General features: G+C 39.0%; 4 protein-coding genes and 1 long non-coding RNA gene across 10 annotated transcripts; 1 reads left to right on the top strand and 4 right to left on the bottom strand.

The window, feature by feature from the left end:
• Window positions 1–1,477: 1,477 nt before the first annotated feature.
• On the top strand, window positions 1,478–11,892 carry LOC131303484 (U-box domain-containing protein 4-like). 3 transcript variants are annotated; one of them, XM_058330370.1, is made up of 6 exons: window positions 1,478–1,695; window positions 1,787–1,877; window positions 5,632–5,916; window positions 7,755–7,871; window positions 8,830–10,824; window positions 11,538–11,892. In XM_058330370.1, the coding sequence occupies exons 1-6, from the start codon at window positions 1,493–1,495 to the stop codon at window positions 11,595–11,597; spliced, it is 2,751 nt and encodes a 916-aa protein (XP_058186353.1). In that variant the 5' UTR covers window positions 1,478–1,492; the 3' UTR covers window positions 11,598–11,892. The 3 variants fall into 3 exon arrangements, with proteins under 3 accessions (XP_058186353.1, XP_058186355.1, XP_058186354.1); XM_058330372.1 differs by having other exon boundaries at window positions 1,543–1,695; window positions 1,812–1,877; XM_058330371.1 differs by lacking the exons at window positions 1,478–1,695; window positions 1,787–1,877 and adding an exon at window positions 5,397–5,417.
• Window positions 11,893–13,832: 1,940 nt separating this feature from the next.
• On the bottom strand, window positions 13,833–14,783 carry LOC131303866 (peamaclein-like). Its single transcript, XM_058330927.1, has 2 exons — window positions 14,518–14,783; window positions 13,833–14,035 (listed from the first exon to the last, which is right to left on the bottom strand). The coding sequence occupies exons 1-2, from the start codon at window positions 14,603–14,605 to the stop codon at window positions 13,848–13,850; spliced, it is 276 nt and encodes a 91-aa protein (XP_058186910.1). The 5' UTR covers window positions 14,606–14,783; the 3' UTR covers window positions 13,833–13,847.
• Window positions 14,784–21,144: 6,361 nt separating this feature from the next.
• LOC131303864 (protein DWD HYPERSENSITIVE TO UV-B 1-like) lies at window positions 21,145–28,423 on the bottom strand. 3 transcript variants are annotated; one of them, XM_058330924.1, is made up of 8 exons: window positions 28,284–28,423; window positions 26,697–26,763; window positions 24,784–25,037; window positions 24,264–24,619; window positions 23,865–23,959; window positions 23,107–23,775; window positions 22,436–22,876; window positions 21,145–21,720 (listed from the first exon to the last, which is right to left on the bottom strand). In XM_058330924.1, exons 1-8 carry the CDS (start codon window positions 28,313–28,315, stop codon window positions 21,334–21,336), a joined length of 2,301 nt encoding a protein of 766 aa, XP_058186907.1. In that variant the 5' UTR covers window positions 28,316–28,423; the 3' UTR covers window positions 21,145–21,333. The 3 variants fall into 3 exon arrangements, with proteins under 3 accessions (XP_058186907.1, XP_058186908.1, XP_058186909.1); XM_058330925.1 differs by having other exon boundaries at window positions 23,865–23,947; XM_058330926.1 differs by lacking the exon at window positions 26,697–26,763 and having other exon boundaries at window positions 28,284–28,409.
• On the bottom strand, window positions 21,834–22,418 carry LOC131303865 (uncharacterized). The gene is made up of 2 exons (XR_009192235.1): window positions 22,297–22,418; window positions 21,834–22,264 (listed from the first exon to the last, which is right to left on the bottom strand). It is a non-coding gene; the product is annotated as an uncharacterized LOC131303865 (long non-coding RNA).
• Window positions 28,424–52,975: 24,552 nt separating the features above from the next.
• On the bottom strand, window positions 52,976–55,923 carry LOC131303999 (vegetative cell wall protein gp1-like). Of its 2 annotated transcripts, none has more exons than XM_058331091.1 (2): window positions 55,365–55,923; window positions 52,976–53,338 (listed from the first exon to the last, which is right to left on the bottom strand). In XM_058331091.1, the coding sequence occupies exons 1-2, from the start codon at window positions 55,861–55,863 to the stop codon at window positions 53,262–53,264; spliced, it is 576 nt and encodes a 191-aa protein (XP_058187074.1). In that variant the 5' UTR covers window positions 55,864–55,923; the 3' UTR covers window positions 52,976–53,261. The 2 variants fall into 2 exon arrangements, with proteins under 2 accessions (XP_058187074.1, XP_058187073.1); XM_058331090.1 differs by having other exon boundaries at window positions 52,976–53,345; window positions 55,369–55,923.
• Window positions 55,924–60,948: the final 5,025 nt, after the last annotated feature.

Below are 60,948 nucleotides of genomic sequence, written 5' to 3'. Positions count from 1 at the left end.
GAAGTTACAAAAGACACATGGCGCCATGAGAAGAGGACAACAAGCCCCTTACATGCAGAAAATCGAAGACCCTTGGCCTATAAATACTAGAAGACAAGAAGAAAAAAGGGTCCCTACACCAATCAAGCTCAACGCTTAAAACCAAAGCTTTCTCAGCGAAACAACTATCTCTATTTTCTCACCCTCACTCAATTACTTCACCAAGTAATTCGGGTTTCTATCTCTCTTGTATCCCAACTTTATTATTACGAGACATAATAAAGTTATTCATATCTCTCTTCATCCCTTACTTTATTATTACGATATAGTAAAGTAATTCTACGTTGTTACTTTCTTTCCTACACGGTTAGGAAATTATTAAGTCCTCGCACGAAGAGGCAAAACCACGGACCTTCACTGCAATCCAGCCTTTAGGTTTGCAGCACTATCGCCTTCTCATATCTAGAAGTCAGAATCGGGACGCTCAGCCCTTTACGTTAGACGCGACAAGTCTTGGCACGCCCGCTCAGTCCTTGAGCCACCTCGCGCGCGCGAACAATATTACAAAGTGACTACTACAAACTACTCCTAACTACTTCGAAATAAGTCTAAGTCTTAAATTACTGCCTAAAAATAAACCAAGCATAGCATAGTTAATTTGTTGATGATTTGTTTGAGGGTTTTTCTTTCAACAATTTCTTCTATTTATAAGCAAACTCTTAGACTCTTTTCAACTACTTCCATTCTCCCGCTCAAATTGCCTTCGAAGTCCTTCTTTGATTTGAAATTTGAGCTTTTCCCTCCAGAATTCTTCTGTGTTGGCTTAAAACCGTTTAAGTATTGGGTCAATTATTCCATATCCCATTATCTTTGCTTAGAACGTGATTGAACTGGGCAGTTTTCATGCCCAAACCTCAACTCCCCTGATCGTGCTCCATGAGCGTAACGCTCCAGTTAAAAGGGATTGAAATGACATCGTCTGTTTCCCTGGGCTTTGGGCTTCGAACTGCATGTTTCTCCTTTCCTTTGTTCTTTGCGTGACACCTGGCCATAACTGACTTGCTTCTACTGTTCAATTAAAACAACATTGAATTAGCCAAAACGTCATCGTTTCTTTAAGTGCATGATTCCATGCATTTCAGTCTATACGTGTTCCGTTCTGTTCAATGCAAATGACCACTTGTCACTTTTTGATTGGGCCAATAATTTTCTCATGCAAACAATTCCTATTGTTTGGTGTAGGGTTTTTGTGTGTGCATATTAACGAGAGACACCTACGCCTTTTTCCCCCCGAGAAAATGTGGGATTCTTCTGGAATTTTCTCGGGGCTATACGGACTGGACTTCGTTTCCGTTAACAAATACGAGAGAAGCATTATTCCTACTTCAAGGGGGTAAGATGCAATACTCTATAGTTCAAGGTAACAAAGTTCTAAACCATGATAGTTGAAGGCGGAAAAATGTAATTAACCCTTTCTTGCTGACATTTTCATTACAGGAGAAAACAAAAAGACATGAAAAATAGAAAAAAAAAGAGAAAAAGAAAGGCACCCAACGGTGAAACTTCAACTTGTATATACTCCCGAACAAAAAGTCTTCCTCTACCCCGATCCCACCCTACGCCCTCCGCCCACCGCCGCCGCCGGCCACCGCCGATCCTCCTCTTACTCTTCCCCGAGCTCACCTTAGGCTACCGTCGGTCACCACTAAATCTCAGGTACTCTCTCCCTCTCTCCCTCTCTCTCTCTCTCTGTATGCATACACATGTGTAGCAGTACAGATGTGTTTGATTTTGCCCTATTTGACAGTCCTGACGTTAACTCGGAATGTCAGGCTTCTTTTCCGGTGAAGGTTTCGGACTGGGAGATCGTTCTTCTCTCTCGGATCCGCCGCGGTGTGGTTAGTACCCCGTCCTCTCTTCAATTTTGGTCTGTACTGTTGTTTCGAATAGGATTGATTTCATTGAGAGCACTTCCAACCGTTACCTCTTATGAATTGATTTTGTATAATGCCTAAGGGAGGAGTTACTGGTGAGGTTTTGCCCTGATATATCTGCTTTGATTTTTGTATGAATAAGGAGGGTGCACTTTGCCCTCCCCTTTGGCCTGTCAAATTTTCCTCTCTTTAGGTTGTTGGCTGTTAGATGGATTGAGAGGAAACTAAATATTGTTTCAACATAGTTAAGAGATGATCCATCAAAAAATAAACCACTAGGAACAAATGATAAGTTTGTTATAGTTTTTACCATTGAAATAAGTTTTTATATTATGATGAAATGACACCATGTCCCCGTACATGTCTCAAAAGAGACGTGTTCCTGATGTGTTCCCTTCTTAGTTTTATTATGTGTAATTGGACAAATGTATCCCTGCGCATCCCTGGGATTTCCAGCACGGATACAGAGACCATTTAGGCATGTTGGTGCTGCAAAAAAAAATGATCGGGACTTGTACAGACCATATCTCCTTCCTCCATTCACTAAAGGGGTAGGTACCTTATTAAAGAAAAACTCTTTCACCTCTTCCTGGGACAGATAACCCAAGTGGTGCCGAATATGTTGATGCTGAGCCAATGGATCAATACCAAGCAACATCTTTCCACTACATCATTCTCTTTCATCATGTCACAATGTTGACACTTTTGTATTTCTAGTAAATTTTCCAAGTAAATCTGAAACATCACTGCAAGAAGACAGGTTGTTATAAAAGCAAGAGCTAAAATCAAAACAGAAAAGACCTGAGCTTGTTCATTTTGGGTCTCAAAACCCTTGCGCACGGTCCCCAATAAATTTTTTCTATCTCTCTCTCTCCACTCATTACTTTCAAAAACCTCCGTCAAAACCCAAACCGAACAGGGCAGTGATTGGTTGAAAGATTGGTCTTCACAAGTTTAATGACTGGTAGTTTAGTAATTTAGTCAAGTTTCTCATAGCATGGTAATGAATTCCTATGTTCTTGACACCAATGAAGCCAAATTGCTCAGTATGTTATAATGTAACCAATTAAGAATTGATTGGCATAGAATTCTTTGCACCAGTTGATACCATACTAGATGGCCAATGTTTGTTAGTGAGAGCATTTATGACTCATGCTAGGGATTTATGATGGCGAGCTAAGAAGCATGGACACTTAAAAGAAGGTGGCTTGTCCTGTCGGACATGTGTCGGGCACTGACACTCCTCGGATGCTCTTGGACACGTGTCTGATACTCTTTTTGCTTGTCCATTGTTAGAAAATAGAAGTCTTAATTCGGACACATGTCCGACAGTCTTTCTATAATGTGTCTGACACTTCATTGGTGTGGGTGTTTATGACTAAGAAATAAATATGCGACTGACACTTCTTAGACACTTGGTAACATGTTATTATCCAACATTTCGGAATTTGACAATTCACTATGATACACTAAGTAGGAAAGATAGTAATTAATACAGCTTATCATATTTAGATTCAATTGGAAATTTTGAAGGTTTTTTTGAGGATTCCTAACTGTGGGGTCCGTGCCCATGGCTTATTTTTTAAGGATTTCTTGAGTGAGAACTTATTGTCTTTGATGTTTCATATAATTTTGGATGTGTGTTTATGGTCTACATTTACATAACAACATATTGGATTTATATAATGATATCGTATTGTCAACATGTCCATGTCTTACATTTTTGAGAAACAACGTATCCACGTGTCCATGTCGTGTAGTATCTGCATCCCTTGTTTGTGTCCGTATTCATGCTTCTTAGATGGCGAGTGTGAGTGGGCGAGGTACTTGAATTAGAGATTTTGGTGTGCCATGGGTGCTTGGGAGAGGTGGACATAGATGATTATGGTTGCTAGAAGAATTGGATTTGTTTTATTCAGTTATCAAGAATATTGGAATGATAGAGAAAAGAGAGAAGAGGGTTGGGTGGGGGGTCGAAATACTAGGTTATGTGGGCTTTCTGTAGTGTATGAAACAGCCATGTTATACACTTCACACTTGGGGTATGGGATGGTGTCTGGTACTGTAGTTGGACCTTCACCTACCAAACGTCTTTTGTAATTTAAGTTTATCATGTCTATCAGTCTATGTAACTCCCGCACTATACAGGAAATATTCTATGGCACCTTGTAAAACAATGTTTTACCCTAGAAAACGAAAGAATTATATGAAAAACTTGAATAATTTGTTAGCTCCCAATGTCCTAGATGAGAATTGGACAACCCGACAATCAGACATACCATGGGACACATGTACCAAAGTTCAGGTAATATAGGCAGGGTGATGTACATGTGCTTTGGCTTAGATGCAGCCCTTGGAAGATTTTTGTTGCAGAGATTCTTGTTTACCTCATACATGGCTTGTTAATGGAAGACAGGTCCGATCTAAAACAAACAAACAAACTAATGTAATCCCTTGACCAGAGGGGCAGTCGGTGTATTTTTGATGTCACTTGGGGAAGGTCAGGTGATTCACCCAAGAATTTCATTTCATTCTCTGTTGTATGTGCTGGGGTGGTCATGCTTTTTGGTTGATTTATTGGGTATTGAATACATGGGGTGGTCTCTGTGGGTGCTTTTCTTTGATGGATTTTGCCCTCTTTTTTCCCATCGGACTTGGGATTGGTGTTATTCCATTTTGTTTGTTATGATTCAACTCTATCCCTGAGCATCTTTGCGGATGATCACATGCTTATTATTATTATTATTATTATTATTATTATTTTATCTTAAATGGATATGATCATACATTTTCTTGACTCAATTACTTATTTCATCTCACTGCTCTCAATATCATGTAGAACCCTTTGAGGTAAAATAAAGATTGAAGACCAGTAAACTTTCATACTAAAAAGATATGACAAGTTGTAACCTGCCACCATAAGAGAGTGTCTTGTTGGACCATGATTGTATCCTTCCAAGGATCTTCTCTTTCAACCGAGCACAGTCTATAGCTCTGAGTCTAGTAGAAAGACGAGGAACTCCCAAATATCTTACTGGTAGGGACCCCTCTGGAATAAGCAGTATAGTGTTTTTCGATCTGGATATGCCGGGCAGCAAATCTCGCAAGTTTTTGATCACTTACGGTTCACCGTTATCCTTTTGCTAGCTTGAAATCAAGGTTATACTTGTATATGTATCTTAATTGACCTTGCCAGGTTTAGTCTCCAGCTTGACCATGTTTGACTTTGACCCAAATATGTCTGTTTATGGGAATACGTTAGGTTTTACTAGAGATTTCAGTAATGGACAGAGAAGAGAGAGGCTGTCGGCTATGGAGATAGAGACGGTGGCTTTCTGGCTTTTGAGACCAGATCTGCTTTTTGGTCAGGGGAGGAGAGGTGGTTGTCCTGTAGTATTTCCATATTTAGGAATGAAGAAGCTCTAACCGTACGTTGAAATAAAACCTTGATTGCGAATAAAGCGTGCAGTTTTAACGTAATGAATCTATGACTATGACAGTTTAGTGAGTTTCTCTGGTTTTAACTCTATTTTCATTGTCTGGTTAGCAGCCTAGTGCAAGTTTTCTACGGATTGGCTTGTTATTTTACCTTGCTAGATTTTTCATGTAATGTATGCATCTTGTTTGCAATTTCACTTGTTCTTCTGGAGCCAATGTTGCCAAAATTATGTTAGAGTGCGGGCCAATCACTAATTAGTTATTGTGTTCTGCTCTTCAGACAGGTGGAATGGAGATTTCGTTGTTAAAAGTTCTTCTCAACAACATCTCTTTGTACTTCCGCTTATCATCTCATGAGGACATAAATCAGGAGCCTGTTAGAAAATACTACCAAAAGATTGAAGAGATATTGAAGTTGCTCAAGCCTGTGCTTGATGCTGTTTTGCAAGCTGACATGACGTTTGAAGAACTGCCCCAAAAGGCATTTGTAGAACTGGGTCTTTCTGTCAGCGACCTGAGGAAACTATTCGAAAATTGGCAGCCGTTGGGGAGTAAAATTAATTTTGTATGATTTCTGCTTTATTTATGGAGTTTTTTGTTTTGTATTTCACAAAAGCAGATTTTTATCATTTTTATATGGGATACCTTGAGCCATTTTCCAGGCATCTATACATTCCAATAGAGCTAAAATACTGCTAGCCATTGTAGGATAAGCATTCCTGTCTTTAGAATGTGTAGTAAATTGACCAGTATGAAGATTGATTATGCCCTTTATATGTAGTAAATATTGTGCTTTCAATCGGACCATAAATCCATGGGTGGAATTGTCTTTTTCTTTGAGGGTGGACTGGGGTTTGGGGTGCGAATCCTGTTTATAGTTACAAGATATGAGCAATGCAGCTCCTTTTGCTTTACAACCTTATTCTAGAAGCAATGGACCATCTTTTCTGTTCTCTTGAATTGTTTGTCTTCAATCAGTAGCGATCTACTGGATTTAAATATTTGTTGATGAGTAGGTTTCAGGGAAAGGTTGTTGGAGGTGGTGAAAACATGAAATTTGTTGTGATTTTTAGTTGATAGAGTTCCGGCCAGTAATAGCCTTAAAATACTGTTGGAGATTTATAGAGAAGCTGGGATGCAGGATGCTGTTGGAGTTGGAGATGGTGATCATAATAGGTTAAAGTAAGCAATGCTGAATAGCCGATGGCATGATTCATGTGGCAGTGGTGCAAGTGATGGTTACTTGAAGGTGGTTGTATGCAAGTTTTAATAGTGTATGTTGGTGCTTAGGCTGCAGGATTGGTGGTATGCTAATGGTGGAAAATTTCAATAGTGGAATGATGGAAGGTGTTGAAAGGGAAATTGTGATGATGGCAGTGGAAGGTCACTTAATGTGTGTGCCGGATTGTTCCTCCTTTGGGTTGTGGTATGCTGATGGGTTGTCTACTGGTGCTGTTAGCATAAGATTCTTGATGTGGTAGTGGGGGAAATAATATGTACTGGGACAATATTTTTTCCCACGTGGTGGAAATGGGGTGCTGGAAGTTCCCATGACCGCACTAGTACAAGAAATTAATTTGCAGATGGTTCAGGTGTGAGGTCAGAAATGATGCATTGGTGACGGTAGTGGTGGTGTAATGGGACAAGTAAGGTATTGGTAAAATGGTGGTGATGCCAGTTGCAGTGATGATATAGTTCCTGTTTTCATTTTGTTGCTTTTTTTGAAATCAAATAGTTGTTGGTTGCAAGGACCTTTCCCCTTTTTCCTTCGCTTTGAAAACTTTTGTTCCTGGATTTCCACACAGATATCTTATTGTTGATAAGGTTTTACCCCAATCACGACTCTATTTGCCTTCTAGTCAATTTTTGTTGATGTCTTTCGAGGGCCAACTTTTTGATGATAGTTTTGTTTCTCCTGGTCCTAGCTAATTATTTATGCATTCTCCCTTGTGCTAGTTATCATTTCTTCTCATTATGATTTATAACCTTCAGGGGTAAGATTGGGCCATGTTTGTTGGTATCAATGAAATGTTACTTTCTTTGCTGATAAAGAAAAGAAGATTGGGCTATGTTGTATTGGTTTTGGTGACCTGATGCTGTTCTCCTCCTCCACGAAATTAGTTTCCGATTTTGAACTCTTCTTTCCTACGCGGAAGTTGAAACCAAAAGAGTTGGGTTCTTTTATTTCAACTTAAGCTGTAGGAAACCATCTTTGTATATAAGGTTAGGACTCGTTTTTGCTTTGTTGTTCCTCAGATATAGGATAATACTTATCCTGTGGCTTGTTCTAACTTGTGAGAGTGAAAATGAATGCTATTTTTCCCCCTAGACTGGTTAAGTTTGGAGCCTTCTTCATGTTGAAATCCCTATTTGGCTAACTAGAATGCTTTGGATTATCTGTAGGTTCTGCAAGTTGAATCATCAATGTCGAAGCTCCGGGCTTCTGGTGTGGAAATTTTTGAGCTGCTGAAATCTTTCGATGAGCGTCTCCCTGTTGAATTGAATGCATCATCTCTTGAGGTATAGTAACTTTTTATTCCCAATTGAAGTTTTACCCTCTTGGGCTTGATTCTCAGTTGAAATACCTGATGCATCTTCCAATTTAGTGCCTAGTTACCGTCCCCCTTTGTTATCACCTATAATTTATGAGAGAAATTTCTGGATTCTTATTGAGTATCTAAATAAAAGACATAAAATAAGTCATAAATATATTTGGTGCTGTTTTTTATTTTATTTTATTTTATTTATAACGTTTGAGTAAAAGTTCAATCAATTTGGTTGAATAAACTATAGAATAGCATAATATCCAACAAATGCTACTAGCTTGCCCTTTTCTTTTTTTTTTTGTACGGCAAACTAGCTTGCCCTTAATATTTCTATTGAAGAACTCTTGGGATTGATTGCTATTTTGTTGTAGCTCTGAATAAGTAAAAAGCTACTCCCTCCGTCCCAAAATGTTTGTCCGGTCCGCAAAACGGGGTGTTAAAAATAATACAATTTTTACAAGAAAAAATCAAAAGTTTTTTAACAACTTACTAGATATCAATGAGTATTTTTAATTTGTGAAAAAAGTTTGAATTTTTTCTTGACAAAATTGCATTATTTTTATCACTCCGTTTTGCGGACCGGACAATCATTTTGGGACGGAGGGAGTACAAATTAAAGCTTGATATAATCTTCACTTTTTTGGTCTAATAAGTTGAAGCAGCTAAATAAGTGATTATTCACTATTGCTACTGAATCCATGTACTGGTTTTTCTTTTTAGCAAATGAGCTAAATAACTTAGCTTCTTATCAGTGCTAACAAACGGGGCCACTAGGCCTCTGGTTGGAAGCCCATCTTAGAGCCTTGCAGGCATGCCAAAACTGGACATTTGTTAAATTAAACGTCCAGCTCTCTTCTTTTAGTTGTTGGATGAGAAAGATATGTGAGGCACTCCATCTCATGATGCTGAATGCTTGGCACGACTGTCTGCAGATTTTTGCACAGAAAATTAAACAAGTGGGTTTGGAACAAACATCAGCTCTTATCAATAGAACAATGGGGGAGCAAGTCGATGGCTCTGGACCCAGCTCAGAGAGTCTTGAAATGTTTTTTGATCGTCTGTGCTTAAAGTCAAATCAGGAGCTTCTGATTGAGGCTGTGGCCCTTGAGAAGTTGAAGGAGAATTCTGAACAAGCTGAAAACAACGAGGAGGCAGAATACTTTGAACAAATGATTGCTGTCGTCACCCACATGCACGAGCAGCTTGTTACAATGAAACAACTTCAGAGCAGTAACCCTGTTCCGATACCTGCTGATTTCTGCTGCCCCCTTTCACTTGAACTGATGACAGATCCAGTAATTGTGGCCTCGGGCCAAACCTACGAACGGGCTTTTATTAGGAAATGGATCGATCTTGGGCTTACTGTTTGCCCCAAGACGCGGCAAACTCTGGCCCACACCAATCTTATTCCCAATTACACTGTAAAGGCACTTATTGCAAATTGGTGTGATACAAACAACGTGAAACTGCCGGACCCCACGAAGTCTATGTGCCTGAACCAGCCTTCATCAGTTGCTCACATGGAGAATAATTCAAGATGCAACCAACCTGTGTCCCCCGAGTCAACTCGGACTACCGGCTCACCTCGAGTAAACCTAATTGCTTCTTGTGGGACCCGCCTACAGCGAATTTCACCATCACATCCCCGTTCGTCTTCAGAAGGTGCTCTTCCTTCTGTTTCTGGAAATGGGCATGGTTTGGATATCCCGAGAATCTCACGTTCCGGAGAAATGACTAATGCAATAAAGCAAAGTTTGGTGTCAGCTAGCCAACCCCCCACTTTACCACAGACAACAGATCATGCTAGGGCTAGCTGGGATAATGGACAATCATCTGAGGGTCATAATCGATCTGCCTCAGCTTCTAGCGTACTTTCTAACTTAAATATGTCACAAGAAATGTTGGCCGATGGCAACGAAGTTAGTAGCAACGCTTCTGGAGAGCTGACATCGGAGTCACAATCTGCTACGACCTTGACTACTACACCACAGGCAGACACCGAGTTGCCTCCACGATTGGAAACAAGAACTCGAAGCCAACCCTTGTGGCGCCGCCCTTCTGATAGGCTTGTTTCCCGGATAGTTTCTTCTCCCACTGAAATAAGGCCCGATCTTTCTGGAGTTGAAGCCGAAGTCAGGAACCTTGTTGAGGACTTAAGGAGCACTTCGCTTGATGCACAGAGGAATGCCGCCGTTCATATTAGGCTACTTGCAAAGCATAACATGGATAACAGAATCGTAATTGCTAGCTGTGGGGCCATCGCCTTGTTGGTCGATCTACTCCGTTCGACCGATGCAATGGTTCAGGAAAATGCTGTCACAGCGCTTCTCAATTTGTCGATAAACGACAACAACAAAAGTGCTATTGCCCATGCAGGTGCAATTGAGCCGCTGATTCATGTTCTGGAGACGGGTAGCCCAGAGGCTAAGGAGAATTCTGCTGCCACCCTTTTTAGCCTCTCAGTCATTGAGGACAACAAGGTTAGGATCGGAAGGTCAGGAGCAATTGGACCTTTGGTTGATTTATTGGGAAACGGAACTCCAAGGGGGAAGAAAGACGCGGCAACAGCTTTGTTTAATTTGTCAATATTTCATGAAAACAAGGGCCGGATTGTGCAGGCGGGAGCTGTGAGACACCTTGTGGAGTTGATGGATCCGGCTGCCGGGATGGTGGACAAGGCAGTGGCTGTTTTGGCTAATCTGGCTACTATTCAGGAGGGGAGGACTGCTATTGGTCAGGAGGGAGGGATTCCGGTTCTGGTTGAGGTTGTTGAGTTGGGTTCTGCCAGAGGGAAAGAGAATGCAGCTGCTGCTCTTCTACATCTTTGCACAAACAGCAATAGGTTCTGTAGTATGGTGCTTCAGGAAGGAGCTGTTCCCCCTTTAGTGGCTTTGTCGCAGTCAGGCACCCCGCGAGCCAAAGAAAAGGTAAGGCTCTCTGTGGTATGAAAAAATCAATAATTAAGACACCCCTGGAAAGCTCAAAAACACCGATATACGCATTGGCAAATAGTATTGTTACACAAATTCCTTTTTTTTTTTTTTTTTGAAATGGACATTCACACATTGAAAAGTGCCTTCTAAGAGCTGGGGTGGTACCTGAAACATTCTTGGAAACACTTATGGAAAACAATTTGCCCAACAAGTTTTCCATTGCCTTTTTCTTGAAATGATATCGAACAAACAATAATAAACTGGCGCGTGTGTTCGAAATTATTTCACTCTTCGTTTCCATCTTGTGCAAGATAGAGAGAACTTTATTAAACTAACTATTTCAGAAAACTAGTTTTGGGAAAATTCGTACAAAGGGAGCATGATATCGAGTTGGTGAATGATTGCAAACTAAATTTTTGGTTTGCTTCCGAAACCGCAGAAAACTTGTTGGGCGAACTATTTATGAAAACTATTTTGCGGAATGCTTTTGGACAATGCACTCTTCAAGACACCCCAAAAAGCTGTTTCCAATTTCGGGATAATTATTTGAACAATGGGAAAACGATATTGAAAATTATGACTTTTTTTGTCTTTTTTCTTGGGTTGTTTCTGAAAGTTCGAGAGACAAACGGAAAACATGGAAAATGAAAACAAATTCATGCATAATCTATGGAGACCTATTGTAATGAGTTTTTGGTTGGTTGCAGGCTCAAGCTCTTCTTAGCTACTTTAGGAACCAACGGCATGGTAATGCTGGGAGGGGCTGACCAAAAATCCCTGTATGTTGTATCTAAGAGATAGTGTGTAAATCTGATGTTTTAGATAGTGCTTAACGCCCTATTTCTTTGAATTTTCTTGATTTGTGAAGTGAGAAGAATTTAAAAAAACAGAAACTATTTATGGAGGCTGTTTAGATCTTTCGTCATGGTCTTCGTTGTGAACCTGGGAAAAAATATGTATACACATAAAATATACCTGTAAGTCTAGTCTTTGAGAGCCTTGTGTATTGTTGTTTTTGGCATTGACAACTGAAAAATGTATCAATTTTTTCTATTGATGTTATACGCCTCTCATCTTTGTATTCTCTTTGGTTGTGGTGGCTGTTGTTACTCTATATGTACTCTTAATGGAAGCCTGTGACTTACCATTGTTTTTGTTGGAGTGCTTTACCATTGTTTTAAGTATGCGCTCTGCTCTTGCTCTAAATTCTCGCTCTGCACTCGCGTTCTCAATTCCCGCTTTCGTATATTTTAGTAATTTGGGATATTTTTCAAAGACGCTTACACGGTCGCACTCCCTCACACGCATGCGAATTATGTGACGTAGTAGGGTGTGGATTTGCCTCTGCAGATGGAAATCCTATGTGTTCTGCAGGAACATGGATACGGCTCGCCCTCGTTTTACTTCTGCGGAGCTGCTACATTACCTCTCTTCTTGTTGGTTGGCCTCAACCTATTTGAACTTTGCCATGTCTCCATGAAGTGGTCACAACAATACATTGGCTGTCAACATAACAAGGTGACACTTGTCAAGCCACCCATGAGTCATCATCTCTTCTTTTTAGGATAATAGGGTGTCCGAATTAGTTTGCGTGCATTTCGACAAACTTCAGAGCTCTGAAGTTAAGTTTTCAGGAGGAAAGTCATTTAGTTGTTGCCATATTCTAACTCGACTAACTTTTTGTGGTTTTAAGACAACAGTATCTCCATTAAGCATAAGGGTTACTCTCTGAATTGATTGTGGCCCTCGGCCTCAAGCATCTATCATCTGGTCGCCCAAGCTTGCTTGGTTCCTGTGAGTGACATCTTAGCAACATAAATCAACCAAGGACGGAAATGCCCTATCCAAATACAAGTCCAGCATTCGTTTGTGTAGTTGCTTGGTCCTTTTGAGAACCTTCTCCACTTAATGAAAATGACACTACTTTAGTTGGGAGCAAGGTCAAATATCACCTCGAGACTATTAGAGCATTGCGACTTGGAGGTTTGAGCCCAAGACATCATCTCATGACTTGTGCACCAAAAGGTTAGGCCTGAGATCGATTTTGATCTTATATTGAGAGTGAACTACCTAGAATAATAACAATCCCTCATACCTTGATCTTATATTGAGAGTGAACTACTTAGAATAATAACAATCCCTCATACCAAGCCCTATAGGACTTGTACAAAGCCGGAAAGCCCCATACGACTTAAGATGGTGAAGGCCTCCCATGCTACTGATTGAGATCTCTAGCTGAAACCTTTGAAGCGGTTTCCCAGGTCGCACGACTCAGTCACCAGCATATGACTTGGGCCTACTACTCCCTGCAGACAAGGCTTCAACCTCTCTCTCTCTGTCTCCTTCAACCTCTCTTTCTCTCTCTCTCTCTCTCTCTCTCTCTCTCTCTCTCTCTCGCTGCGATTACCTCAACATTTTCCCCCTTGGACTTACTGGAGCATGAGTTTCATGTTCTTGTAATTCATAGAGGCATTTGGTGACTGCACTTACCAGATCTGTTAGATTGCCCAACGCAACCCTCAACGTATATCCTAGTTTGCATGCATCCACATAAGAGCATCTCCATGACCATGAGCCCTTTCAAGACCTTATTTAGTGTACGTACACCAAATGGTGTATCCATAGTTTTTTTTTTTGATAGGCATGGTGTATCCATAGTTAGAGGCGGTAAGAAGTAAGAAGAAAGATGAGAATAATTTGAAATTATACCTACAACCACCGAAAGTACATTTTGAACCCCAAATCTTACACAAGTTAACTAGAATCACAATACATACAAACTTGGAAAACAAATATATAGTGTTGATCTACTCAGGCATGCTAGCTTTGACTTAGCTTGTAGGATTACACTACTTGCTTTTGATATTTGCTAAAAAGTCAAAAGTAACAAAAAGTTACAGTCGCGGATCAAAAAAAAAAAAACCGAAAGTTACAGTCTTACAGAACAGAGAGCTAGGGAAATGATCAGATCTTGGGGCATTTTGCTTTTATTCATTTATTTCTCTCTCTCTCTCTCTCTAAGGGCACTTGGAGGTGTCCTTGGAGTTGCGCAAGCCTCCGTAGCAAGGGCACTCTGACTTGTTTCCGGACGTACCCGGAGGCACACATTTGCATATTTGGCAACAAATCCCGCAGTAATCCAGGCAACGCTTTTTCTCTCCAGCCAAGGCGCACCTGTCCTGGCACTTGGAATTGCAAGGATAACCTATACCCAAACAATAATTAATCAATCAGAAAAAACACACATAAAAAATCACTCATGTTAATTGTGGAGGGAATTGATTCTCTTTGGTAACTGTATGAGCTAGATAGTTTAAAAACGGAGGAATGCTGCCTACGGTACAGATTTTGATATGGATTTATTTGGAACCGTCCGATACGTGAGGGCTCTGTATTATTATGTGAAATCCACGTGCAACGGACATGTCTGGACATATGTATGCACAACCCTTCTAGAGAAACCAAACCCTTTCAAAAACAAGCTAGCTTTATAGGTCATACATAAACATAGACACTGTAGTGATTTTTAAAAACAAGTGTGAATTTCAGTGGAGAAATTCCATGCACTACATTAAATGATCACCCATTTCATAGTTCATACTAACCAATCTGTGACTTGTATTATCTTAACATATAAATGTACGTTGAGAGAGAGAGAGAGAGAGAGAGAGAGAGAGAGAGATGCACTTGTATCAGCCTGAGCCGCGGTGGTTCTGAGGAGAGATGAGGTAAGAAGAAGCGAAACAATCAGCAGAGTTGCAGAAACGGGCTTCATATTTCGAGATAAGAGAGTAGCTAGAAAGGACTGTTGTTTGTATAATAGCGAAGGTCGAAGTGAACTACTAGATAGGAGTGGGAGATTTTGTTGGACTGATATTCAAGGTGGTAATGGATTCTTTGGGGGGCTTAATTTACGTGGGTATTTATAGGCTATATAGTATCTCGTACGTTGGAGTTTTCAAAGTACTAGTTAGGAGACAGGAGTAGTATAAAATAATACTAAACAACTATACATAAAACACAGGTCACTCGTAAGTAACATATATACACATAAGGGTGGATCCCATAAACACGAACTATGTCTTCTTTGGAAAAAAAAAGGAAGAAAAAACCTAGCTTGGACCAATTTTTTTTTATTTGGTTGGCGAAAGTAACAATTTATTAGGGATAAGGAAAGGGATTTCAACCAAAAGTTGAAAGATACAGCCGGAGGGACAAAGTCCACGACAATGTGAGAGAATGGTGTAGAGAGGTCTTCCCGAACAAAAGGAAATACGCCCGTGGAAGAATGTTTGACACCACGCAAGGGTGCATCATAGAAGATAACCCCGACCACGTACGAGACACATAGCCAGGTCGGTAGCACCACATGAGAGTGCATAAGGCCGAACATGATACATGATCGATTATAATGTGTAACATTGCTTGGCGCGACAGCCGAAGTGCCAAACCCACTGTAGGCATGTAAAAATTTTAACCTATCACAAATCGCCATGTGTTGCTAGGGCATACAAATTGGCCAATGAAATGTCGCCAAGTGCCTATAAGTCAAAATTTCATGGATGGGCCAATCAAGTGATGCCAAGTGTCCGTGGTAAAAAATCAGAGACATGTAAACGGACCAATCAAATAGTGCCACATGTCAAAATGACACAATTATTATTTTATCAAGTCCGGCTAGTCAAATTAGGCTACTTGGTGAATAATAATATATCTCTTTATATATAATTACCTTTTTCTAAAATAAAAGGAAAAGAAAAGGTAATTATCAAATAATTATTATTCATTTTTAATAAAGGAAATAATTAAAGGGATTAATATGGAAGGTTAGGGTTGGAGTCTCCATCCCACATCCTTATAAATAGAGGTGCTTCTTTTCATATTTTTCCAATCTACACATTGAAGCATACAAGCTCCAGAGTTCTGAAGATCAAAGCCCTCAAACCTTCAGAATTCTTCAAATGTGCATCCAACAAGAAGGTCCTTCAAATCAAAACTTCAAAGCTTCGAAGAACATTCAAGTCAAGTTCACATCAAATAAGAAGGTTCTCCAGATCAAAGTTTCGAAAAACATTAAGTCAAATCTCCAAGCTTCCGGAGTTCTGAAAACCACAGCTGCGAAGGCCCTTCAGAATCTTTCAAGTCCACATCAAGCCAGACGCTCTTCAGTTCAAAGCATCGATCCAAGTCCTGAAGAATGTTCAAGCCAAGTCCACAAATCATTAGTCTCCTTCAACCAAATTGAAGAAGATCTCAAATACCGATTTGAGACCAAGCTCTAAAGCTCTCAAATCAACATCTGCAAATCCGCATCTCCTTTAACCAAATCGAAGAAGACCTCAAATACCGACTTGAGAAGAAGCTCCAAAGCCTTCAAGTCAATATCCACAAATCCGTCATCTTTTTCACCTAAATTGGAGAAGGAGAAGGTTGAGAAGATCAAGCAATTCAACTTGAGAAGAAGCTTCAAAACCTTCAAGTCAAAGCCTGTCAAATTCGCCGTCATCTTAGCAAAGACCGCAGAAGATATCGCCGTTCAAATCGAGATTAAGCTGTCGAGCCCTCATTTCAACAACCGAAGAGAAGAATCAGAGGATTAATTTTCTTTGAAAATTGTATCAGAGATTGTCACCCTAAATTTCTCAAATTAATAAAATTAACTTATTTAGCATCTTTCCGTCTTTTTTGTAGACTCGAATTTTGCGTGATACACCCACCAGCCATGAGACACTTGCCAACAAAGACTAGACTAAAAGAGTGGCAACCTATATAATTGAGAGATAATATAACAATTACTCCCTCCATCTCTTTCTAAGTATTAAATTTCCATAAATTCATCTTTTTATGAAGACATCATCATTAGACTTTAGAAATTTGAACTTTGTATTATTGCTTGATACGAAGGCACCGATTAAAAGATCTCAATGAGATCTATCAAACAATATCCATATTGATAGGATCATTATTTGCTTAAACACATAATTTTTTAGCTTGAAATTACCTTCTGTTTACGCCCGTTTTTGGCATCCAGTCCTGGGCAAGAGTTGAAAGGCCATTTAATTATCTTTTAATTAAATTGGGCCAAAAAACAGAGATGTATTGAGTTAAAATTAATGGGCCAAGACATGGATAATTGGGCCTAATTAATTTTAGTTCGATTTGGGTTTGAGTTTGAGAGTCGTGGGTCTATTTGCAAAAAGAATTCAGTCGGCCCATGACTTATTTAAATTCGATAGGTGTTTTTATGGGTTGAATAAATTAGAAGGCCATTTAATTTGATTAAGTGGCCTATTACCCAGGTGACCTATAAAAAGTGGAAATGTTGTTGCCTGGCAAGAAGCCATTTGACCGAGTCAAATGGCTGGTAGTTTTGGCAACCCACGGAAAAAGGGATGACATGGCCAATGGTTTGTCAACTACCCGTACAAATAGAGAGTAGAGGAGAAATACATGGCCCATTATTCTCTCAACTGCCCATGATCAAAAATTAACATATGGGTAATTAGTTTTTCACTTCTAGCAAACCTCCCACGATGGAAAAAGCACATGTGCATACATCCCACAACCGTTGCATCATGGAGAGAGAATCGGGAGACATGGGACATGTGTCATCACGAGAAGAGGACAACAAGCTCCTTGCATGCAGAAAATTCGAAGACTTTTGGCCTATAAATACTAGAAGACAAGAAGAAAAAAGGGTTCCCACACCAATCAAGCTCAACGCTTAAAAAACCAAAGCCTTCCCAGTGAAGCAATTATCTCACTTCTCTCTCATTTACTCAATTACTTCACCAAGTAGTTCGAGTTTTCTATCTCTCTTGTACTCCAACTTTATTATTACAACATAATAAAGTTATTCATATCTCTCTTGTATCCCCGACCTTATTATCACGATATAATAAAGTCATTCTACATTGCTACTTCTTTTCCTACACGGTTAGGAAATTATTAAGTCCTCGCTCGTAGAGGCAAAACCACGAACCAACACTACAATCCAGCCCTTAGGTTTGCAGCACTATCGCCCTTACGGTGAAGAAGTCAGAAAAAGGACGCTCAACCATTTACGTTAGACGCGACAAGTCTTGGCACGCCCGCTCAGTCCTTGAGCCATTTCGGAGCCGAACACCTTCTTAAAAAATAAATACATAATTTGCTTTCTAGAACGGGGCTCTAGTTGTTGAGGCGACAAGTTATATAAATTCAATAAGTCTAGAAATACTCTTACCAACTACTCTTCGATCACCCGTCTCTCGCATATGTGTATGACTCATTAATCGTGGGGCTAATATATATGTAAATAGCATGTACACCAGCTTAGTTAAAAGAGTATTTTAGGTATTTTAGCTAGCAAAAATCCAAAATGTGCACTGCACCAGCCTAGGTAAAAAGAGAGCCATTTTCCATTTTTTAAAAATGCTCAGTACTTATAGAGAGATACTATTCACCAGGTATCCATTAAAATACTATTTATTTTCTCTCTCCTCCCTTCCCCTCCCTCATTTTCTCTGGTCCTTTCCTCGTTGCAGTACACCCCCCTCATTTTTCCTTGTCGATGCACTGCAACTCCCTCATATACACACTTAACTACACTCCTCTCTCTCTCTCTTGAACTCAGAATGGACAACTAGAACCAGGTCCTTCTTCCGCTGCCCAAAGGAGATTGAGAAGACCGAGAGCGTCCCTGACAATTGCGCTGGAGACAGGCGGCGGGTTTGAGGAGGAGCTGTCGTCGATCGGGTCGTGTTGGTGGGATTTGGGATTTAGGTCTTTGAGTTCGGAGTTCGGTTCTGATTCTCGTTGAACGGTTCTTATTCTTGTCGATCGGTTCTAACTGTTGTTGATCGAGTTTGGTGGTGAGGATCTGGTTGTTGTGGATTGAGGATTGACGACGGTGGTGGCGTTGGCGGTGGTTGAGGATCTCGGAGGAGGAGTATTATATCTTATTTAATGGGAATAGAGAAAATAGTAGAGAGACTGGTGTAGTATGAGAGAAAATAAGAATATGTAAAGTAAAAAAGGTACTTTTTAGCTAGGTATTTCATCTATTGTTGATGTACATGCTCTAAGTAGTTGGAGAATAGTCCGTAAGAATATGGAAAATGATTTTGCCAAACCATTTTTTGATAATGCCACACCCTGCAAGTATATTTTTGCATCAAAAAATACACTTATAAGATGTGACATTATAAAAAAAGGTGTGACAAAATCACTACCCAAAAATATATAACATTGTTAAATAAATAAATTTAAAAGTTACAGATGATTGGACGGTGTCTAGAAAGTAACACCCCACGTGGTAATCATGAAAATAAGTGCATACAAATACTACTATATACGACAAGTACATGTCTTCAGCTTTATCGGTACAGAATGTAACTAGTAGTAGTAATTTATTAACTTGTCTGGGATGTGGCGGTGGGAAGTACTACTACTAGTATGGACGGTGTGGCTTTGTTGTCTAGATCGGACCCCCCAGTTTGCCTACTAGAGGAAACTGATTGATCGATCGTTGGAGGACATTTCTGACCGTAAAACATCGACGGCCACATCGATTGATATTAATAGTTCAGATTTTAAAAAAATTATTTTCCGGACAAATAGTTTCTCCCTGGCCAAGAAAAAACTTTCAACATAATCCAACTTTCCAAAATGCTATTGCTCTCTGCTGCAGAGAGAGAGAGAGAGAGAGAGAGAGAGAGAGAGAGAGAGAGAGAGAGAGAGAGAGTCATTTAATTACCTTTTCTAGTTCCTCAATCAGTCATAATGTTCACCCACACCATTACTACAACGGGAAATTATTCCAAAACCATGTGGTAATTTTTTTTTTTTGGTCGGTCCGACAACCTCGGTGACTGGGAACAAGAATGTAGGGATAATGAAAAGGGAGAGTCAAAGGATCTAAGGGGTCGGTTCGTTTTCAATTATTTTATTCCTTAAAATGTTTTTACGTAGGTCTTATAAACGAGGCAAAGAGCTGATTGTTCATGTTTGGTTGGAACAATCACAAGGAAAATGAAACCAAAACTTCATGCTACCAAACTAGAGCTACGAGCAACGAGAATACGCAAGTATCAATATTATCATGTTTTAAACCGGCGCTTATGGCACCAAGCGCCGAAGCGGATGTTTTGACGTGTTCGTTAAGCTAGAAAAGGTCGTGACTTTCTTTGTTATGCAAGGAGAACTTTGTGAGAGAACAATTTGCAGCATATATAGTCATGGGAAAACACAAAACCAATTACAATTCACATGCCAATAACAAGGAATTGGCCAAGTGGTCTAGGCCTGAGATTAGAGATTTGTTCCTCTATTGTCTCAGGTTTAAAACCTCCACTTATGATTTTGTCCCAATTTTATCGGAGCTGCTAGTGAAAGTTAGAGTTTGTCCCCTAGTGAATAGTCAACTTGGAATCACTTGGATGTATGCGTGTGCTGGCCTAGACCATGGATTTAAATATCGGTTGTTACATAGCGGTAAACCTTGATACATCGTTTCTACAAAAAATTCATACCTGTATTAACTGGTTCCTAAATACATATCGGTTTGTACGCAATTTTTTGCCTACTTCACAGCCGCTACTCCAATACCTGCATTGTCGCCAAAAATATTCAACACTCCGCTACCGCTATTAAAACCTTGGCCCATACACCCTGAGCTATCCAAACTAACATTCATATGCTGGATGTGCATGAAATGGTCAAAGCACAAGCAACAGGCATAAGTAAAGAAAGTTTACTAGTATATCATACATTCAGGACAAAACCAGGAAAACTTTATTGATTATGTATCTTGCTCAAACCCGAATTCTACCACAAACCTAAGTAACCCCAGCTTTCAATATCCTAAAACTTCACCTTGCCTCAACCTGCTTACGGACACGACTCTAGACGGGGATTGAATGATTTTTCCTCTAGACAGACCTAGAAGGAAGAAATAACCATGGTGACAACATTTTCAATCGGTTCACATAACTAGAGCAAAACCCACGATGTTAACACTTGCCACGAAGTGAATGTATATATACGAGGAGTGATACTTGAATTATGGTTTGCTAATATATTAATTGTTCAGGGATTTACCGTTACGAGGTTTAAAATCTCCAGCAGTCGTCGTATCACTGAGGAATGCGTGCATATATACGACAACCGTTAAAGAAGCATCTACATCTTAAAAATATGCATGACAATCCTCATCTGCACCTCTTTTGGAAACAGTAGCGAGACGAGACAAAATAGTACACAAACATGTAACTACCAAAAAAAAAAACAAACACTTCAAAGCTTTCATAATGACCTATATTAGAGATTGAGAAATATTATGTATCCAACTCTTATCTTTTATAAATATTATTGCTTATAATGGTTTGTAATTAGGGCGTCACAAAATTAATCACATTTATTAACTAACACAACGTCGGCTAACTGATCCACATATGCATAGATTTGGAGACGTATAATTCCAGAGATATATAATTAAGTGAACACATTAAAACGATACATACATTAACCTCCCAGACGAGAGGAACGCGCGAGAGAATATTCTTTTATGCCATGGCAGGATGCGAGCAAATTGACCTTGATGATTTCTGACTTTGAGCTGGGATGCACAGAGGTTGCTAAGACTGCCATTTGAAAGTGTCTAAAAGGATCACCCCTTAAGGATTGCACAAACATTGAGGTTCTTGAGCTCCTGTCCTCCAAACAAACGTCCCTAAGGCGCCTTCCGGTTTGAGCACAGCAAATACGAACAACAGATTCATCAGAACTCCCACTGATGATGTAGTCCCTTCCATTCAGGTAATATGACCGAGTGTAGTTGTGGGAACTTCCGGTTGGAGGTATCTCAAACTTTGTGTGAAGGCTCCCATCCACTGCCATAAGTTGCTTAACCTGGTAGCCTTCGCTGTCAGCCTCAGTTTTGTAGCATCAAACCACACCATTTTATTTAAAAATGCACTGCATATATAACAGAATATCTAGCTAGAGACTCCTGTATTTGAGAGTTTACAGAGGTTGGAGACCTTGTTGCCTCTAAAGGCCCTTTGCATTCCCGAACCCGAGCATAACCAGGTCAATCCAACACAAATTCTTTAACAACAATGCTAGTATAAAAGTATTAATAAGCCTCAATTGGAAAAAAAACCTCAATCAAAGGCAGTGCCCAGTCAAAGTCCAAAATAAATGCAAGTTTAGTTAGTAATTGTGCAACTAAACTGCAAGAAGAGTAATACTTAAAAGCTAAGAAGCACAGACATGGGAACATATATGGGCATGTGACATGACAACTCTGGATTAGTGGGGATACAGACATGTCGGGGACATGGAAAGAAATAAAAAAATACCCACTCCGTCCCTTTTTAAGTGTCCACTCCAGCTTCGTAATTCCAACTTACTGAGGAAACATCATCGTTACACATTTCATATTAACTTTTACCTCTACTTTCCAAAATTATCCTCCACTTTTACCCATTAACTTTTCAAAATGGAAACTTATTCAAGGATAGCCCAAAATCGAATACTGAACTCTTATTTGGGGACGGAGGGAACATACAGATTGCCACATAATCGTGATTACTTTGATGGAATCTCCGTTTAATTGAAATACCTCATTATCCACAGCTGACACAAGCACGTGATGGTCATCGGGAGAGAAGCAAGCCATTACATTCCCTCTTGAGCTTGAAACTGTATAGCAAGGTCGTATTGGATTCTGCCGACAGTCCCACATCTTGACGTCAAGGTCAAAGGATGAAGTAACAAATATGGAAGGAGAATGGTGAGCGAATTTAGCCACATTAATGGGTCCTTGATGCATATCTTTGAATAACTGTAAGCATTTGCCGCTGTTAATGTCATAAATCGCCACATGTTTGGCGTAACCGCTTGCAATAAACTGATCATCCGTCGCATTGACATGAACAGATGTCAGCTGCTCAAAATTGCCAACGGTAACATTACAGGGACTAGCATAGCCATCGGCAATATTCGGTAGCAGATCATTCACGTCGTATAACCTCAAGGCACCATTATCTGAACCAGCAAGGAACTGATTATTCAATGCAAAAGGGAGCAGATATTAGCAGGTACCCCATAAAGAAGATCAAAAGGTTCTTCTACCACATTACATTGAGTTACCAAAAAGTAGGAAAAACATTATACATCACATTGGCTTCGAAATACAGTGACTTAAGCAGCCTAAAAATTACTAGTTCTTTTGGGAATTGGGATAACAAGATTTTGCTAAAACAACAAAACATCTAGAGATGGTTGGCATACCTTTGATGGATACGTCTTAAGCCAACATAAGCCCAGAACACTGTTTGTAGAGCCAAGGGAAGGGACATAACCAATAATATGCCCGTTTTCATGGTTGATAACGATTATTTCCCCATCCAGAGTTCCAAAAACCATGAGACTAGAGTTTGATGGATGATACTCAAACTGCCTTGGCCGAAGGCTCTTACCTTCTTCTTTGGAAATAGGGCAGATATTGGATACTGGATGTAAGAGTGGCCATCCTGAACACCCAAGTTTGGCTGCACAAAGAGACCTGGAGTAGAAATATGGACTATTTCCATAGGAAAATGACTGCCTTGGCCTGGATGAGTATCGATTGCGGCTTGTACTCGCCCCAGTTTCACGCATATGTAAAATGCTGACAACACTCTCTTTGTGCTGTCTTTTATATGGTAATAACTCATAACATTCTGAAAATTTTGCCTTCGCCGTTTCCCTTTCCAGCTCCCTGATTGGCCAGTTATCTAAAACGGCCAAGCGAGGCAATGAGATAATCATGTACACCCTATAATGTTTCTCGAAGCAGATAGGCGAAGGATGATGTGAAACATACTTCCTGAATGTGGTACAGGCATCCTCTGTGCTGCAATTAAGTGCACTAGCAGGAGACTTATTTCCATCTTGAACACACAATCCGCTAAGAGAAACCTGCCATACAGAGCAGAAAATTCTTTAGCATTAGATAGCTTATTGTGAAGTCACATATTACTTCTTCACATAAGAAACTTTGTTTTAACCTCAATTTGCAGATTAGATTTTCCATCCAAAACTGGAAGAAGATCAGATGAATGCTCCGGTGAGCCTGTTGTTTGAAGATGGCCTGAAAATTCAACTAAGCAATAATTGGATAACTCGTGATTCAGTCTTGCAAACCTAAACAAATATGGAGTAAAAAATAGAAAACAAGTACCAAAAGCTCCATATAAATCCCAAGTGAGAAAAGATAGCACATTAGCCATCAGGAATTCTAATGGGAACATTTTAGAAAGTCCTGATGTTGCTACAAATTTGTAGAACTTTTATGTTGCGTGCTCTGTGGGTATGCGTTGAATATTTCAAACAGGAAAAACTAATTTACATCAAAACCAAAGAAAGAAAAAGAATAAATGAAGTGCCACTGTACAAAATTCAATTACCTGAACCAGTTCTGTGACAAGGGAGCTGCAGATCCTCTGTTACACTGCATGATAGAGGGCAAGGCCCAGTGCCTTTGCAACACATACAATTTTGAAACCGGAGTTCCACCAATGAAGTTAGTTTTGACAAGGCAGCACTAGTCGTCCACAGATTAGTAACTCCGGTTTCACACATTGAAAGACACATCAGATTTGGTAGGCAAGCGAAAGAATCCTTCTGCAAACTAGTAAGAGAAGCACAAAAGTCCAGATTAAGGGTGTGTAAGTGCTTGAAGCTTCCTGATATGTTGAAGTCTCCCATCTGAGAAGACCTGAGGTTCAAAACATGGCAAGAAAAACCACCTTTGGAAGGATCCCTGAAGACATCCCAAATCAACAAAGAATTAAGTTTGCAGTATCAAGAAACCACCCATATAAACTGAAAGATTGGCAAGATTTTGCCGATTTTCAAGATTAATCCACGGGAACGAGGACCATTAGAACGAGTAGTTGATTATGTTATCAAAACAGTGGCACATACCGCAAGAAGTCATCCACAAGTGATATATCGAGGAGATCACCAATTCGAAGCTTCAAATTAATTGCATCCAACAAAGAAATGACAAAGTCTTTGCTTAAGGAGCAGTGTGATGCTTGAGTTATGTCATCTGCATCAATATCTGAGGAGTTGACTTCCACGAATACATCAACAAGTGGAGGGAAATCAGCATCCTTCAGGCAGTCCAATAAAATGGCCATATTGCATTTCTGTTGAGATGATTTCTGAATCTTTGCCTGAGTGAAGAGTTATTAAAAAAGTCAGTCATTGGAATAGATTTGTCAACCTCAACAGGGAATACCATCCAACCTTTCAAGAAGTCAGTAAACAGCCATATTCAAATTCGACTAATTCTATTAGAGGCAGGTTGGTCTCCTCCATCAAGGACCAGCTCCCCAATGTGCTGAGCATATATGTGTTACACATGTTCATATGTTAGGCCTGAGTGAAGCCCCGCCCCTCATGAAGGATAGGAAAGAGCTCATCTGTGAATATGAATATTGGCTCACAAAGTTTGAACTTGAAGCCTAATTTCCTTTATACCAAATGGTAAAGTGCCATTAAGTATAAGAAACAGCTAGGCTTCACTTGAACCATTTACGAGATGTAGCATGAGCACGGGATTTCTAAAGAAATGGAAACAAGGACACAATGGGGGACAACACAAAAATTAATAAAAAAGTAATTTTAAACCAGTGGAAACAAAGTTATATGTAGAAGCATGAACATCAATATGTATATACAAGCGTCATATATACATTACATTAACCCAAAATACTTGAAATAATACCAATTGACCCCAAACAAATTTTAAAAAATTGCATATTTGATCCTCTCTGTGACCCCCATACATGTCTTTCCATGTCCCCTTTGTGTCCCCCCATTTTCCCCTGGAAAAGCTTAACTAAATTTAATAGACACACCAAGTGGCATATCCCATACGTTTTTTACCGAGTCCTGGCATGTCGGACACAGATACGGCGACCTATAGAAGTATACGTGCTTCATAGACTACTCTCTCCGTCCCAAATTCTTTGTCCGGTCCGCAAAACGGAGTGTTAAAAATAATACAATTTTTTCAAGAAAAAATTCAAACTTTTTTCACAAATTAAAAATATTCATTGATATCTAGTAAGTTGTTGAAAAACTTTTGATTTTTTCTTGCAAAAATTGTATTATTTTTAACACTCCATTTTGCAGACCGGACAAAGAATTTGGGACGGAGAGAGTATTTAGTAGGTGAAGATTCACATTTCATTGTGTAAAGAACACATAGCCTGACATGATACTAACTCAACCATTTCAAATATTTGTTACTATGAAAATCGAAGTAGTCATGAGATGGTGAACCAAGTTAGACGTCGATCAATGTGTCATATAGGAGTCCACCCTAGGGGAAACAGCAATGGGTGGTGGGGAATGAAACCCCAAATGAGAACTGAACCCAGGTTATGAGCCTAGTAAGCAAACACCAAACCACTTTGTTGGCCCTTTTTTCTCAAGCTCAAATTTGTACTTGTGACTGCCTATTAAGTAACATTTTCACAATATGTTTACCACTTGGTTTGGGCGCTAGTTGACAATGATACCAAACACCCCCCCCCCCCCCCCCCCCCCCCAATGATCCTTCGACATTTCTATGAACTTGTCTTATCCGAACATGTCAGTGCTTCCTTGCAACTTGTTGACCCAAGACCACTTTAGTTGTTCAAGATTCAATGAGTAGTTGTCCTTCCCCATCATACGATGAGAGTATCAAATAGGAGGGAGGTAGAAAAAGAAACAAGTGAAGCAAAAAAATGTAAAGAGAAAGTAATCATTCATATCTGTGATCGTTTCGTTCTCCAGTATAGCTAGGATGAGTAAAACAGAATAATCAAACAACAAAGTAGGACCTCGTAAAACCACGATAAAATTTTTGAGTTCGGCTCCACTTCATGCCGCTTGCAAGAATCAAGATACCTACCAAACAAAATGAATGTGAAGACTTCACAGTGAAATGCAAATTAAGAACACATCAAGAGAAAATCGATTGCGATATCAAGTTTTATTCTACTATCGTGTAAGAAAGACAGAAATCAGTTAAAAAGAAAAAGCATTATAGTCATACTCCAAACCAATTTCTGTTTGTGCAAAAAAAGTACATAAGGTTTAAAGACTTGGAAAAAAAGTCTGGAGATTAATTAAGGAGAAAAATGAGAAGGAATCATTTTTAAACAGTTAGCTAAATGCTTTCATCACATCACCATCTCCTAGAAAGAGGGGCAAGAGCATCTCATATTGAATGGAAAAAGGAGGATCCTTTTGGTTTTGACTGTCTGCTACTTTTTCATGACATGTTCCCTTGTTCCAAAAGTTTGTGAAGTGTTAGATGCAGAGTGACAACTAAACCCGTAACTCTTCCAAGTTGCTAGAGCCTAAAAGTAACTTCACAATCTCAATTAGTACTTTTACATGTGGCTTATATCTTCTACTTGGGGAGATTTTTGTTCAACTGTTAAGATCTGCATGAATGGGCACAACATTGTGAAGTGTAAATCACACTGCATCTCACAAAGATGTTGACTTCATAGTAGACTTGCCTAGTAATTGCACATTGTGCTTTGGCAATGCAGCTTATCAGATATGCATATTTACATATTTACGAGGAACTCAAATTGCTTTCATCATTCATTTATTTGTAGAGAACACCGACAAAAGCACACACCCCGCCCCCCCCCAACCCCCCCCCCCATACTAGTTCTAGTTCTTAGAAGTAACCAAACCACCAACTTGAGTGACTCCAGCAAAATTCACTTCATAGCTTTCTTTTGATCAATTATGTCACCGGTGAATCACTGATCACGGAGTAGAATTCAGGGGAATTTCTTCACCATTCTAGCACCAATCCACTATAAGCCACCAGTTTTATATGATGGAACTGAACAAGCTGAAATTTAAGGTTTTGACATACCCAAAGAAGGTTTTGACCCTCACGGCTGATGGAAATCAAGAAATTGGACCAAGAGTCATTCTTTAGGGATAAGCTTATCCATCATAGGCTTATATTTTTCTTGGCCGGGGGGGGGGGGGGGGGGGGGGGGGTGGGGGGGGGGTGGGGGGTTTATCAGAGGCCGTTGTACCCATCTACATAGTGCTAATAAAGCCATTGATTATAGATTCCTACTGGATTAGTAGTGATTGGATGATTATGGCTACATCATCATGGTATTGCATATGCTATCCCACAAAGTATATCTTAGACATGTTTAATCCGAATCATAAATATATCTCCATTAATTATACACCGGATATGTGATCATATTGGATATATGGTCTTGATTCGCAAATCCGGTCACACGAACTGGCCCGAGGAATCATATCATTACAATGAAGCAACCATGTCCTAAGAAAAAAAAATCAGAAAATACAAATGGAAAAGACAACAAAAAAGAAAAGAAAAACAGAAGCATAGAGAGAGAGAAAAGGAGAGAGTGAGAAACCTGGTTTCTAAGGTGGAGAGAGAGGGGGACATTGTTGTGCTCCTTCAAATTTTTCTCAACTGTAGGCTAGCTGGAGTGTATAGCTAGCTGCAATGGGAAGACATGTACAATGATTGGGTTGAGCTTTGAATATACTAGTGTGTCGTGATTGGAGTGTATGGTATATAAGCGAAGTCACTGCTCTAAATAAAGGATAAATTGCACTGACATCTCCTGGATTCCTCCCAAATTGCAATGCCGCCCCACCTCTTCTCTAATATGGCACCGACCTTTCATGTCTGTTAACACCGTGTAATGACATATAGATTCACGGAAGATACACATGTTTCTTTCTCCCTCTCCAAACCCGCAGGAACGGCCAAAGGGCCAAAGGGTTTGTAGCCCAATGGTATTTCCTAATCGTCCCACAAGGAAGGTTAGGGTTCGAGCTTTGTCATGGACTTTTGTGGGTTCAGGGTTATGAATAGCCTATGAACCTTCCGTGCCCTCTAACCCCCGCTGTTATAAAACATGTGGCAAAAAAAAAAACCCGCAGGAACCACATGCATTTCCCCCCTCCCGTAGGGACGATAGCGAACAAGCTACTTCAGTTTGAGTTTGTACTAGCTCATTAAAGACTCTTTTAAAATCTGCTTATATATGAAATAAATTAAATTTAAACATTTTTTTTAAGCTCCTTAAGCTTTAAAGCCAAGCTAGAACAAGTTATTACTTGGCTCGTTCAGCTTTTAATGCATACAAAATTCAACTTGAGAATGGCTATTTGTTCTACCCGGTTGAAGCTTGTATAAACTTGACTCACCTCTTTTCGAAGCTCATTTAATTTCCAAGCTTTTCAATTTTGAAACCAACAAAGATTGATCAATTAACTCTTCAACTCGTTAGATTCATTTATTAACCCTAATATGGTTCGTTTATTAAAAGGAGGGCTCCAAAGAATTGTGTGGCATTCGTTAAATAGAGGTCTTTCAAAATTAAATTCATTCAAAATGAGCTCGTTGAATAAGAAAAAAATGATTACACAACCATAATCGGTACTTTGTTGCTAAAAATGCTAGAAGAGTGATCTTTAATTAAGTGATTTTTTTTTAAAAAAAATTTGTAATGAAGCATATCAAACAATATCCGATCACGAACCTGTCTATGAAAAAGGTTCTACCTTTTAAAACATAAACATAGATACAGATACTCAAATAGATAAATCTTAATTTTTCATTCATTAAACATCAAAAACTCACCCTAAGGCTTACAATAACCCTTATAGGTCCGTAGAAACCCTAGACGAAATAGGAAGGCAAATCAAACCTTAATTGAAAGAAAGACGAAAATTGTCAAAAAAGGAAAATTCTAATTTGACTGTAGAAACGAAAACTAGAAAGAAATATAAGATTGCCAAAACAGATGACAACTAAAAAGGAGTTTCCTACTAGAAGTTATAAGCAAATTAAGTATTACTATCAACGGAAAAATTGCCCTTTTAGAAGGCTAAATAACATCAAACGGCCGAAAAACATCGTTGATCATCTTCCAAAGGAACATGAGTATTGATCAGTGGAACGTTCTGCTTCAACCCTACAGCCCATGGGTCAATCTGCCACTGCTATGTACCCCACCTCCAGTAAAGTTTGGGCTGTGCTCGGTCTAGTTGATCCAAAAATGTAGACGCAACCCAATCTGCATCAGAAATGCTCACAGAAGGGTGAGAAAATTGCAATCAGAATGAATAGTTCCACTCGGAATGAGCATACCCTTGCGAGGGTGAAAAAAATTGCACTCATGGATGAATTAATCCCGAATATTTATTTGGGTTGCGTATGGATTTTGAGATGAAAAATTCTTGTGGGTGATTAGGACTTTTGAAGTTGGGACTGGGTTTATAGACGTTAGCTCCATATGTTTATTTTGAGCACATTTTTTGTTTTATAGGTTTAAACAAACTGCCAATGTTATTTTTTTGACCCAAATTGTAAAAATGAATGCAAAGGTGTACTTTAGAATTTTGATGATTGGGGTGGGGGCGAATAATCCTGATCCCCATCAGGAGCGGGAATGAGGTGCCAAAATTTTTTTCCCAAAGGGATTGGAATGAGTTCAGAGGTATACAAGATTTTAGAAATTCGAAGACACGAATGTAAAATCTGTATCCGTTGTGATTCCTACATATGATCTATATTTCGAAGACGGAGTTGTATTACTGCTATGAGAAAATTTGCAGTTTTAAGGTTAGAAAATTAAAATTAAACACATTTTTCAGATCAGATGGGTCAATTGTACAGTAGGCTAACGGAATGGGTTCAGTGTTTATAACAAAGCAAGTGATTGAAGTGTACATATTTCACGAAAATGAGGTAATTGTGTTACTTTGGAGGAATAGAGGGTTGTCGTCGTAATTATATCCAAATTGGATAAGACATTATTGTATGGCATGCATGATTCATGCCGCATGAATTTAAAGAAGACTATTTTCCGTTTTGACAAAAAAAAAAAAAAAGGGAGATGTAAAGAATATGAGTGATGCTAGCTGCAATTATCCCGAATTTACATAATTCGCATGCGTGAGCCGCATGCAAGCGTATGTAAAAGTGTCATTGAAACATATCACAATCTACTAAAATATGTGAGTGCGCATTAAAAACTCTAAGTCATGAAAACGAGAATTGAGAGTAGGAGCGCCGACATTTTGGAGGAGTGTAACTTAAAGAAGTATATCCTTCTATCCCATGAGTCTATGACCATCACCCATATACGCAATGGGTTACGGACCCCACATATGATATGGTATATATCTATCTGATCAGGGAAAAAACGTGAGATTATCTGTGCCAGACTGTATCCATGATAAGTGGGACCAATTCAATAATTTTCTCAATTCTTATCATGTTGGATGGATAAGTTCTAGTCGGATGCAATCCATATTTATCCTGACTCATTTCTCTTCACGGAAAATGATTTTCATGCTTCTTCTTTTTTTATTTTAATTATGGCACTTTTTTATTGTTTTTTAATGAAAAATACATACAAAAACTTCACTAAAAGGCAAAAAATAAAGTTTCCATAATAAAAAAGAAAGTGAAAATCATTTTCCTCCACAAATTGTTCCACACTCACCGGTTCAGAGTTCGGAAATTCCATTAGAGTTTCTAAAAACATTACCTTTAAAGAGGACATGGGGATGATACCGAGTATCTCCTTGCAAGGCAATGTCAAGCGGTCAATCTGATCGTTTATCTCGATACGGACGGTTCGTAGTGAACCTAAGCGCATACAAATCTAAATCGTTCATCGCTTGGTTAAGATTCGAGCCTTCAATTGAATCTGCGTGCATACAAATCTGAACTGTCCATTGCTCGGTTAAAATTTGAACCGTCGATTGCTAAGATGAACAGCCGAATTGGCCGCTCTATACCTGCTTTGCAGGGTTGCTCGAAGCACTTCCCATTCCCTTTAAAGTAGCAAAATTATTATGATTTTAAAATTTAAAATTGGCCAAAACACTAAATTATAAAGAGAGTACCGAAAATATATTCGAGTAATATTTTCCGTACTCTGTCTGCTTAGGGGTGTCATAGCTCCCGCCTGCTTGGGCCGCACCCGTGTCTGCCAGTGTGTGTTCAGATCCAGATTAACGTGAATGTTAGAGCATCTCCAATCCATACAAAATAGAGGATGGATGTAACACATTGAGGGGAGATTTTGTAATTTATTCCACTTTTTTTTCACTTTTTGTACTTTTTTGGGAGAATTTTTGAGGGACCCACCGTCCTTTTTAGAGTTTGGAGGAAATTTGTACTCCAAATTTACTTTTGGTCCTCCATTTTTAGAGGACCAAATTTACTTTTGGAGGACCAAACTCTAAAAAGGACGGTGGGTCCCTCAAAGATTCTCCCAAAACGTAGAAAAAGTGAAGAAAAAGTGGAATAAATTACAAAATCTCCCCTCAATGGGTTACATCCATCCTCTATTTTGTATGGATTGGAGATGCTCTTAGAAGTAGTAATTATTTTAATTTAAAAAGGAAAAAAAAAACTGGTCCACTTATCAAACGAGCTGTGCTACGTGCACAGCAAGCTATGGACAGCAGCTGTGCACAAAGCCCTTTTTCTCCAGTCTCTTGTCGGACAAAGATGATCGGAGCCGCTTATTTTGTTCAAAGTATGTCGTTTAAGGTCTCTGTAAAAAATAAACTTCGTTCGATATCGTTAGAGGCGTTAACAAAACACCCAAAATCATTTCAGAATTTAGGCTCTGTAAAAAATGAGCTTCGTTGGATATCGTTAGAGGCGTTAACAAAACACCCAAAATCACTTCAGAATTTAGACAGAGACCTTAAATGACATATTTTAAGCAAAATGAGCGGCTCCGATCATCTTTGTGGGACCCGAATGGTTGTGGGATCCGAATGGGAGAAAAAGGGCTCTGTGCACAGCTTGCTGTGCACATAGCTTTTCTGCTTATCAAACAACTAAAGGCTTCTCCATTTTATTTCCATTGTTTCTCACCATTCAAATGACCTATCAGAGTGAAAAGGGTGGGATAATGGGACAATTGGCGAACGGAAATCTGTATCTTTTTTTTTTTTTAAACAAAAATTGAGGCTCCGTTTGAAACTTAAGGAAAGAAAAAGAAAAGAAAGGAAAAAAAAAAAGGAAAATGGGAGGAAAAATTATCTTGCTCTCCTTTGGTTTCTGTTCACCTTGTGGAAGGAATTGGGAATGAGAAGTTAGTGACGGGGATAGGTGACATTAATTAAGACTCTAATGCCTCGTTTGATAATGGTGATAGATGGATAAGATTTGTAAGGATGTGAGATTAGGATTGAAATTGATAATGACATAAAATTGGTAAAGAGATGGGATTGATAACTTGCTTGTTTGTTTGGGATGGGACTAGATGATGAAATTATTAATATCATATTTGTTTGAGATGAGATTATATGATGGGAAGAGATTGGATTGATAGAATAGATTGGTAATGAGAATGAATTGATACTGATGAGAGGTTGGGATGGGATTACCAATACCATCTCCAAGAGAGTATTAGCAATATCCCCAAGTTGGGGTCTTAGCAATTAATCCAACCGGATTGATAGTCCGGACCATTTTTGAGAAAACAAACAAGGTATTGATAATACCCCCACTATACCAATCCAATCCCAACCCCTTCGAGGGTTATCAAACGGGGCCTAAATGGGGGTAACGATGGGTTTCGAGAGGTAGGAGGTAATGATATCTTGGATTCGTGAAACCTTTTGGTGGGCTAAAACACAGCATGTTCCTTCATGCCATTCACAAACTAGAAAGGAGATTGAGAAGGTCGAAGATGAAGATTACTAAAAAGAAGCTTCTAGCAGATATTGGGGTTAAAGCTGTTAGATTGACTCATAGAAACAAATATGTCCCTGCTTCTTCCTTGTCTTTCGATGATATCCAGAATAGAAACTCCATTTTCTTCAAGAATGCTCGTAAGACTTTGGATATTAGCTAGACCTAGGCTGGGCATTAATATTAAGGGGCGGAGAAGCTATTATTTAAAGAAATTTGTTGAAATGGAGGAAGAAGAATTTGCGGAAAGGATCAATGCTCTTGACGACTTGGAGAAAGATATTTTCGTGGAGGAGGATGATGAATTCGAGGATGAGGTCTCTCTTTCTCTTGAATTTTAGTTCCGTGGTTTTTGGTGTGGTTTTGTTTCTCTTGTTTTTCGGTTTTGTTCTATCAGCTTGTTGGTTTTTTTAAAGAAGGTTGGGTTTTTCTTTTGGTGTTAGCTATTGTTTCTTTTGGTGTTAGCGGGTTTTTGGCTTTCGTTTTGGTTTGTGGCGTTTTGGTTGGCATTTTGCCTTCGTATGGTTTTGGTTCTCTAGTGGCGCATGCCGGTATGCCAGTGATCCATTTAATTTTTGTATTTCTTTTCAAAAATTAATAAAATTTCTTTTTGCCGTTTCACCATGTTTCGCACATTTTTTTCTCTTTGTATTTGAGTTTTAGGCATTCCCACTGTAAGGACCCATGATTTGGTTTTTATTATTACCATTATTTTTAGGTTTCGGAAGAAAAAAAAAGAGTATTAGTCAAAAGAATAGAGGTGGCATTATGCATAAATTTTAACATGTGGCAAAGTTTTGGCCAAGTAACACTAGGACAAATGTCAAGAGATGACACTTGTATGAGACAACTAAGTGAATACATGATAGGTACATATTCTTCCGAGGATGACTAATTTGCATATTCACTGTTATATTAGTTATAAGATAAAATGATACAAGTTTTTTTTTTTGATCAGCAAAAATTAATTTCATTAACTCATAAACACGAAGTTACAGAGATAATAGGATCTTGGATACACCAGCCTGACCATCCAAGACCCCCTTCTTCAAACCACGCGAAGGAACTGAAATAGGCCAAACAGGCTGAGCCTAAACTAGGATACATCTAATGGGACAAGCCCATATTCAACCAACCAACTGACCAGCAAGAGTAGAAATGCATTAGCACCTTCGTCTGGCGAGATCTAAACCTAGCAAGACCCCGGTGGGCCAACACCTATTGGGACAAGCCCATAACATCTTTTGGGTCAAGCCCACCTAAGAGGCCAAAGCCCAAACACCCCAAAAGAGTTTAAAATACAAGTTAAGAGTGAGATATTTTTATTCGGTGGTGAAAGGGAGCCGTAAATGAGGAAATTATGAGGAGAAGAGATGTAACGCCTCTAATTTTCGGAACGTTAAATGGACAATTTTTATTGAAAACTAAATAGAGTCTGACTCATTATTACAACATAACTCCCGTGAAAGTACTTTTATTATACAAGGGAAGGGAAACTAAGGTTCCTAACTACAGCTTCGCCTGCTCCTCCATTCTTGCCAGCTTTTCGGTTAAGAAGGCCTCCAAGGTTTATAGCTCACCCTGATCATCTACAAAGTCTTACATATTATACCACCGTCGCCTTTAGTATAATATGTCAGGGTCACCAAAGGTAACACCATGAGCTACAGAGGCTCAATAGAATAATCTATATCCACTAACTGTTAACTTACAAACATTAGGTCATAATATAAACGATTTCCACATAGTACATGCATATCTAACAAAACCGCTAACAATGACACATCCACATTCACTATCCAAACGAACGTTGGTGTCCATGATTTTCTGAGTTTCTCCTACGCAATATTTCGTAGACTGTATCATTGGTTTCACCTTTCATTTACCAAATCAACATTTCAAAAATCGTTTTTAACACACCCAACCTCGGTTCTACCGTTCCGGTCTCCCGAGTATCCTCACAATGATTCCATCATCCCGAGTTTCCATTGGCACACAAAACTTTGTATTGGCTTCTCTCCGCGGATAACCAAGCTACACACACATCCTCGGCTCCGGTCTTCCGAGTATCCTCACAATAGTTCCACCGTCCTGGGTTTCCATTGGCACAGACACACACCCACCACACAATGGACAAGTCCAGCCACATTGCGGTTTCAAAACCTCATCTTGTCTTTAACACACCCTAGGTGTCATGTTTCTACTTTTCTTGATTTCTGTATCTCGTTTTCATGCAAAGACTCCGCGGTAGGACTTTTCACGTACGTACAAATAAATCATGCATTGTAATCTTGAAACTAAATTAGCAAGATCATCCAACTCTATATTATTTATCAGGCTTATATTATCACGTAGTCATACTCAAACATTTAGCACACAATATAAAGCATAGTGTCACATGGACGGACACCTTTGGAGTGGGAAGAACCACTTATGCTTTATCACACATCAAACAAGTAATTCAAGTAATCACATATACATGCTCATGACCATCCTTAAAATCAAAATATGAATACTTTCAATCAAGTTTATATTTCCAAAATCCGTTCTTTCTTCTTTTAGGGAAGTTCAAAACAATATATATTTTTCCGAAAAATAAGGTCGATATGTTCAACATAGTCACATTTCTTTCAAGTCTTTTGTAAACACGTTTCAAGATCTCATGCATTTTCAATATACACGTTTCTATTTATACTTAGGAATAGTGGATAGGAACAGTCTACCGTTCTTCTTAGCGGTAGGGCAGCTACGGAAAAGTAAGTCGGCTATCAGATGGAGTGACTTCCCACGTTAAGCTTCCAGTAGCTTCGAAAGAGAAAGGTTTCCTCTTGAAACTAGATCTTGACTATACTACTAAACTTTTTGGATTGAAAGGGTGGTCGAGTGGTGGTTTAGTGGCGGCCTAGGATGAGTTTCTTAAAGAACTTCAAGAAGAACTCAAGAACAAAGGAAGAACAAAGTAAGAACACAAGAATTCTAGATAGACAAGTTGAAGGATGGAAGGTGTGAGTTCAAGGTAAGAGTGAGGTGCTATTTATAGCAAAAATTTGGGCTCCCCCTCTCCCCTCTTGGTCGGCCCCCCTTTCTCTGTTTTTCTCCCATTTTTTGCTCCATTGTCTTGTCAAATCAAGTCTTTAATCAAACCCTAGCCTTCCCTCACTTGTCATTTCCATCTTTAGGCCATAACCTAGGTGATCATGAAGGGTTTTTGGTCTTGTCTTGTCTTAGGTGAGTTTACTTGCAAGAACGAACAAAATGATGGCTAGGATTGTGTTTAAAGAAGCCTAGATATGGGTTGTAAAGTAGTTCTAGGCTTTGAGTGTGAAGTTGGCTAAAGAGGTAGCTTGTATAAGTGTACATACACACATGCACATACTCACACACTTTCTTTCTCTCTCTCTCTTGGCCCATCTCTCTCTCTCTCTCTCTCTCAGACTATGTATATCTTATACACACACACACACACACACACACATATATATATCTAGAGAAAATCTAGGAAAGTAAGCCTCGGAGGGTGACCATTAGGTTCAAGACTATTAGTCTTAGGTTTGCATGAATGGCAAGGCTAAGTTTGCTTCTTTTGGAAGCAAAATGATTGTCTTGTCAAATCTATATATTCATTGGCAAGTCTTACTTCTATTACCCAAGGGATAAAAATTTCCCTATGAATTATTATTCAATGGGTAAAAAGGTAATAATGAGAAGTAAGGTCTTGAAATGACTAGACATGTAAGTATAATGATTACTTTTCTAGGTCTAAAAGGTTCATAAGGTTCAAAGGGGGTTGAAAAGGTTCATCTAGGGTTAGGAGAATGTGACTAGGTGAAATGATAATTAGGTTTCTCTAACTAATCGGTTGGAAACTAATTTTACTTGCCAAGTAGGATTTCTAGTCAAGAAATATAATTTAAAGATTTTATTTTATTCACTATGAAAATATATGTAGACACCCCATTCTGGACTGTCCAGATAACGTTAGTTGTCGATCTTTTATTTCCCCAATGATGATTATAGTCGAGAACAGTCTGAGGACGATGGTGTGTTTGAGTTTTGAGCGTCCCTAACCTCTCTCAAACCCATTCCAAACCCTTCAAACCAGAGCCAAACGGCCCCAGCAAAACCCAACTGGCCTACGCCAGTGTTTTGGAGGCGTACGCCAGTTAACTGCCACGTGTCAGTCATCGACCGTTGACTCAGCTATCACTGGCGCACGCCGGCCAGTATGTGGCGCACGCCAGTCAAATCCAGTCAAATCAATTTTATTCAGCCATATGGACGAGACTTTTGTGCCACCCTGACGTCGCCCACAGTGTCCCTGATGATTACTCTCGGCAGAGGCGTTCCCTCTCTCTCCTACACCCCCCATCAACTAGTCCCATGCATTTAATGCATGGGAGGCTCCAACCTTGTCCCAACCAGCCAAACATGGCCTTGATCAAACTGATCTCAGTCACTCCCCCCTCTATAAATACCCCCCTTGCATTCATTAGCAAGGGGTTAGACACTTTAAGAAGCACAAGGCTTTATTCTCCTCTCTTCTTGCTCTCTCATTCTCTTCTTCCATTGAAAGAGGAAAGAAAGCAGCCCACCTCCGTACACCCTGCTAGCATACAGCCACCTCCCAAGCCTTCATCTTCAGCCCTTAAGCTCAATACCCCCTTCAAACCTCAACACAAAAAGGTATACCACCTTTGCGTCCCTTTCTGTTTTCAACTTCTGAGGGAGACCAGTAAGGCCCAGGCTAGTAAGCAATACTAGACCTGGCTTTAAACTGGTAAAATACAACAGTCGCATAAGATGAGACATGGCGCACGCCAGTACACACATGCCGTACGCCAGTCATGACAGTATGAGCACTACTGGCGTGGGGATCATGGGCCATCATTTCTGCTTATTTACGTTTCTGTCAATCACCTTGGCATGCTAAATAACCAGTTTACTGCTTTCCATATTCAGAAATGCTTTAGCTGTAATGTTCAATACTTACTCCTTATCTGCTTAAAAGGCCTCTGGGATCTTTCTGGTCATGTTCCAGAGCCCAGATGATGCAAAGCCATGCACTGGATGATGGTAACACCTGCGTACGGCATCCAATTACTGGCGTACGGCAGTTGTTCCACGATCCAGTGATTGGCCCTTGCATCCTAGTATAATCTTGGCCTCTTTTATCTCCCCACACTGTTTTTAGGGTATTATGCTGCTTTTTTTGGCTTGAAGCCATCTCTCTTGTCCGTAACTGTATATATTATGTTCTATTAAACTGCATGGTTTGTCCTGGGTGTGCGCTGGTCCCTTTCTAGAGCTCAGAGAATTGCAAACAAAGACTGAGCAACCAAACAAGTGGAGTACGCCAGTTATGAGGTGGCGTACGCATGTCCAATCAGCATGCAGTGGCTCGGCCAGTGCATGCTGGCAGAACCTGCTTACGTTCCTTCAGGGCAGCGTACTTCAGTTTATTCAAACTGCTCAGTGCTTGTTCTCAATCTATATTCATCATTGCGAGCAAATCATCTTCATAAACATTTTGTCACATAAACTGCAACTTGTTACAGTTTTAATCCCCATTAACTGTTCCCCCGCCCTAACTGGCTAAAAAAAATGATCAAATGAGAGAAAAATGCAAACGTTTTACGAAGAAAAATGCCTGAGTAGAGATCGATCTCCGGATTGGGCGAGAGGGGTGCCATAAAACCCTTCCCCTCTCGTAAACTGGCTCCCGAACCTCAGATATCGAAGGTGACGACGGACCGGTCCATGCCTTTTTCAAAATCAAACAAACGTGGCAAACGTTTTCGAGTTCGGTTCCTTGGGTGCTCTCACCGCTAAAACCCGAGTGGCGACTCTGAATCGAAGCGTTTCGCCGTGCTTTTCCGAAAAAGGGCCGCACCCAATTTTTGTAAACGAAAATTTCCGGGACGCGTGCCCACAATATACAAGTGCTTCTATACGCATACTTGTCTTTAGAAAAGGACTAAATTGTCCGGGACGAAAAGATATAATTTTATAAATCTCAAATCTAATTATGACGGATTATTAGAAATTAAAAAGGAATTTTAAAAACAAATTCCAGGTAGTTAAAATAAAATTTAAATATTTAACAAAATTTTATTTACCAAAAATCAGGATCGTTACAAACTATCCCCCTTAAAATAATTTCGTCATTGAAATCGAGTGCATGTTCGGATTCGAATAGGTGAGGGTAATACTTCTCGTGCGGTCGTAGTTGTCGAAATTCTTAGGCTACAACTTTTCCATTCTACATTAACACGCATCCCAAGCCGTCTCTTGACGCGTTGAAGTAGACCGTATAATCAACACCCCGCTCGGGAATGATGAGTATTGGTGCACTGGTCAGCCTCTTTTTCAATTCCCTAAAGGATTTCTCACAGGCTTCATTCCAATCCAGCTTCACTCCTTTCTAAGTCAGCCTGGTCATTGGTTTGGCTAGGGTTGGAAAATCTTGTTCATGAGACACATGAATACTATCGGAGCGTTAGTCAGCTCGAATGGCATCACTACAAACTTGTAATGTCCGTATCTAGTACGAAAGGCTATCTTGGCGATATCATCATCCCGGATCCTTAACTGGTGATACCATGTTGTTAATCAAATTAAGCCTCATCAATTGCTTAACAAGATGGGGTTGAAGTTGCTTCAGCCGTCGAACAATTTGCTTCGTTGTAGGCCTTTGATAGAGTTTCCACCGTAAATGCCAACGTCAAAATGATCCTACTTGGTTTGTTATCCTCGTTTATTGAGCATATTCTTATTGCTAGCTATGTTTATTGTCCTCGTATTGCATATACTACTTGAACGTTTTATGTTTTTCAGGTGCGGAGCAAGTTAGTGGGGACCCGAGTTGGAGTATTGAAAGAGTTAGTTTTAGAGATTGTTTAGAAAATCTATATTATAGTTTTAGAGATTGTTTAGAAAATCTATATTATTTTGGAGATTCTTAGGCCCACCATGTATATTTATTTATTTGGAGACTTGTAATTATTGGAGATGTATTTATTTTGAGGTAATGTGAAAATTAGGTCGTCACAGTTGGTATCAGAGCGGGTCTCAATCGAAAGTGTAAGTTTCACATCGCTCTGGTTGAGATCCTAGTTATTATTTGAGGATATTAAGAGTTGAATTTTTGAGGTTATAGAAAAAAAATTGATCAGAGTTCGCAGTGGAAGCATAGTTGAGACTTTTGAGGCTATTAAAATGTTGATTTTTGGAGACTTTCAGAAATATCTTATTTTGGGTTGTGGTCAATTTTGAGGTCATTAGGACGCCGGGCATTTTGAGGTCAAGGTTGATAAATTTCGAGGACGAAATTTCCTAAGGTGGGGAGATTGTAACGACTCATGATTTGGTTTTTATTATTACCACATTATTTTTAGGTTTCGAAAAAAAGAGAGTAGTAGTCAAAATAATAGAGGTGGCATTATGCATGGATTTTAACATGTGGCAAAATATAGGCCAAGTAACACTAGGACAAATGTCAAGAGATGACACTTGTATGAGACAACTAAGTTAATACATGGCAGGTACATATTCTTCCTAGGATGACTAGTTTGCATATCTACTGTTATATTAGTTATAAAATAAAATGATACGAGTTAAGAGTGAGATATTCTTATTCGATGATGAGAGAGGGAGCCGTAAGTGAGGAAATTATGAGGGGAAAAGGTTTGAGGAGATTCGATGTTGGGTTGAACAGTGTCAGGCCACGATCATGATTTGGGGTACCGGGTAGTGTGCAATACATTGCTAGCTAAATCTCTTTGTGAAGAGTGTTCTTTGATTCTATCATATTTGTACTTATTTGATGTCGAAGCATCTTGATTCAGTTATGGTCACATTTTGTATCGTGATATAGAAAATATTTGGCTGGAAGCCGTGGAACAAATTGGTACATGTACAAGCCCACCAGATCATAGAGTTATGAAAGATGTACATTAGACTAACCTATAGCGAGTTCAAAATGTTTATGGGCCCCAAGTGGCTATACAAAGTTTAGACTTAGGTGGTGCTTGGCATGTTACCCAAATGAGTCGGGTACGAGGATACAAAGGGAAAACGTTTCAGAATGATCCTACTTGATTTGTTATCCTCGTTTATTGAGCATATTCTTATTGCTAGTCATGTTTATTATCCTTGTATTGCATATACTACTCGGACGTTTTATATTTTTCAGGTGCAGAGTAAGTCAGTGGGGATTCGAGTTGGAGTATTGAAAGATTTAGTTTTAGAGAGTGTTTAGAAAATCTGTATCATTTTGGAGGTTCTTAGGCCCACCATGTATATTTATTCGGAGACTTGTAATGATTGGAGATGTATTTATTTTGAGGCTATGTGAAAATTCAGGTCGTCACACCCGCTACATGTGTGACGCCCCACCCCTAGGAGTTCCAAATAGTGGTCAATCGGCCTGAGGGCGGTTGGAACCCGTGCGGGGGCTTGTTAGACCGGTGACGGAGAGGTTTGTTGGGAGCGGTCCCACATCGCTTGGTAAAGTGTAAGTCATGTGCTATAAATAATAGATTGTCATCCTACCTTGTACAAGGCCTTTTAAAGCAGCGAAGGGTGTCAAAGCCAATTGGAACTTCACAGTTAAGTGTGCTCACTCTAGAGTAATCCTAGGATGAGTGACTTAACTGGGAATTGTAATGGGGTTTGGCGTTCAAAGCGGACAATATTATACAGGGTGAGAGCGGGTCATTACAGCATGTGTCCTTTCTTATGACAATAATGGTACTCTATATCTTATTTTGAATAGGGATGGCAATTTGAACCGAATCGATGGTACCCGAACCGATAACCGAAATTATCCCCAAACCATAACCGAAATTTTCCCCGTGGGTACGGGTATGGTTGGCACATAGAATAACCGAACGGGTTTCGGTTCGGTTATGGTTTAGCGGATACCCGAACCGATACCCAAAAATTACTAAAATACCCTTTATATATATAAGTATAGCATTGTGTAGGGTTTTCTATTTGACTCATCTCTCTCTCTCTCTCTCTCTCTCTCTCTCTCTCTCCTTCCTCCGACTGTCATTGAGAGTAACTCATCTCCACTGGCCGATGTTGGACGGTTTGGGCTTGTCTTTGTACTCCGACGAAATCTTTCTCTCTCTTCTCCAACGTCTCTTTGCGTCGTCCGATCGTGGCTATGAGAGGACGACTATCGACCAGGGCTTCAGCAGAGGAGATGTAGCGTCTACCTCCTCCTGTCCAGCGACATCACTGAAGAGGAACCGAAGGCCTACGATGGAAACGACTCCACCAAGCCTGGAGCCTTCCCTCATGGCGATCAAGGGTCAGATCTATTTTTTTATTTTTTGGTAAACTAAGGGTCAAATCTATTACCAGCATATCACAGAGCATGTATACTAAAAAGTTTCTCTTTTTTTTTTTGTTTTTTTTCCTAATATATTTATGGGATTTGTTGATTTTTTGTGTTTTGACTTTGTTGTGCACTGTGCAAATTGATTTAGGAGTCCTGCATTTTTCCGATCGAGCAACAATCATGTCTCCATTGTATAAATCAATTGCGCACTGTATAAATCCAGTTCTTGCTCTCTCTCTCTCTCTCTCTCTCTCTCTCTTTTGTGTGTTCGGTTACCCATTCGGTTCGAGGATTACCCAAATCCCATTTGGTTCGGTTACAGTGAATTCCTCTTCTCCCCATTCGGGTATCGGGGTGGATTTGTGGAGGCTTTCGATTTTGGGGATCAGGTACGAAAATCCCCATATCCGCCCCGAATGCCCCGATTGCCATCCCTAATTTTGAAGGTGATCTTCCCCTCGAACTCCCACGGCTTTGATCACAATTGTGAGGGATGCAACTTCTACCTCTAGATCTTCCTCTTGGTTTAACAACAAGTGCCTCTGAATAAGAAGAACCGGTGGATTTCTTTCTTGTTTCTTCATTCAACAAACTACTAGTAACTTGACTCATAGTAACAACTCCATCCAACACCAAGTTACTAACTATCACAACCAAAGTTCCTAACTCTTGGGTAGAGAACTTAGAAGCATTAAAGCCTACAACTCCTCGTCAAACACAATCATTATAGAAGCAAGTTAATCAACGATACTATTCATTTTGAAAAACCCTAGCTCGCCTAGGGATAAAAATATTTGCTATCTATGAATACTGTAATTAATAAACCCACCTAGCGATAAATCAATCAATCTCACAAATAAAAAACAAACAAATAGTGAACGCCAGGATATATGTGGAAAACCCCTGAAAGAGTAAAAACCACGAGAATAAATCAAAACACTATACTCAATGTCTAGTTACAAGCAAACTTGCCTATAATTATGAATCCTCACTAATCACCCTAAGTTCTACTTACTGAATCCTCATTCACCTCAACCAGTGTTTGATTGTCGCTACCTTGAATCCACAAGTCTTCCAAACTAATCACCTTTCGAACTCCACGAAAGGATTTCGCACATAGATTGATATATTGTAGTTGAAAAAACCTCTCAAAAATAATCTTTGAGCACAAACTTCAATAGCCTTCAAGATAGCAAACCCTAGCCTTCAAAGATGTTATTTTATATATAGAAAGATATCAGTTGTAGGGTTGAAAATGGAGCTGCCCCCTTTAAATGATCTAATGGGTCAATCTTTTTAAGGCGCACATCAACGCAGCCAATTGTACAATTTTTGCTTGAGCACAAACATCTGTCTGCCAATACTTATACGAACTGGCCCAAAACCCAATAATAACTTGACTAACTTCTATCGCACTCAAATACAACAAATAAGATTTTTTTTTCACATCCTAGCATAGACTTTCTAATAAATAAAAAGTACAACTCAATAATACAAGATACATAAAAATATGTGTTTTGTCAATGAAATTGTCAACACAGAAAAGCCTGACTTTTTTGAGCTTACACATTTCATTAAAATGTTCCACAATAGACTTGTCCTATTTATATTTCAAATTCACTAATTTTTAAAGTAAGAATACTTTTTTAGTGGCCGATTTTCTATCATAGAGACTTTTTCAAGAGACAAAAATCTATTTAGCTTCAATGAAAAGTGGTACCACGGCAGGTGCTAAACATTTGCTCCCAAATAAAAGATGTAGAAATTTCTACCCAAAAACTAGCCCACACAATTAGTCTTTTGGGCTAAACAAATGTTATTGGGCTAATAAAATATTGGGCTTCCACTAATTTAACATAAGGATGGAACCCAACAAACTCTAAGTTCAAACAAAGACCACCGAACACATTCCTTAGGATTATGTTAATCTGTTGTCCTATGAATTTTCTGCTTGTACAATATCTGGTTGGGGAGAAGACCCCTGATGTGCCAAGCGAGGGGCATTACATCTCCCCCTCATCGTCATCTCTAATGTTTAGAAGGGAAAAGTGTGGCCGAATTTGGAAGGGGGATTTGAGCCGTTGGGATAACAAATCCACCTCTGGGTGGATTTGCCAAGGCTAGGGTTACCCCCTGTCGTTCACCAAGCGGCGTGGTATTTTTATCCTTGTACCCTCCCCCTTTTTCTTTTGTTACGCATTGGTTTATCTTTGTGTACAAATGAGAGAGAGAGAGAGAGAGAGAGAGAGAGAGAGAGAGAGAGAGAGAGGAAGGCATGGAGCTTGTTGATGGTGATGTCCCAATGGGAGAAGAAGACGAATATTGGTTTCACAACGAATTGGTGCTCAGAGAAACGAAGTGTATGAGATCGGAGATCCATTAAAAAAGGAATTATTCCCTCCGTCCCATATTCTTGGTCATATTTACTATTTGGGAGCTCTAAAAAAATTGGCTCTATGATCTTTTAATTTTTAATATTTTTAATATCAAATATGGATCTTATTTGATAGATTTCAAATAATTTTACTAAACAAAGTTTTCGAAATCGTAAAAAATACTATAGACTGTGAGATACTCCCTCCGTCCTTTTTTAAGTGTCTCACTTCGTAACTCCAACTTATTAAGAAAACATCATCATTACACTTCTTACATCAACTCTTACCTCCACTTTCCCTATTTACCGTCTATGGAGACATCATCATTACACTTTTACTCACTAATTTTTCAAAATAGAATCTACTTTTATGGGCAAAATGGAAAATGTACCAACTTTTACCCTCTAACTTTACAAAATGGACATTTATTAAGGAACAGCCCAAAATGGAATACTGAACTTTAAAAAGGGGATGAAGGGAGTATAAACAATTGTTTGAGTGCCACAAAAAGTGAAACAGGACCAAGAATATGAGACGATGGGAGTAGCTTCCTTGAGAATGGGTTCATCAGACTGGGAGGGGTTGTAGTACACCCGCTGTACTACATCGTGTAATGCGGCCGATTCGATCATTCATCTCGGTGTGGACGACTTGGATTTAATCCGAGCTCTTACAAATCCTAGCCGTCCATTGCTCGGATGAAAATTCAAACCATCCATTGCCAAGATGGACGGTCGAATTGGCCGCACTATATGTGTAATGCGGGGGTTGCACTACCGCACCCCGGGTTTGTGTTCTTCGGTGGATTTTTGGTTATGGTGTAATTTGGTTTTTGGTTCAGGTGGTGATTTTGTGTAGATGGGCGATCGACCGGCGCGGACGTCCAATATCCATAATTTCCATCCGGTTCAAAAAATGGGGAAAAATTGGTTGTGTTGTATTTTTGTAAATAAGAGATATAAAATGAATTTATTTTAGCCATAAATTAATGATAATTATGTATTTATTCTAATTATAATGATATTAACCTATATTATCCATTAAATTAATAAACTGGGAGCAATTAAGTCATTCGATATCTAATCTCATCGTATCCACCTTCCATATCTTCATTCTCAAAAAATCATCCAAACACCTCATTACAAATCCACCATTCTTGCAAAATTGGGAGATGGTGTTGTACAGTGGTGTGGCTATCAGATCTTGCATCCGATGGTTCGAATCTTATCTCGGCAATGAACGCATCTCGATCGTTGGTTGCCAAGATGAGATCCAAGCCGTCAAATTCACGATCCAATGGCTTTGAGGTGTGCAGCACGGTGCGATGCACTTTACTGCACAACACCAACCCAAAATCTCTTCTTGTTGCCCTTCTTAACATATCACCTTTCGTTACATATCCACCAAAAATCATATCCACCCGCCAAACACCCTACTATAGTGTTGCATATTACATCCCTTCAGATCCCGTTTGATAACGGTGATAGATGGATGAGATTCGTAAGGAGATGGGATTAAGATTGGGATTGATAATGAGAAGAGATCGGTAATGAGAAGGGATTGATAATGAGTATGTTTATTTGGGATGTGATTCGATGATGGGATTATTAATATTATGTTTGTTTGAGATGAGATTAGATGATGAGATTGGACTGATAGATGAGATTGGATTGATAGAAGAAATTGGTAATGAGAAGGGATTTATAATGAGGAGAGGTTGGGATGAGATTATTAATACCATCTCCAAGATGGTATTAGCAATACCCCGAAGTTAGGGTATTAGCAATCCCACCAGATTGATAGTTTGGATCATTTTTGAGAAACCAAACAAGGTATTGATAATACCCCCACTCTAACAATCCAATCCAATCCCTTGGAGGGTTATCAAACGGGGCCTCAATAGACAGTTATAAGAGCATCTCCAATTCAACACCTAATTTAGTTGCTTATTTCCTAAAATAAACAGATAAACAAAATATAGATTTATTTGATTAGAACAAATTTAAGTGCTTATCGTCGCGTGTGATATCAACCTGGCTTATATAGTTGTTTATTTTTCCCAAATAGATGAATTTAACCTACCAATTAATGAAACATTGCCACCTAGGTATATTGAGCATGTTGCTATGTTTCTAGACTTCATCATAAAAAAAAATGATATACAACATTAAAAAAAAAAACCTCTATTCTTACTACATGCACCGTTGTTACTATTTGCACCTTCTTTCACCAGTATCATGTCTATGTTGTATATCCCATAATTTAAAATTTTCATTATCTATAACCTTAGATTCTTTCCATATTACTTATGACTCGCACCAATGTCATGTCTATGTTGTATATCCCATTATAATTTAAAATTTTCATTATAGCCCCATGACTCCATGATTCCTAAATCACTCTCATGAGACACAAATGACTCCCACCAATGTTGCCCATTACCCCACTATTCTATAACTGGCGCATATCCTGCGCCAAGTCTATATAAACCACTCATAAACACTCTGTTTCACTCTTTTATATTACATTCTCTCTATCATTTCCTGACTAATTAACTTGATCGTCGGAGGGTCCACCATTAAAAACACCACCAGTTATTGAACTTGTTTTACAGGGAATCCTTCCCAAAGCCTCTCAACGCGTCATTCGAACTTGGCAGGAATTTCATCGAAGTGCTCGAATCTACCATCTATATTTTGACATCAACAATTTTTATCAATGCACGAATAACAACCATGGCCGGCCTTGTGCTAGGGCCCAAGGCAATCAGGCCTCCAAAAATTTCTAAAATCTAGGGGCCCTAATTATTTTTAGTTTCTAGTATACCAGTCTAATTTTTATTTTTATTTTTGTATAGCAACACGAAGGGCCCAATTTAAAACCCAAACAATCCATTTTAAAGGGCTTCTCACTGGCCAGCCCTGTTTTGTCTAGGCGTTCCCGTCTGATAAGTCCACAAAAGTGTGAATATTCGGGCTTATCTCGCTTATTTTTGCCACGCTCACGCGCATAACTCTATAATTTTTGAATGATATTGCGTGAAAGGTGCGTTTTTAGTGTTTACAAGTTTTCTTTGAGAATAAGGTGCATTTAACGCCACGGGCTCACCCCAATGCCGGCTAGAGACCCGAGGAGCCTACACAGAGCGATGGCTGAACCCGGGGAAAAGGTCGTCGAAGCTCCGAGAGAGTGAACAAACCTGTCATGAAGCTGTACTGCCCAGCCCAGAAAGCCTATCGGTAGGAAATTGGTCCTACCGGTACAACTCAATTCTCTCCAAGCCTACAGGTAGAAGTGAGGCCCTACCGGTACAATCCCAGTCCAATAAGGCCACTAATCTGGGTCGTTTCATACCTATTGGTAGGAGATCAGTGCCTTCCGGTAGAATCCCAGTTCAAGCAGCTCCCCTTTTTGGCATCGAAGTCGTCCTACCGATAGGATGTCAGTGCCTACAGGTAGATGATCCCCAGATTCTATAGATTTTTATTTTCTTTTTCTTTTTCTTTTATAACTAAAAATGGGTAGTATATAAACCCCCTTTGCACATTTTTAGGGTTATCTTTTGATCTTTTAGAGCTAGCTCTTTCTCTCTCTACCTCCCTCTCTCCTTCAACTCTCAATCCCTCCTTAAAGAGCATTGATTGTTGGGTTTTGAGGTGGGTGTGCTTCATTAAAGTTGTAAGAATCTCTCTCCTCTTTAAGGATCTTATATTTATTTCAAGTAATCTTGATGTTTAGTGTTCACCTTGTCTCTCTCCTAGTTCTTTTTATTTCTCCTTCAAATATGTGTGAGTAGTGTAGCAAGGCTAGGTTCTGGGATGGTTAGCATCCCGTAACCATGGGTGTTTCTTGTTATTCTCTTTCAAATTTCGTTTTTCTTAGCTTAAGCTTGATTTAGGGTTAATTTTATGTACCAAAACTCAGAGGAGTTAACCTCTTTGATCAAATGTAGGCAAGGATTAGGCCACTTGCCACATTTGATGCTTGGAGCTATGTCTTTCTAGGTGTTTGTTTAAATGTCTCAAAAACCCTGGACAAGCTTAACACTTTGGTTGAAAAGAGAAGAATAAGTTCATCTTTGTGTTATGGGTGTTAATTATCCCTAAGCCTAGTCTTTAGTTTTAATCTCTTTAATCTTCAGTTAAAAAGCCGTAGATAGGTTAAGTAGTCATTTACTAAAACTCTCAGTTGGCCGTTTTAACACCAAGCTTGGTTAGCGGTCCTAACGCCACAATCTCTACTAAAGCAAACTTTCAAAAGAGTTATGGATGTGCTCCCTGTGGATTCGACCTCGGACTTTCGGGTATTATGCTTTTAACCAACCTAACCCTATGCTTGGGATATTCGTATTACAACCAATGTTCTAAAAGTCGCTCGGCGCTAGTCGGGCTGTTAGCCACCTTCGAACGATTAATCGGCATATATTAATTAGTAATCAGTGATTAATCGTTAGTTGGACCTAATCAGATAGGGTCTGCCAACAATTAATCGGCGATTAATCAGCGATTAATTCTTTGTTTTAGAATACTGATTGCAACACATATTAAGGTACAAGCACCGTCGAAGCCCACCATTTGTCAAGCTCATTCAACATAATCCCCATTCTAAATGAACTACCAAAAATACCCCCACTTCACCCTCACAGTCACAGATCCTACTCTCTCACGCTCTCTCTCTTCCACTTTCTCTAGCTTTTCTCTGAGCTAGGGTTTCACCGCGTCCTTCACGAAGTCTTTTCTATCAACTCTTAGAAGCAAACCATGGTAAAAAATATACCCACCAAATTGCCCCGAAACCACCCCTTTCCCATCCGACCCCACCGACGAACCAACGTACCCATACATCTCAGCCCCATCTCCTCCAAGGATGCTGCACACGGGGAGGAGGAAGTAGAACTCCTTTTCGTCGATCTAGAGCAGGTCTTGGGCGTCTAGCTTGACCGGAAGTGTGCTGGGGAGGTGAAGCACCCCCTCGACGAAGCAACCGTTCTTGCGAGGACCTCGAGGTTGAATCGGCAGCGTGTGAAGTCGTAGAAGATGCGTGTGTGGCGGCGGGAGATGTTCACGCCGCCGCCGAGGGAGGAGAGGTCGACGTCTACCGTCGACTTCTTGCTGTTGTACGTGGTCGAGAATAATCGAGTAGGCTTGGAACTACGTAGTACTCAAGCCCTCGCTTCCAATTGCATGTGGGTGGGTGTACATGAGAGAGAAAGAAAAAAAAAAAAAAGTAGATCCGCTAATTGTCTTTCCTAGACAAATCCTTCTTTTGGGTGCATCTGGTTGATGATCTGTTTTGTATATTGGAGATCTGTCTTTCTGTTCCATCTTTTGATACTGCAATTTTTTGTATTGTTGTTTGATTTTGTTGTAATTTGGAGGTTTGAATTCTTAATTTGGGAATGTGAAAAGTATAGTTGGGATGTGAATTTTGTTTTTTTTTAAAGGTGTAAATTCTTCGGGATGTGAATTGTGTCTTTTCCAAACGTGTGAATTCATCATTTGTATGCGAATTGTGTCTTTTTTTAAAGATGTGAATTTTGACGGTGTGAACAGTGCAAAGGGGTGTGAATTTTAGGAGTGTAAATTTTGGAAAGATATGTGAATTCTTATAAATAGGTGTGAATTTTGCAAAATGTGTAAATTTTGCAAAATGTGTGAATTTTCGGAAATATAAATTCTTCAGAGATATGTGAATTATAAGAGTGTAAAAAGTGACAAAAGTAAACAGAAAGTCTGAGCTTCCCGACGGAAACTCCCGACCGAAATTCCGACGCCACACCGGGCCCACTCCGGCCGCCGGACGGCTGATCGGAGCCGACCAAAAATTTTAAAAAAAAAAACCGAGTGGGTCTTCGCGAGAATCAACGGCATCCGATGTGTGTAAGTGGCCGATCCAAACACTCCATTTTTTTGTATTGTGTGTATACAAAAAAATGGAGTGTTTGGATCGGCCATCTACACACATCGGATGCCGTTAATTCTCGCGAAGACCTACTCGGTTTTTTTTTTTAGAACTTTTGGTCGGCTCCGATCAGCCGTCCGGTGGCCGGAGTGGGCCCGGTGCGGCGTCGGAATTTCGATCGGAAGTTTCCGATCGGGAACTGTAGCCTTGCTCAAAAGTAAAAGAGTCCTGCCACCGGTACAGATTTTTGTGCACAGATTGTGCACAGATTTCGTTGTGGGGCCCACCACGGGTCCCACACAAATCATCCAAGCCGTTCATTAAATGTAAAACATTTTTTCAAGGGTCCCCGTAAAAAATAAGCTCAATCCAATACCTAAAGGTGCTTTATCCAACCATCTAACTTTTCATTCAGATTTTCGGATAATGAAAAGTTATACGATTGGATCGAGCATCTATAGGTATCGGATTGAGATTATTTTTTACGGGGACCCTTGAAAAAATATTTTAAATTTAATGAATGGCTCGGATGATTTGTGTGGGACCCGTAGTGGGCCCCACAATAAAATCTGTGCACAATCTGTACACAGATTATATGTGTGTAGCATTTCTGAAAGTAAAATAGTAAAAACATCTTTAAAAAGGGTCTTGACATGATTGTATTGTCAAAAAAAATTGGCATGAAATTCCAAAAAAAATATGACCGGCCTGTCATTTCCCGCATTTTAAACTCAAGGTAGGCCCAACTTCTTAGATACAGAAGGAAAAACTATACACTGAGATAGTGTGTTTTGGAGGAAGATCCTTGAAGGCCCATTATTAGAAAGTTACTGTATAACATCTACTTAGAGGCGGATATTGTGTCGTATCGTGTTCGTATTAGAATTTTATTAATCTTAATCCGATATGTATAGTTTTTCGTGTTATCGTATCGTATTCGTGTTTCGTGTTAGAAATAGCAAACCTAACCCACTATCTTCGTGTCTGGTTCGTGTTATCGTGTCCTTTCATAATTTTCCACCCTGCGTCGTGTCGTGTCATTTTCGTGTCGTGTTTGTGTCAAAATTCTCTCAACCTTAACCCGAATTGTGTAGCTTTTCGTGTTATCTTGTCGTGCAACATTCGTGTTTCGTGTTAGAAATAACCGACTTTAAACCGTTAATTTCGTATCGGGTTCTCGTATCGTGTCAAAAATTCTCATCCCCTACATCTAGTGTGTGCTTCATTGGGTTTTGTGCATCTTTTTTCATTCTTAAAAAAAGGCAAAAGTCGTGCTTTACGAACCCTCATCTCTCTTTTACATGGTCACCAAATATAATTACCATGGCATTTTTCAACAAAATTGTAAAACGAAGTCACGTATTGTTCGAAGAACGCATTCTTTAACTTAGACCCCGTTCCGGAAACGGAAATAAGTATTTATTTTTTAAGAAGGTAATTTCAAGCTCAAAAATTATGTGTTTACGTAAATAATTTTCCTATCAATATGGATCTTGTTTGATAGATCTCGTTGAGATCTTTTATACGGTGAAAAAAAAAATTGAAAAATAATTTTTCATTTATATTATTTTTGAGTTTGAAAATGTGAAATAAGTACTTATTTTTTAAGAATGTGTTCTGGAACGGAGCCTTAGACTCTCACAAAAAAATTGTCAGAAACAAAAAGAAAGGAAAGAAGAAGAAGTAGTCGTTGCTCTCAAATAGTCAAAAGGGAATTAAGAAAGGAGTGGCAATAAATAGAGAAAATTATAAGTCACCACGATTCCCTCCTCTGTCCAAAGATTGCAAAGCCAATGTGGTAATATCCCCAGAAAGTCCAAACACAATTTAATAATTAAACTAAAGCAATAAACAAAATTAAAACAAACAAATGGGAATATTTAATAGGAGAACGTGACAATTAATGGGGAAGTGCTGAACACTGGGAAGACCAAAATATTTTAATTAAAAACAAATAAATAATAAATAGTGAAAGATACAGAGAGATGCATGGCATGGGACAGCAGATTTCAAAACAAGTGATGAGATCTCCATATTAGAATAGCAAACTGGAAACAACACATCCCAATGCCAAGCTTCCCACCACCATTTTCAAGTTCTTCAACTTCTCTGCTCCATTCTGCATATTTTCTCCCCAACAATTCAAATGTTTATTAGAACAGATCAAAAGAAAAAAAAAATTTGTCGATTAATTAGAATAAGCAGACTTGTGCTGAATGATGTGCCAAAAATGGTCAGTGTACCTTGGTACTTTAATCATTTTAAATTTCAATATATAGTATGTAATTGGGTTAACGGTCGGGTCGGGTTTGATTTTAAATAAATGGGTCGGGTTAGGTATGGTAATTAAGCTCATAATTAATGGGTCTAAATAGATCAATGACCCATTAAAGACCCAACTTACTTACAACTTACCAAATTTGGCCCAAACCCGCCCATTTAACCCCCTACTTTTTGGTAATCATTATGCCATTTATGAATTATTTTTTAAACGCCATTTTATGGTGTTTTGTTACACCGTTCGTGATTTTCATTAATTTTATGCCTTCTTATGGTGACAGGAATTAACATACGGTATCTAGAGACGTGGTACCATAGAATCTCCGATAGACTAGTAATTAAATTTCCAATTACTATTATTTCAGTATTTCTACGCCCTTAAAAACAATTACTCCATCCCATTTTCCCTCGTCCCCCACTTCATTATTTTTGCCTCTCCAAACTCTAAAATTCTGAGCTATATGTAGTACATGTTTATCCATCTGAACAACTAAAAAATGTCAATCAAACTTAAAACAATTACTTATATGTCTTAGATTACTTTTGTTTCTAATGAGTTTTACATAAGTTTTTATCACAAGCTCTTGCTTTTAAGTTACTCTCATCATGAAAAACATACCAAATGTTATCTTAATTTATGTAAGATCGAAAATTATTGAAAATTTCAAAAATTAAGTTAACGTTATATATATATATATAGAGTCAGGATCAGGTCAGGAGGTGTGGACCGGAGCTCCGATCCGCACCTCCCCATTTCTCACATTTTTCGATTGAATTTCGATGATCCGAGCCGCTCAATGTGATCGAAACGTGATTTAAAAGGTACTTATTTGAAATCAGCAAAAAAAATGACTGGGAAGGGCTTGATCTGAGCAATTTTTTTCTGAACGGTTCGGAAAAAAACTGCTCAGATTAAGCCCTTCCCGGTCATTTTTTTTTACTGATTTCTCGCGGGTACCGTTAAAATCACGTTCTGAACACATTGAGCGGCTCGGATCATCGAAATTCAATCGAAAAAGGGGAGGTGCGGACCGTAAGGGTGTGGACTTGATCCGAACTGTGTATATATATATATATATATAATATTTTGTCAATCGGTAGGTGTTTATTTATTAATCATCAAAAGAAACATCCAACTAAGCCCAGACGGAGATAGGGCATAACTTGGCTATCAAGTGAGCCAAGGAAAGTGAATTCCGATAACCACCTTTTTCGGAACATGTACCAAACTAGGGATGCACGGACGAGGCAAGACCGAATCAAAGATTGATAATTTGTTACTATTATCAATAGTAAAAAACGTTTGAAATTATTATCATAGTAATTTTTTTACTTTTGAATTATTCTTATCGTGATGAATAAATAACTACTCCCTTGTCCCTCAAAGTTGGTCCTTTATAAAATTACATGCAATTTTCAAACTTAAACATAATAATATATTTATTAAAATAAATGTTTTTGATTTTTTGCAACGTTCAAAAGATCTCATCGAAATTTATCAAATAAGATCAATATTGTCTGAAAAATTATTTCAGTAGGTACATTATTTTTAAAATTGAAAATTGCACGTACTTTTGTAGGAGATTAACTTTACGAGATGAAGTGAGTAAAAGAAACTAACCTAAGAATAACAAATTTCAAAAATTTACTTGTAAGTGGGCTAAATTAATGTACAAGTAAAACGAATTTTTATAATTAGCTTATTGGGAATAAAAATTCTCTAACCACACCCACATTCACATTCGTGTTAGGCTCACACGCATGATATCTCCAGCGAGTGTGGGGTGGGCACACATGAATGCCTGAGTGTATGTATCGTGTTTACGTGTGTGGTTGTAGGAGAGTTGTTTCGGAAAACGTACCGTGGTTGGACTAGTAGGCGCGAGATAATCAATTTCAGGGGATTGAGCCGGCGGCGGAGCAGGAGGGCTCAGCAACGGAGCCGGTGCCGGAGAAGGCGCATGCTTCTTCTTAGGCGGGGGTGGCGGCGGAGTCTTCTTCTTAGGCGGTGGTGGCGGCGGCGGAGACGGAGGTGGTGTGGCCGGGGCCGGAGCCGGAGCCGGGACCGCCGCGGGAGGCGCAGCAGCCGGCGTGGGCGTGGCCACCGGGGTTATAGCGGGGGGAGAGCTGACCGGCACCGGGGAAGGCGGCGGCGAGGTTACGGGTGTGGCGACCGGAGAAGATACGGGGGTTGGGACGGGAGGGGTTTTTGGGGAGGCGGCCGGAGGAGGTGATGTTGATTTTGGTGGAGGCGACGCAGTCTCCAACACTTTGGGTGAAGGTGCTGGAGATAGGGCTCCGACGGAGGCTAGGATCATGCAGAGGAATGCGAATGCGAGTGCGTGTGTGGCAGCCATTGTGCTGTGTGTTTCCCCCTGGAGAGAGAGAGAGAGAGAGAGAGAGAGGTGACAGCGAGAAGAGGGAGATTAGCTGGGCATAAATAAGGATTTGGAGCCTGAAGGTTAGTCAGCGCGATTAGTGGGTGTGCTCTTTAAACAGTTGTCTAGCGTTCGCCTGTTGAGAACAAAAGGTAAATAAAAGTAAATTTTCACTATAAATCTGTCCACACAGACAATATGTGCATAGATTGTGCACAAGTTTTATTGTGAAACCCACCACGGATCTCACACAAATGATTCGAGCCGTTCATTAAATGTAAAATATTTTTTTAAGGATATTCGTAAAAAATCAGCTCAATGCAATACCTATAGGTGCTTGATCTAATCATTTAACTCTTCATTACCCGGAAATTTGAATGAAAATTTAGATGATTGGATCGAGAACTTATGTATTAGATTGAGCTGATTTTTTACGAGGACTCTTCAAAAAATATTTTATATTTAATGAACGACTCGGATCATTTCTATGAGACTCGTGGTGGATCCCACAATAAAATCTGTGCACAATCTATGCACAGATGTATGTGTGGTTAGCAGGGTTCAAATTTTCATCAGTTTTTTAGTATCTGCGCAGATAATCTTCGTTTTGACTGGATTGGAAGATGATTAATTAAGATGTGCAAAAGATGGTTCGGACACCATGATACACAGGAAAAGGGTTTGGAAATGGGGAAATTGTAATTTTGAGGAGCAATTATTTCACAATCATAAACATTTATATAAATATTTACACAAATTTACTTACATTTACATTGGGATCCACATATATTACACCTCAAGTGTAGAGCCCCACCAAAAAATGTGAGTGCGTGTAAAGTGTATGCATGTGTGTGTGTTTGTGATTGTATAATAGAGAAAAACTTATTTACTGAATCACTGCAAATAAGCTCTTTATGGAGAAGAGCGATCTCAATCGTTCGTTTCGGCATTGAATGGCTCCGATTAAAAATAATCTATTAACTATACTAGGTTATTTTTAATCTGAATCGTCCAAAGACGACTGAGATTAAATTCTATAAACACTTGTTTAATGCTGCTCTAAACAAGATTTTCTCCGCACAATAGTACTACTGTAATTGTTTTGAGGAGAAGAAATAAAAAAAGTTGTAAGATCGGATGTACTAAAAAGATTTAAAAAGGTTGTTTGACATTTGGGTGGGACCATGCAATACGAAACGAAAATCAAACGAACCAGTCTATTGGCACAACAAATCTGTGCATAGATTTCTATGTGGACTCCACTATGGGTCCCATACAATTGATCCGAGTCGTTCATTATGTTTAAAATATTTTTTCAAGGGCTTCTGCAAAAAATCAGCTCAATCCGATACCTATAAGTGCTTGATTTAATCATCTAACTTTTCATTCAAGTTTTTAGAGAATGGAAAATTTGATGATTAGATCAAGTACTTATAATTATCAGATTGAGCTGATTTTTTGCAAGGGCCCTTAAAACAATGTTTTAAACATAATGAACGGATCAGATCACTTGTGTAAAACCCTTAATGGGTCTCACATAAAAATCTGTGCACAATCTGTGTAAATTTACTGTGTACCAGTAGACTTTCTGAAATCAAACAGGTAAGGTGGAGCTCCAAACAGCTCGTAACGTGGGGACCTAATTGCATGCGACAGTTGAGGAGATTTTATTTTATTTTATTTACCGTGGACAGTCTTGTAGCCCTGGAGGGGATCGAAGAGGAGAGTTTGGAGTTTAAAATCACCCCTTCATTAAGTGTATTTTGGTTTAAATTTATTTATTTATTTTAAAGACGGCCCGTATTAATTGTTTTACTTTAGTTACTTTCTTTTTTAGTTTTCTGTCATAATTTTGTTATTAATCATTCGTCAATTACAAATTAAAGTGTAAAAATATCAATCAATGTTTTAAGAAATTATAGAAGATGATCGACACTGCAGACAGTTAAAATTATATTTTTTTTAACTTCTTCGTCTTTAGTATACTTTTTGTGACTTTTGGTCAAAAGTTTTATTTTTTAGATTTCATTCATCAAGATGAATGATTAATCAAAAAAAGTCTGACCCAAATCTAATAAAAATTAAAAGAAAACAACTAAAAAAGACACTGAAAAAATACACATAGTAGTACTTAATTTCTTCATTTTGAATGATAATTTACACTAAAATTTAAAATACTGAAATTTGTACTTTTCATAATAGGCTAAAATATCTCAAATAATATTCGACATACTCGATTGTTAACTTTGCTGTCTTGCGACGACGGCAGTACTTCGGTTTCCAATTCTTCGGTGGGATGGCGGTTTGGGCAGGGGTTTGTTCAGAGGTGGTGACAGATTGGGAGACAGGCGACATTTCGGGTTGAGGGTGTTTAGGGTTTTATTGGTCTTTGACCAACACTTGGGCCTCGGATACCTATGAAGATTAAGTAATTTTAATTTTCTTGTACGGTTGTGCCCTAATCCATTTAATCTCTGTAATTTTGAATTTGGTGATTAATAAAAAATTTTGCTGATAAAAAAAATGTGAAAAAATCCGATAATCTAAAGAAACCAAAGAGGGTCCATACATGCTTGGAACAGTTGAACCAGGGATCAAATTTCTTATTTTCTTCTCTCTCTTTTTCAGAGAGATAACAGGTAATTTTTGCTTTTCCCTTCTTCTAGTGACAACATCTATCTATCTTCTATATATCTATCAAAGTTCTATACAAATGTATGTGAGCCTTCAGAGCCTTCAAACTCTAATCCCTAAATTCTTAATTTTTTTTTAGTTTTTTTAGTTTTTCTTAGTTTTTTAAGTAGTATAACAAAGTAATGATAAATAAAAATCGTACTTTTTTTTGTTTTCCAAAACAAATATCAATGTTTTTTAAAATTATATATTCTACTAAATAGAGTTGTGACTATTTGACAAATGAGACAACAAAAAATTCACATTAAAGTTTTGTTCTATCAACCAGTGGTGTGGCCTTTCAATACACGGAGCGAAAAAATAACAATGTGATTTTTTAAATAACAATGTGATTTTTTTTCCCGTGCAAACGTGCACATCATTATATGTTATCCAGTGGATATAATGGGAAAAATGCTACTATTGTGCATCGAATATGGGACCGTGAAAAAAATTAAACTATCTTTTTCGTTACATAGCATTGTGCCCGTCCAATACATAGGGCCGAAAAAATATCAATGTGACTTTTTTTTCGTCCTGTACATTAAACGGACACAAACTCTAGTTGACCTAATTAATTATGATGTGGTTTTATATAGTTTTTTTAAGGATCATCGGGAAAAATTAGCTCAGTCAAATTATCAAGTATGTGAAATTTTTATGTTCATCTCAAAACCAATTAGTAATGAGTAAAGAGGTCTCAAATATTATTAAGTAATTACTCATTCCACTCTCAAGTAATGTGGGACTCTATTTCATCTTTTTTTTTTGAACGGTGAAAAAGGGATATTATATTAATAATGAAAGAAGTACAATAATTTAAGAGCAAGATAAGATAGCATCCCAACTAGGTTGGCACCCTACACCACGACAATCATAACGACAATCATATGATATTCAAGCTCCAATGATTGACAAGAAATCTATCCGAACAACGCCCAAATTACAAGATACACATAATTTTTCCTTAATAGATGGGACTCTATTTCCTTATAGGTGGGACTCTATTTCCTTAACAGGTGGGCTTGATCAATTCTTTCTTCAATTTTTCTTAGTTCAATTCCTCGGCAGAAAATTGAATGGAAAATTAATCGAGCCATTATCAATATCATGTACGCATCAAATTAGCAAGCCACCAATTATTCTGCTGGTGGCGTTTTGGCCGGAAGGAATTCGTATACAGCTGGAAATGTTGTCGTGGGGTCCTGTGGTTAGAATTTATTTTTATTGACTCTTTTATTTAGCAAAAATGCTACTGGTACAGCAGCTGCGTACAGATCCCCTTTGCGCCCGCCTCGGGTCCCGCAAAGATGATCGGAGCCGCTGGCTAAATTTTGAAGCAAAGTTGGATGATTCGTGAACACCCTTTCCGATATCGGATTGAGGTGATTTTTTTCAGGGACCTTAAACGACGTATTTTGAACAAAATGAGCGGCTCCGATTATCTTTGCGGGACCCGAGGCGGGCGCAAAGGGAATCTGTACGCAGCTGCTGCTGTACCAGTTGCACTACTCTTTATTTAGATTATACAGTATAAAATAAAGTCTGTACATGTACAGTTCATGCTGTGCAGGTAGCTAACAGAAATGTTACACACAGCAAAAGTGCACAGATTTTGTGCACAGATTTTTTGTGGGGCCCACTACGGGTTTCACACAAATAATCCAAGCCGTTCATTAAATATAAAATATTTTTTCAAGGGCCTCCGCAAAAAATCAGCTTAATCCAACACCTATAATTGCTCGATTTAATCATCTAACTTTTCATTATCCTGAAATTTGAATGAAAAGTTAAATGATTGAATCGAGCACCTATGAGTATCGGATTGAGTTGATTTTTCGCGGGGGCTCTTGAAAAAATGTTTTACATTTAATGAACCGCTCGAATTATTTATGTGAAACCCGTAATGAGCTTACAAAAAATCTGTGCACAAAATCTGTGCACTTTTGCTGTGTGTTTAGCATTGCTAGCTAGCTAAACTATGGCTGTGGGACGAGTTGGAAGTTGACTTTAGCTGGACCTTAAGATCGCGGCCAACTGTGGGCCCTATAACAAATCTAACCCAGCAGGACTAAGTTCATCGCTTAATATTCATTGCTTAATATGTTATCGTCCGTCTCGATAATTAATAATTTGTATTTTAAAAAAAACTCATCCAGCAAAGAGTCAATGAGGCGATGCGTTTGAAATCTCTATTATAAAATAGAAGGATATGGAGACAAATTGTTGCAACGGCTCAGATTTGTTTAATCTAAGGGTTGAGATGCAATTTTTCAAAATTTATGATTTGTCCATCATATTACATAAATGCCATCTACTATCTCTTTTTGTGTGTCTTCCCGCACGGTGAAGAAAAGAAAGAAGGGGGAAAGCATTTCTTCTTGCTTCCTT

This window comes from Rhododendron vialii, chromosome 10a, assembly GCF_030253575.1.
Source record: "Rhododendron vialii isolate Sample 1 chromosome 10a, ASM3025357v1".
Taxonomy (NCBI): Eukaryota; Viridiplantae; Streptophyta; class Magnoliopsida; order Ericales; family Ericaceae; genus Rhododendron; species Rhododendron vialii.
This window is presented reverse-complemented; position numbering and strand designations above follow the sequence as displayed.

What these genes read in the sequence shown, in the direction of transcription:
- LOC131303484 (XM_058330370.1), top strand. Translation starts at nt 1,493, where the DNA reads ATGAAAAATAGAAAAAAAAAGAGAAAAAGAAAGGCACCCAACGGTGAA. An exon ending in TGGGGAGTAAAATTAATTTT is followed by an intron (nt 5,917 to 7,754) that starts GTATGATTTCTG and finishes GATTATCTGTAG; the next exon opens with GTTCTGCAAGTTGAATCATC. An exon ending in CCCCGCGAGCCAAAGAAAAG is followed by an intron (nt 10,825 to 11,537) that starts GTAAGGCTCTCT and finishes GGTTGGTTGCAG; the next exon opens with GCTCAAGCTCTTCTTAGCTA.
- LOC131303866 (XM_058330927.1), bottom strand. Translation starts at nt 14,605, where the DNA reads ATGAAGCCCGTTTCTGCAACTCTGCTGATTGTTTCGCTTCTTCTTACC. An exon ending in CGCGGCTCAGGCTGATACAA is followed by an intron (nt 14,036 to 14,517) that starts GTGCATCTCTCT and finishes GTTTGGGTATAG; the next exon opens with GTTATCCTTGCAATTCCAAG.
- LOC131303864 (XM_058330924.1), bottom strand. Translation starts at nt 28,315, where the DNA reads ATGTCCCCCTCTCTCTCCACCTTAGAAACCAG. An exon ending in TTGTCACAGAACTGGTTCAG is followed by an intron (nt 23,960 to 24,263) that starts GTAATTGAATTT and finishes ATTATTGCTTAG; the next exon opens with TTGAATTTTCAGGCCATCTT. An exon ending in TTAAGACGTATCCATCAAAG is followed by an intron (nt 22,877 to 23,106) that starts GTATGCCAACCA and finishes TTGAATAATCAG; the next exon opens with TTCCTTGCTGGTTCAGATAA.
- LOC131303999 (XM_058331090.1), bottom strand. Translation starts at nt 55,863, where the DNA reads ATGGCTGCCACACACGCACTCGCATTCGCATTCCTCTGCATGATCCTA. An exon ending in CGCCTACTAGTCCAACCACG is followed by an intron (nt 53,346 to 55,368) that starts GTACGTTTTCCG and finishes GAAAATATGCAG; the next exon opens with AATGGAGCAGAGAAGTTGAA.